This window comes from Pleurodeles waltl, chromosome 1_1 (genome assembly GCF_031143425.1).
Source record: "Pleurodeles waltl isolate 20211129_DDA chromosome 1_1, aPleWal1.hap1.20221129, whole genome shotgun sequence".
Taxonomy (NCBI): domain Eukaryota; kingdom Metazoa; phylum Chordata; class Amphibia; order Caudata; family Salamandridae; genus Pleurodeles; species Pleurodeles waltl.
In genome coordinates, this window is record NC_090436.1 from 174,737,961 (window position 1) to 174,810,049 (window position 72,089).

The window sequence follows — 72,089 nt, forward strand, 5'->3', positions numbered from 1 at the left end:
ACGCTACGTCTATCCGGTGCGTCCTGAAAGGAACGAGAGGGACGTGAATCAGTATATCTGTCTGGAGTTTTAATGTTCTCCCTATTTCTGAGATTATATCTCCTTTTGGAGTTCTCCAGGTGTGGAGAATCAGCTATCTTATTTCTTCTTTCTTTGAAATCTTTTTGTTTGTCCCAGCGCTTCTTAGAGCCCTCTTGTGCCTGCTTTGTACCCTCCTTATGGGCGGTACCTTGTAACTCCAATTCTTTAGGTTTGGCTCCCAAACTATCCCGTCCTATACTAGTATAGGTATCGGAAATTATTTTCGGTAGCTGTCTCTCTTGTTCCTGGTGTGGAGTTTCCCGGAGATGCTGGCGAATTGCCAGTGCTACCGCTTCCCCCTTAATATTACTCAGTGTTATTGAGAATACGGCGTCAAAGTTACGCATTAATTTCATCCCCAAATCCAGGGCTGGTGCAGCCCCATGCTCATTTTGTATTTGTTTTAACACTTCCGGTATATTGGCAAGTGTCGGGGTACCATGTGTGGTAGTATATATGGCAGTGAAGACTGTACCCCATGTGGCACAGTCATCCACCGAGGGAACCATCCCAAAAGGCAAGCACATAGTGAGCAACCTATGTTTTTCCTGTGGTCCCGTATGGGGAAACAGAGCTTCCAGCTGATTCATTTTCTGGGCAATCCAGAGCGGTATTTTTTCCCTTTCTGTGGGCACTTTACCCATAATAGTATGCACCGTTTGCGGATTAATCCCAGTAGCCAATTGATAACCACTAGCTACTGGCGGTGCTGGACGCGCTGGTGTTGTGTTCAATGTTCGCATTACGAACTGGACTAATCGTCTATATAATGCCACTAGTTCATTATATAAAACTCGTAAATCTGCTATTGGCATATTCTGTATGCCTGGGTGAGGTGAGTATGTGGCAAACATAGGCCATGCAGGTCCATCATTACTTAAGGGACCTAACCTCACTCTTCGTAGTACATGTGGGAGGGCGCCTTCGAACCAGTTCTGATGCTCCTGGTATGTGAGCGATATTTCATGATACTGGTAAGCTTGGTACCGTAAAGGTACGTTTGCAACTTCATATGTGTGGAATGTGTGCGTTCTTTGGTCAACCTCAGCAAAGGTGACCTGTAATGGGTTCTAAGTCTATATGGGATGGATATTGGAATAATACTATAGGCCCCGGGCTTTAGGTTGGATAAGTGCTTTATTAATATGGTTTTCCAGTTCCTTTTTATCACTTGGTTGGATTTTCTTGGTTGCTTACTAGTGAGTTCACAAGGGCTCTTTTTACTTCTTTTAGGTGTTCGGTTGGAGGTCTCATCCCAGTCTGTCCATTAGTGGAATAGGGTTGGTTCTTCTCTCCCGTGACGATGGACCAGGTTCCCCAAAACAGAAAGAACGGAACAACACGTAAGTGTGGAGGTAGATTTATGGGGTTTTAAGAGGGTTAGTAGGGGTAGTGGGAGGATGGGTTGTGCAGGGTTGTGGTTGGGTATTTTAATTTTCGAGTGAATTTCACCTTCCCGTGAGTATTCTCTCTTTCTTTCTTTTTTTTAGGTCTCTCTATAGCTGGGAGAGGTGTTTTATAAGAGTTGTTCGTGGGATTAGCTGATTCTAGGGTTCAAAAGACTTCCCCCTCTTTGCAGCACCTTTCCCCACTCCTCCCTTCAGTCCCCGTAAACTTTCTCCCACCCGGTAACCACTTAGGCATAAAAGAAAACCTTAGGTACGATCGTACCTGAGAATGCCACGCCCCTCCTGGGATGTGGCGGGCCCCTCCGTGTTTCCCTGGTTTCTCCTCGACGTTCTTCTGTGGTGGGAAAAGGGGTTCTCCGTCCTCCGGCTCCCTGGGGTTCTCGTCGCGGGCTTCCTGGGATCCCTCGTCTTCTGGAAATAACAGCGTCTCCTGGCTCTCGGTCCTCGATGGCAGGGTTCCTTCCTGCTTCTCTGACAACTTCTTCGGGTGTCCGTCGTCAATTTCAAGTTCTTTTTTGGCGCACTCTGCGTCTGACGTCAATCGCTCCACGTTGTTTCTCTCCTGAGTGCCCCGGGGGGTATGTTTTTGCCGACTCAGGGTGATTAAGGGTAACCGAGGCGATGGTCGCCCGGTTACATGTCTCCTCCCATGAATGGGGCTGTTCAAGACCCAGAGTGGCCGGATAACTGGACAAATAGTCGGCTTGACCCATAAGCTCCCCAGGAACGTGGCATACCTGGAAGGAAAAAGGTTGAAGTTCCATAAACCATCTCAATATACGGACGTTGGTATCTTTGTGTCTTGAGAGCCACGTAAGAGGAGCGTGGTCAGTATATAGTAAGAAGGACCGTCCTAGGAGGTAATACTGCAGGCTTTCGATTGCCCACTTGATGGCCAGGCATTCCCTTTCTATTATAGGATATCTCTGTTCCCTGGGAAAAGTTTGCGACTTATGAAGACCACGGGGTGGCTTGTGTTTTCTTTATCCTTTTGGAAAAGAACCGCCCCCAGCCCTACATCTGAGGCATCATTTTGTAAGTGAAATGGAAGATTAAAATCTGGACAGCTCAATACTGGCTGCGTAGTGAGACATTTTTGTAATGTTTGGTAACTACGGGTCTGGGAAGGGGTGAGACTCATAATATTTTTGGGCTGTCCTTTCTTCAGGAGATCTGTTAAGGGTGCCGCCAAGGTTGAATAATGCGGTATAAATCTCCTATAGTAACGAACTAGGCCTAGAAAAGAACGTACCTCCTTTTTTGTGGAAGGAGCTTTTATGCGAGTAATGGCTTCTACTTTGTTCATCTGTGGTTTAATAATACTCCCTCCGATGTGATACCCTAAGTAAGAGATTTCATGAAAGGCTAAACGGATTTTAGAAGGATTGGCTGTAAGCCCCGCCTGGTGTAAGACAGTAAAAAATGTATGTAAATGGCGTAAGTGATCATCCCAGGTCTCACTATATATAACGATATCATCCAGATAGGCAGCTGCGTATCTGGTGTGAGGCCGTAATACAGAATCTATAAGACGTTGGAATGTGGCCGGAGCCCCATGTAAACCAAAAGGGAGGACATTAAAATGATATAGGCCCGAGGAGGTAGAGAAGGCCGTTTTTTTCCTTATCCTCTGCAGCTAAGGGAATCTGCCAGTATCCCTTTGTTAAATCAATGGTGGACATATACTTGGCTTTCCCTAGTCTTTCTATGAGTTCGTCTACCCTGGGAAGGGGATAGGTATCAAATTGGGACACCGCATTGACCTGTCTGAAGTCAATACAGAACCGTATGGATCCATCCGGTTTGGGGACTAACACCACCGGGGAACACCAGGGACTTTTTGAGGGCTCTATAATACCCATGTCTAACATTTTCTCTATTTCTTTTTCTACTAGGACATTTCGGGCCTCGGGAATACAATAGGGTTGTAGCCTGACTATTTTACCTGGTTGGGTTAAAATCTGGTGCTGTACTAAAGTGGTTTTACCCGGCTGAGTAGAAAACACTTGATTATGACAGGTGAGCAGTTGGGTTAACTGATTTTTTTGCTTTGACATGAGGTGTGTATTTCTTTGAGGCTCTTCGGTTTTGGAATATCTATCAGTAGGACACCACCGTATCTCTTACTCTTTAACCGTATTGACAAAACATCCAGTTGCCTGAGCATCTGTAGGCTCTTTCCATTTTTTTTAACAGATTTATGTGGAATATCTGGGTTCGTTTGGGATTATCAGCCAACTGGGGTCACTACTCCTCTCACCTCATACGGCCCTTGCCATTTGGCCAATAGTTTGTTATCGGAACTAGGTAGGAGCAGTAACACCTTTTCCCCTTTGTTTAAGGTCCTCATTTGAGTACTCCTATCATAATACTGTTTTTGTTTATTCTGGGCTTTTTCCATATTTTCCCTTACATCTTCCCATACTGATTGTAGTCGGGTTTTTAAATCGCTAGTATATTCTAAAAGGGATTTCTCTCCCCCTTCCTACTCTTCCCATAATTTCGCGGCCATATCCAATAATGTTCATGGTTGCCGTCCAAACACCAGTTCAAAAGGACTGTGTCCTGTGGATGCTTGCTCATGGGTCCGAATGGCATATAGCACTAATGGCAACCTCCTATCCCAATCTTTTCCTGACTCAGAAACTGATTTTCTTAAAAGGGTTTTAAGGGTTCGGTTGTATCTCTCCACCAACCCATTAGTTTGAGGATGATAAACCACAGTCCTTATTTGTTTAATTCCTAGAAGTTGACAGATCTGAGCCATTAGATTGGACATGAACTGTGTTCCTTGATCTGTTAGAATCTCTCTGGGAAAGCCTATTCGGGAGAAGAATCCTATTATAGCATTAGCTACACTTTTGGTGTTAATACTGGTGAGCGGGATGGCCTTGGGGTACCGAGTGGCCTAATCCACTAGTACTAATACATATCGATAACCCTTTGAGGAAGGTATAAGAGGTCCTATGATGTCCATCCCTATCCGGGAAAAGGGTATTTCGATAATGGGAAGGGGTTTTAAGGGGGCTCTCTTCTTCGGCCCGGGATCAATGAACTGACATTTAGGACATTGTTGAAAACATTTCCTGATCTGGGAAAATACACCAGGCCAATAGAACCTCCTTAACAGATATTCTTCAATTTTTTCTCCCCCATAGTGACCACCCCCCGGTTGACTATGGGCCAGATGTAATACTTGCTGTCTATAGGGCTTGGGAACAAGTAGTTGTTTCTTTTCCTGACTGTCAATGTTAGTGATTCTATAAAGCAGATTTTTGATTATGGAAAAAGAAGGGCCCTTATCTTCAGGGGTTCGAGGTCGAGCGGTTCTCCAGGCATTAAGTAGACTAGGATCTTCCCTTTGGCACGTACGGAATGGGGGAAGACTATTGAGGGTGTGGACTCGTGTAATTACCTGATTATAGTCCGTGTCCTTTTGTCCATAGAGTCTCTTTGTTTCCCGTTTCTCTTTTCTAGCAGGTTTATAACGGATAGCCTGAGGTTGTATTTGCGTACTGGAAAAAGGGCCATTCTTCCACCAGGAACTAGTATCTTCCTGATTCCTTGTACTATCCAAAAGAACAACAAAGTCCTTATAATCCATTCCGATTATGGCTTCTTCAACCAGCCGTTCTACTACTCCCATTCTTATGGGAGTTTCTTTCCCCTCCCAAGAAAGGGTGGCCAAAGTCATGGGGTATTCTCGGGCTTCACCATGGATACAGCAAATTGAAACGTAATCCCAGGAGTAAGGGTATGGTTGTCTATCAGGTCAGCCCTGATTACGGACTGGCTACATCCGGAGTCAATAAGTACTATGGTTAGTCTCCCATTGAGCAATAGCCCTTTCTTATAATGGGTATCTTTTCCCCTGGTATAGAAAACCCGTCCTCTAGTAATACCTATCTCTATAGGTTCTGGTTTCTCGGTTTTAAGGGGACATACCCGGGCTATGTGGCCCCACTCCCCGCAACTATAACATTGGGGTTGTTGCAAAAATGGTTTCTCTATCCCTCTGGTTTTTACAGGCTCTTCGACCGGTCTTCTTCCCAAGGGGGGAATCTGTCCTATGTTTTGTCGCAATGTTGTAGGGGCTGTACGATGGAGGGGTGTTTTAAACTCGAGGGAGCGGTGAAAAGCACAGGCCAACTCAATAGTAGTATTCGTGTCGGGATTAGGATGCTGTTTGATCCAGTTGCGGGTGGTGACGGGTAGAGCCTCTAGATATTGTTCCAGCAGAACGGCCTCAATAATATCTTCCCTATTAGTCCCTATGGGCCCAAGCCATTTGAGGCCCAGATCTTTTACCCTGAAATACAAGGCTCTTGGATTCTCGGACGGTCCCCACTTGGCTTTCCTAAACCGAACCCTGTAATGCTCTGTGTTAAACCCTAACCTCTCCAGGATGCTCTTTTTATTTTCTTGGTAGGGTGTGGTACCTCCCGGGTTCACAGCTTGATAGGCTGCTTGGAGGGTTCCAGTTAATAAAGGGGCAATATACTGACCCCACCTATCTTGAGGCCAGGTGGCTGAAGTGGCAACTCGCTCAAAGTTTGTAAAAAAGGCATCCGGATCCTCGCCTTCCTGGTACCTTTGTAACACTGAGCTTGGTACATTTGGGTGTACTCGGGTGGCCGCGATGGTGTCTGTTAAGGATTTTAGAGCGATTTCATGTACCAACTGATTGTTGGCCATGATAGTGGCCTGACTCTTAAGAGCACTTTGCAGGGCTTCTCTTCCAACCTTAGCTTCTTTCTGTTGTTCCTCCCACACGATCTGAAGGTGCCTCTGACCCTCAGCCAATTGCTGCATCATGTCCACTATTGTAGGGGCACCTTCCATTGTCTCTATCCGTCCTGGGTGCCTATTCCAATATCCCACATCTGACTCCACTGTAATGGGTTCTAAGTCTATATGGGATGGATATTGGAATAATACTATAGGCCCCGGGCTTTAGGTTGGATAAGTGCTTTATTAATATGGTTTTCCAGTTCCTTTTTATCACTTGATTGGATTTTCTTGGTTGCTTGCTAGTGAGTTCACTAGGGCTCTTTTTACTTCTTTTAGGTGTTCGGTTGGAGGTCTCATCCCAGTCTATCCATTAGTGGAATAGGGTCAGTTCTTCTCTCCCATGACGATGGACCAGGTTCCCCAAAACAGAAAGAACGGAATAACAGGTAAGTGTGGAGGTAGATTTACGGGGTTTTAAGAGGGTTAGTAGGGGTAGTGGGAGGATGGGTTGTGCAGGGTTGTGGTTGGGTATTTTAATTTTCTAGTGAATTTCACCTTCCCGTGAGTATTCTCTCTTTTTTCAGGTCTCTCTATAGCTGGGAGAGGTGTTTTATAAGAGTTGTTCGTGGGATTAGCTGATTCTAGGGTTCAAAAGACTTCCCCCTCTTTGCAGCACCTTTCCCCACTCCTCCCTTCAGTCCCCGTAAACTTTCTCCCACCCGGTAACCACTTAGGCATAAAAGAAAACCTTAGGTACGATCGTACCTGAGAATGCCACACCCCTCCTGGGACGTGGTGGGCCCCTCCGTGTTTCCCCGGTTTCTCCTCGACGTTCCTCTGTGGCGGGAAACGGGGTTCTCCGTCCTCCGGCTCCCTCGGGTTCTCATCGCGGGCTTCCTGGGATCCCTCGTCTTCTGGAAATAACGGCGTCTCCTGGCTCTCGGTCCTCGATGGCAGGGTTCCTTTCTGCTTCTCTGACAACTTCTTCGGATGTCCGTCGTCAATTTCAAGTTCTTTTTCGGCGCACTCTGCGTCTGACGTCAATCGCTCCACGTTGTTTCTCTCCTGAGTGCCCCGGGGGTATGTTTTTGCCGGCTCAGGGTGACGAAGGGTAACCGAGGCGATGGACGCCCGGTTACATGACCCAACAGTAAAATGTTTCTGTTTGGTATGCTTCAGTAGCTTCTATTATCAGAGTAACATCCCTGCCCTCATCTGTAAGGCCATGCATTAATTAATGTTGTGTTAGTGCTTGTCTAGCATTTTCAGGAATGTCAATGGCATCAGCCATATTTGTTTAGAGAAACGGAACACCAAAAAATGGGTAGTAAAGTCCTTTTATGAGTTCGAGCTCAAACAACCTACAGCTTAATCAGGTGTTACCTTTTCAGCTGAGGAGGATTCTCCCAAAGACCACGGAAGGCTCTGTGTAATGGTACTTAGAGTACCTGTTGTCTGTGAGACAGTGATAGTCAGGGTATCCGTAAATTAGTGCCTAAACACCATCGTTGGTGGCACCATGTCGTAGTTTGGACTCTTGCTCTGAGCAAGACTGCTGGTTTAAGGATGACAGTACTTTTGTTTGTAGGCGACTACGCCTTTCCTACAACAAATCGCAACAGTTGTCCCAACCTTACCGGATCACTAGCAGCGCCTCACCAGAAACACAATAGTAAAAGGTGATTTATGGCAGCCGTTACGCATGGACTCGAGAATAAGATATCTCAGGGAGTGTCGTGGTTAAACAGAGATTACCCTTTTCTCACAGATATATCATGTCTCATACAAACACAGGCAATGACACAGATGCAGTAGAGTTTTTATTTAACATAATTGCAATTTGCGATACTTTGCATGGACTGCAATGATTAGGATAATGAATAATGCAAGAAACAGAATTGTGAAGACGAGAGTCATTATTACAAAGACCCCCACCATCTTGCAATACTTAGAAAAGATATATGAGATGTAATATGCCCTAATACCCTAATGTGAAAAGCCTAATCTCCTACCTAAAGGAGAGCTGGGTTTGTTAATCCTAATCTGCCAAGGCCATGCCCATGAGAGGAGCCAACCCTTGTTACCTTGGAATGAGGTCTCTATCTCAGACTCCTCAGGGATACGAAGACTGGGTCAGCGTCAAGACGACTGCAGCATCGGCATCAGCGATGGTGGCGATGCCCTCTGGTCGGAATCCCTCTGATTATCTGTCTAAAGTGTGATGTATTTATACAGATCTACAAGGACCCCTGACGTAGGTGTGTTCCTAAACAATAGATAACAGACATGCTTGGGACGGCAATTAATATAAACAATCCCTCGAAAGTATAGAGAGGGAAAATCCCTAAGTGTGAACACCTACTGTTTGTTTGTCTTTGGTGCCTGATCTTGACGCCTTGGCGCGGTGACACTGGTAATGTTACCCATAACAAGTGGCCTATCTATAAACAAGGCAGCCATCTTAGAAGAAATAAATAATTAAATGGGCTAAGACAGAGCAAGCTAAGTAGGTTAAAAGTCACTAGGTGATGGGGGCACGAGTCTGCAAGCCAGAGGCTAAGCTAACTCCTGTTATCCCATTAAAACGAACTAGGATTCACTACAATGTATCCCATGAACACCATGATCTCTAGGAATATGGGCTCCAATCATAATTGTCTGCGATTCACGCAAAACGCCCCATGTGAAGGATGAACCTAAGAAAAGGTACAAGGTTCATTACCAAGTACCCCAATTACCAACACTTGTGGACGAGCAGGTTGATGTCTGTAGTTAGTCATAAAGGGTGCATCCTTGATGGCTGAGCAACTCTCTGATGGGCCTCAGATGGCTTCTGGCCCCTATGACATCAGCAATGACGTCTTACAATAACAGGAGCAAAACCCATACTTCAGGTGCAACTTTGCAAGCTATGCTCTCTTAATGAGATTCTTACTTGGGCTAATTGCCATGCAACGCTATCAGAAAGAAGAGAATGGGGGGAATAAGAAATATAGGACCACCCTTGCATCAGTAAATACATTGAAAGAATTAGATTTTGGGAGGCACAACCTAGAAAAAACATATGGTGAAATAGCTCACCACTAATCTTAGGGATGAAGTTATTTAAATGAAAGCAAAACAAAACTACATCACTTTTGGGAAGCCACACACTTATTAGTAGAAAGAAACAAGTTTATTAGAAGCTTAGGTATATACGTGTAACCCCTGGCAGCACAGTTCCAGGTGCTCCCAACAGTCACAGCTCTACAGCCCCAAACACGGAATACCCAGAGCAGGTCAATAATAACCAACCACTGACAGAGCTATAATGATAAATTAGGACAATGACTCAGAATGTACTAGGCTATCACACAAAAGTTCAGGAATACAAATGGTGACTCTAGCACTGTGCTGCAGTCAAACATGCAGTTGGATGGACAGCTAGCTGCATCCAGGGACCCTTGTGCTAGACTCTGGGAGATTGTGATCCCCATAGGCTCCTAGGTTTTTGCTGATGCTTGGCTGTGCAGCCACAACCCAGGCTGGCATGCCTCCTTGTAACTGCAGTGTGCACAAACAAACTCTAAGACTTTGGCCTTTTGCTTGGCAAGTACACTTGGCACTCTTGATAATGTTGTGCGTTATTTCTGTGGTTATGCTAAGTGTCTGTGAACATTAAGGTTTGAAAGCACCTTTTAATATATGAGGAGATAAAGATTGTCCTATTTTGCACAGAAAGGATAAGATTCTCCATTTTGAATCATAGTTATGATATTTATAATGCCTAGCAAACATTACCTATTTGTGAACTTGATAATACTGTATTCGTTGTGTTTGTGTTGGCTCTGTGCCATTTATCTCCTAGGTACATTCATGTTTCAAGAACAATGGAGCCCTGTGATCATTAAAACAGTTTGAACAAATGTTTTTTTAAAGATAAGATAAAAAACAGAACTATTTGCTAACATTATCTCCAATTTAGCAACTGTTTTGCTTCCATTTGACTAATTAGACTAGCACACATGAAATCAGAGATTTGTAGGTGAAAACTTCAGGACTGGAGACATTGTCCATAAGGACCTAGAGTGAGGAAGTCATCTTACACATGGCAGTCAAATACACTTGCCGGTTGTGAGAATGTGTCTCTTTTTTGTGTGATCCACCACCCCCAGTTCTCCCACATTTACACTGGTGCACTGCTGTCCAGGCTCTGGTTTATGTGTTCTGACCTCTAAACATGGTAAAATTGACTGGCTCCTAATTTACATATTTAACATCCAGTAGGTCATATTCTAAACTGTAGAAAATACACAAGTGGCATGGAAAGTACATTTCACTTGTGGGGTGCAGGACTTCTTGTACCATCCACTAGAGTTTCACAGAAAACAATACTTCAAGCCTATCTGTGTAGCATGTATGTGGCTTTTAAACCTGCAGGTGAACCAGTCAAAACAACCCTTTTTGACAGGAAGGAACCATACTTTTAAATAGTAAATAGGTCACCCTTATAAAATACTTTGTAGTCCACAGGGCAAAGTGTCCAGTATTGAAAAAAGAATACATGCAAGAATTTAATGTTGGAATGTACCTATGGTGAATAATTTAACTTTATTATTAATGATTATTAAAACAAATATCAATTCAGCTGTGAATTCTGAATTGTTTTTATAAATACAATGGCTTAGTGGTGGTAAGACATGGTCTGAGGAATGTGACACATATCAGCTCAGGAAAGGAAGCTGTGAAGGGTTTGGGAACTTCATTAAATTGAAACGGACCAGAGTGAGGCCTGCCCATTCATATTTAAGTGCTATCAGAGACCTGGGAAACAGAAACCTTTTGTACCCTGAGTACTCTGTAGCCAGTGTGGCACCAGCCCAATGGGAAGGGGAGCTGGTCCCAGAACCAGTTTGGTGCAGCTCAGGAGGGGACTTTCCATAAACACGGCCCTGGCTTTTGTGCCATCTCCAAGGGCAGAACTGCTACGCCATCTCAGACTTTACTAAATACAGTGCACTATGGAATAGTTTGAAGTAAGGCAAAAAAGGTGTGTTGCAAAAGTGGAAGATTTGCCCTTGGAAACGTTTTTCAGGTGTCCAAGAGTCACATCCATCCACTTGCTAGCACATCCTACAAAAGAAGCACCTCACCCACAGCTTCTCAGAACAGTTTCCGGACCGAGAGAAGAAGATTGGACCTTCTGTTTAGGACCTAAAAGGGCTGGACTTTCTGCCACATGAACACAGGACTAGGAAATAAAATTCAAGGGACAGTTGCCCAACCTCCTAAATTTGAGATGACTAGAGCAGATACAGCTTGAAACCTAGCCGTTTTGGAGGATTTTGACTTCCATTTCAGAGACTAAGGTGGTCATTCTGACCCTGGCGGTCTTTGACCGCCAGGGCGGAGGACCGCGGGAGCACCGCCGACAGGCCGGCGGTGCTCCAATGGGGATTCCGACCGCGGCGGTAAAGCCGCGGTCGGACCGGCACCACTGGCGGGGTCCCGCCAGTGTACCGCGGCCCCATTGAATCCTCCGCGGCGGCGCAGCTTGCTGCACCGCCGCGGGGATTCCGACCCCCCCTACCGCCATCCAGATCCCGGCGGTCGGACCGCTGAGATCCGGATGGCGGTAGGGGGGTCGCGGGGCCCCTGGGGGCCCCTGCAGTGCCCATGCCACTGGCATGGGCATTGCAGGGGCCCCCGTAAGAGGGCCCCTACATGTATTTCACTGTCTGCTGCGCAGACAGTGAAATACGCGACGGGTGCAACTGCACCCGTCGCACAGCTTCCACTCCGCCGGCTCGATTCCGAGCCGGCTTCATCATGGAAGCCTCTTTCCCGCTGGGCTGGCTGGCGGTCTGAAGGCGACCGCCCGCCAGCCCAGCGGGAAAGTCAGAATTACCGCCGCGGTCTTTCGACCGCGGAACGGTAACCTGACGGCGGGACTTTGGCGGGCGGCCTCCGCCGCCCACCAAGGTCAGAATGAGGGCCTAAGTCAGAAGGTAAATTCTTTCACTGGGATGAACCTGTTCAGTCGGTCTGACCCGGGCTCCATACCAGTTGGGATGAAATCATGTATAGGTCATGGTCAACCGTGAACAGTGACCACTGATTGATGATTTACATTTTCTTGGTGCTTTTTATCTTAAATCTTTAAAATTCATATCTCCACTTCCCCTCATGAAATTGTCATTTTGGTGCCATTCTACTCATAAACGTGGCTCCATTTACCTAAATTTGTTGTGGGATTTTTATTGTGTTGTGATTTGACTTTTTAACTGTTTTGTTACCGCTAAATACTTTACTCATTTTCCTAAGTTAAGCATATCTGCTCTGTGTCATAGAATTTGTGGTCTTATTGTTTATGGTAGGCTCACAACCACTATAATTAAAAACCCAACTTCTTACACAGGGGTGAATTTTTCAGGCACTATGGCGGTCATTACAACATTGGCGGTAAAAGCCGCTTACCGCTGTGCAGAAGACCGCCAACACACCGCCGCGGCCGCGGAATTCCGCCACAGCTATTATGATCCACAGCACGGAATCCACCAATATTCAGACACCCACACAAGTCCGCCACACCAAAGGTCAGTGATAAACTGGCGAAAACAAAACCTCCACCGTCACGCCAACAGAAATACGCCCACACTATCACGACGCACGAATCCACGCGGCAGAACTTCAAACACAGAATTCCATTGGCGGTACACACCGCCACACTCAAAATACACACACACTTACAAAACACTACCACATTGGACAATTTGAAATATACACACCTGATACACATACACACACCACTACCACACACCCAATACAATATAAAACACACACCCACATCACCCACAAACCCCTACGACCACAATTACTGAGAGAAGGCCAGAGAGAGACACCACTATCAACAATATTAGCATCCACAAGCACACAACACCATCACCCACATAACTTCCACGCACCTCACACAACACACCACTACATATCAGCACACTTATCACCCCACACACAACCCCACACATCACCCACACCACCCCATGGCACGGCAAAGACACCCCAGGTTCTCGGAGGAGGAGCTCAGGGTCATGGTAGAGGAAATCGTCTGGGTAGAGCCACAGCTATTCGGATCACAGGTGCAGCACACCTCCATAGCTAGGAAGATGGAGCTATGGCGCAGAATAGTGGAAAGGGTCAACGCAGTGGGACAACACCCAAGAAATCGGGATGACATCAGGAAGAGGTGGAACGACCTACGGGGGAAGGTGCGTTCCGTGGTCTCAAGACACCACCTTGCGGTTCAGCGGACTGGCGGCAGACCCCCATCTCCTCCCCCACAACTAACAACATGGGAGGAGCAGGTCTTGGCGATTCTGCATCCTGAGGGCCTCGCAGGAGTAGCTGGAGGAATGGACTCTGGTAAGTCAAATCTTAACTATTACATCCCCCACCCTACCTGCATGCCATCACATACCCCCACCCTCACCCCCATCACTCCAACTCCTTACAAATGTCCCAACATCACAAACCACCCATCCCAACACCAAGCCCTGCATGCAACAACAAAGCATGGACACACATCACTAAAGCATGTCCACTGCCCATACCCATACACCCCCTAAAACATCATCACACAAGGTCCCACACAGGAATGCAAGCACTGGGGTACACGGTCACCCACCCATTGCACACCATGGCACACACAGATGTAATAAACATCCTTTTATACCCCTACCCAACGTCACTGGACAGGAGGGTCCACACATGTCCACACCACCAACAGAAGAGGCCCACAGTGATGATAGCACCTCTGTCCAACTGGATCTAGATGACCAGCCCGGCCCATCGGGGACCTCGGGACAGTCAGTTCCCCTGTCACAGTCACAGGCCACTGCAGAGCTTCCCCCCTCTGGAAACACCAGCACAGCACCCATCCAGTGGGCCCATACCTCCGTCCCCAGGACACGTCAATCAGCAGTGTGTTCACCACTACAGGGAACCCAGGCTAACCCACCAACCCAACAACAACAGGGACCTGGGGGCAGTGGGCACACGGTCCAGGGGACGGAGGCCCAGGAACACAGGGGAACTGGGAGGGCTGCTGTGCGACAGGGGAAGGACAGCCAAGGGAACCCACTCTCCACAAGGCCCTCTCCAACATCATGGGAGCCTACCACCACTCCCAGGAGATGATGGCAACGGTACTGGACAAGTTTCAGGAGACCCAGCACCTGCAAGAGGAACAGTATTTGGGCTTCAGGGAGGAACTCAGATCCATCAATTCCACCCTGAACACCATCGTAGGGGTGCTGAAGGAAGTACTCAACACCAGGAGGGACACTTTGGCACTACAGGGGACCACTGACACTAGTCTGGACAATGAACTGCCCACCACCTCCGCCGGTGCTAGTGGACAGGAGGCACCGCCACAGGACCACCACACCAGCACCCCACCCCCTGCAGAGGAAGAACCACCTCACAAACGGTCCCTGAGATTCAGGACAAAGACAGAGAACGATGCCAAGACCCCCACCAAGAAATGAGACCATCCTGATTGTCATCCTTCTGTCCCACTTTGTCACCCTGTCCATCCTTAAACTGCCCCAGCTCCACTTCCTATGCCCATTTGGGCAATGCACCTGTGAGACTAATAGACTGGACTCTGCCATGGTCATTCCTCCGCCATCACCCCTCACCATTTTGCTACCCCCTCCAATATTGAGCACTAAAATAAACACCCTTAAAGCACAAAACAATCTGGAGTCAGTCTGTGATTTCGGAAGCAATTAGCAATTACTGTGGCAAAATGCTCTTTCATTTGCAATGTCAACATACCTATGTCACACAGCTGTAGTCCATGATGAATCAAAGCAGAAGTCACACTGTGGGACACACATCTGTGAAATCGTAAGGGAAAGTGACAACTCAATGACCATACACTGGGTGAAAACGACAGACAGTAGAGAGGTAGTAGTGTTAAAGTACATGTAGTAGGCTGGTTTGCATTCTTACCTGTGTCTCACTGGAAATGTTGCTGGGTCACTGAGTCCCTGTTGTCCATGTCTTCTTCCTCTGGTTCCTCGTCTTCACTGTCCACAGGCTCCACAGCTGCAACAACACCGCCATCTGGACCATCCTCCTGCAGAAAAGGCACCTGTAGTCGCAAAGCTAAGTTGTGAAGCATACAGCAGGCCACGATGATCTGGCACACCTTCTTTGGTGAGTAGAATAGGGATCCACCTGTCATATGGAGGCACCTGAACCTGGCCTTCAGGAGGCCGAAGGTCCGCTCGATTATCCGCTGTGTACGCCCATGTGCCTCATTGTAGCGTTCCTCTGCCCTTGTCCTGGGATTCATCACTGGGGTCAGTAGCCATGACAGGTTGGGGTAACCAGAGTCACCTGCAAATGGCGAGGGACAACACACTAACCTTTAGGGATATCCCCAGACCCAGACAACCATTCCCACTGTCTTGCTTCCAGGTGCTCACCTAATAGCCACACACGGTGCCTCTGGAGTTGACCTATCACATAATGGATGCTGCACTGGGCCAGGGAACTTGGCATTCCCATGGGAGATGTACTGGTCTGCCAAACATACCATCTGTACATTCATGGAATGGTAACTCTTCCAGTTTCTGTACACCTGTTCACTCCTGCGGGGGGACCAAAGCCACATGGGTCCCATCAATAGCACCTATGATGTTGGGGATATGACCCAGGGCATAGAAATCACCTTTCACTGTAGGCAAATGCTCCACCTGAGGGAAAACGATGTAGCTCCACATGTGTTTCAGCAGGGCAGACAACACTCTGGACAACACGTTGGAAAACATAGGCTGGGACATCCCTGATGCTATGGCCACTGTTGTTTGAAATGACCCACTTGCAAGGAAATGGAGCACTGACAGCACCTGCACTTGAGGGGGGATTCCTGTGGGATGGCGGATAGCTGACATCAGGTCTGGCTCCAGCTGGGTACACAGTTCCTGGATTGTGGCACGGTCAAGCCTGTAGGTGATGATCACATGTCTTTCCTCCATTTTCGACAGGTCCACCAATGGTTGGTACACCGGAGGATGCCGCCATCTCCTCACATGTCCCAGCGGACGGTGCCTATGAAGGACAACAGCGAGCACAGAGTCAACCAACTCAGAGGTATGTACCCACAGCTTACACAGAACACCAATCATAATCCAAAAAGTGGCCTGTATGTGTGTTGAGTCTAGGCCTAGGTATGTGTGACGCAGATAAAAATGAAGCCATGTTGGCCCCGGAAATGGCGGCAGCCTGACCTGTAAAGTGGGGCAATTGGATGTGAGGTAACTGCGCTGGCGTTGTACACCGTTGCGGTAGTTGAACACCGCGGCGCAATGCTGCATTGGTTAACATTGGACCCTATGGGTCCCAGGAGCCAATGACGATGTATGCCGGCGGTGACGGTGATACCGCCGCGGACGTGACCACCATTTTCTATCTGTTCAATCACTCGATACCTGATTTTCGACAGGAGAGGACCTACACTGCAAGTGCTGCTGTGACCTCGGTCTAGAAGAGACAATGGCTCGTGCGTCTGGGGAAAGGGCCCCTGCCTTCACATCGGAGGAGTTGGAGAAACTCGTGGACGGGGTCCTCCCCCAGTACACGCTACTCTACGGTCCTCCAGACAAACAGGTAAGTACACTGGGAGCATGCTGTATGGGCTATGCCTGTGTGGAGTGGGGTGGGTGTAAGAAGGGGGGGGATTGCGGCGTGCATGAAACGACAGTGAGTGCATGTGCCACATGGCAAGGGTTGGGATGGGGGCCAATGACTGTGACGGTGCAGTTGGTAATAAGTTCCTCTTCCCCCTGTACAATTCATGTAGGTCAGCACCCACCAGAAAAAAGATATTTGGCGTGCCATCGCCAAGGACGTCCGGACCCTGGGGGTCTACCACAGATGGAGCACCCACTGCCGGAAAAGATGGGAGGCCATTCGCCGCTGGAGCAAGAAGACAGCGGAGGCTCAGCTGGGGATGGCCTCCCAACATGGGAGGGGTGCCTGTCGCACCATTACCCCCCTGATGTTCAGGATCCTGGTGGTGGCGTACCCGGAGTTGGATGGGCGCTTGAGGGCATCACAGCAGCCACAAGGGGGTGAGTACACTCTCATCCTGCTGATTTTGCGCGCAGTGGAGGGGTCTGGGTGGGGGAGGTGGGCTGTGGGTTTCCCTAGGCCAGGGCGAGTTCCGTAGGCAAGGTCCCTCCGTAAGGCAGGCCATGTGGCACCCCACCTCTGTAGAGTGCCAAGTACACCTAGTCATGCCCCTGTGTCATCCATGTGTGCAGATGTCGTCCATAGTCTAGTAGGCCATTTCCCAGGAAGGGAACAGTGGAGCCCAAGAGCGCGGCGTAGTGCAGGGGGCTTGTGTGTCTGTCGTGTCCGCCAACGGTAGCGGTTATGCATGCACTCAACATGTCTTTCTTCTGTCGTCGTCCCCCTTTTTGTGGTCTCCCTGTTCTTGTGTGCATTAGCATCATCAGGTGGAGGAGCAGTGGCACCGGATCACGAGGGAGCTGCATCCCACATGGCCCTGGAGGGCGACACTACGGAGTCTGAATTCACCAGTGGGACGGAGGGCGAGGGGAGCTCCACGGCAGGGACAGGAGCTGAGACCACCGACACGGACTCGTCCTCTGATGGGAGCTCCCTTGTGGTGGCGGCAACATCTGTGCCCCCTGCATCTACAGGTACAGCCGCCACCCCCCCCTACCAGCACCGCCCTCCCAGCAGCCCCTCAGCCTTTGCCCCGTGCCCGCTCACACAGGAGGGTGGGCATCACCTTCGCCCCAGGCACCTCAGCCCCTGCCCCAGTCACCCCTGCTGCCCTCAGTGAGGAGGCCATTGACCTCCTCAGGACCCTCACTGTTGGGCAGTCTACCATTTTGAATGCCATCCAGGGTGTTGAAAGGCAGTTGCAACAAACCAATGCATTCCTGGAGGGCATTCATTCTGGTCAGGGGGCCCTTCAGCAAGCTTTTCAGACTCTGGCCTCAGCACTGATGGCAGCCATTGTCCCTGTCTCTAGCCTCCCCCCTCCAACTTCCTCCACCCAGACCCAATCCCCTGTACCCCAGCCTATCACAAGCACACCTACAGACCAGCATGCACACACGTCAACACACAAGGGAAGCTCAGGCATACATAAGCACCACACATCACACAGGCACTCATGCAAGCATCACACACATGCAGACATAGCAACATGCACTGCCTCCACTGTGTCCCCCTCCTCCTCGTCTCCCTCCTCCCTCCCAGTCTCGTCTACACTCACACCTGCATGCACTACATCTACAGCCACTACTGCCATCACCAGCACACACACCACCACACCCCGCTCATGTGCAGTCACCACCCCCACTACCATTCACACGTGCCCTGTGTCCTCTCCCAGTGAGTCTGTGACGCCACCTCCCAAGATACACAAACGCAGACACACACCCACCCAACAGCCATCCACCTCACGACAGCCTCCAGCGCATGCACCTTCACCCAAAGTCACCAAACGAACACCTCTTACAACCACAACCTCTTCCTCCACTCCCAAACCCCCTCCAGCTACCCGTCCCAGTGTCTCCCAAAAACGTTTCCTGTCCAACCTTGACCTCTTTCCCACCCCGTCCGTCTCCTAGGTCCCGAACTAGCACCTCAGCCACAACATCTCCGGGACCAGTGGTGCCTGTAGTCACCGGAATCTGGAGTGCACCGGCCACCAGGCAGCCAATCAGCAGTGTGTTCACCACTACAGGGAACCCAGGCTAACCCACCAACCCAACAACAACAGGGACCTGGGGGCAGTGGGCACACGGTCCAGGGGACGGAGGCCCAGGAACACAGGGGAACTGGGAGGGCTGCTGTGCGACAGGGGAAGGACAGGCCAAGGGAACCCACTCTCCACAAGGCCCTCTCCAACATCATGGGAGCCTACCACCACTCCCAGGAGATGATGGCAACGGTACTGGACAAGTTTCAGGAGACCCAGCACCTGCAAGAGGAACAGTATTTGGGCTTCAGGGAGGAACTCAGATCCATCAATTCCACCCTGAACACCATCGTAGGGGTGCTGAAGGAAGTACTCAACACCAGGAGGGACACTTTGGCACTACAGGGGACCACTGACACTAGTCTGGACAATGAACTGCCCACCACCTCCGCCGGTGCTAGTGGACAGGAGGCACCGCCACAGGACCACCACACCAGCACCCCACCCCCTGCAGAGGAAGAACCACCTCACAAACGGTCCCTGAGATTCAGGACAAAGACAGAGAACGATGCCAAGACCCCCACCAAGAAATGAGACCATCCTGATTGTCATCCTTCTGTCCCACTTTGTCACCCTGTCCATCCTTAAACTGCCCCAGCTCCACTTCCTATGCCCATTTGGGCAATGCACCTGTGAGACTAATAGACTGGACTCTGCCATGGTCATTCCTCCGCCATCACCCCTCACCATTTTGCTACCCCCTCCAATATTGAGCACTAAAATAAACACCCTTAAAGCACAAAACAATCTGGAGTCAGTCTGTGATTTCGGAAGCAATTAGCAATTACTGTGGCAAAATGCTCTTTCATTTGCAATGTCAACATACCTATGTCACACAGCTGTAGTCCATGATGAATCAAAGCAGAAGTCACACTGTGGGACACACATCTGTGAAATCGTAAGGGAAAGTGACAACTCAATGACCATACACTGGGTGAAAACGACAGACAGTAGAGAGGTAGTAGTGTTAAAGTACATGTAGTAGGCTGGTTTGCATTCTTACCTGTGTCTCACTGGAAATGTTGCTGGGTCACTGAGTCCCTGTTGTCCATGTCTTCTTCCTCTGGTTCCTCGTCTTCACTGTCCACAGGCTCCACAGCTGCAACAACACCGCCATCTGGACCATCCTCCTGCAGAAAAGGCACCTGTAGTCGCAAAGCTAAGTTGTGAAGCATACAGCAGGCCACGATGATCTGGCACACCTTCTTTGGTGAGTAGAATAGGGATCCACCTGTCATATGGAGGCACCTGAACCTGGCCTTCAGGAGGCCGAAGGTCCGCTCGATTATCCGCTGTGTACGCCCATGTGCCTCATTGTAGCGTTCCTCTGCCCTTGTCCTGGGATTCATCACTGGGGTCAGTAGCCATGACAGGTTGGGGTAACCAGAGTCACCTGCAAATGGCGAGGGACAACACACTAACCTTTAGGGATATCCCCAGACCCAGACAACCATTCCCACTGTCTTGCTTCCAGGTGCTCACCTAATAGCCACACACGGTGCCTCTGGAGTTGACCTATCACATAATGGATGCTGCACTGGGCCAGGGAACTTGGCATTCACATGGGAGATGTACTGGTCTGCCAAACATACCATCTGTACATTCATGGAATGGTAACTCTTCCAGTTTCTGTACACCTGTTCACTCCTGCGGGGGGACCAAAGCCACATGGGTCCCATCAATAGCACCTATGATGTTGGGGATATGACCCAGGGCATAGAAATCACCTTTCACTGTAGGCAAATGCTCCACCTGAGGGAAAACGATGTAGCTCCACATGTGTTTCAGCAGGGCAGACAACACTCTGGACAACACGTTGGAAAACATAGGCTGGGACATCCCTGATGCTATGGCCACTGTTGTTTGAAATGACCCACTTGCAAGGAAATGGAGCACTGACAGCACCTGCACTTGAGGGGGGATTCCTGTGGGATGGCGGATAGCTGACATCAGGTCTGGCTCCAGCTGGGTACACAGTTCCTGGATTGTGGCACGGTCAAGCCTGTATGTGATGATCACATGTCTTTCCTCCATTTTCGACAGGTCCACCAATGGTTGGTACACCGGAGGATGCCGCCATCTCCTCACATGTCCCAGCGGACGGTGCCTATGAAGGACAACAGCGAGCACAGAGTCAACCAACTCAGAGGTATGTACCCACAGCTTACACAGAACACCAATCATAATCCAAAAAGTGGCCTGTATGTGTGTTGAGTCTAGGCCTAGGTATGTGTGATGCAGTTAAAAATGAAGCCATGTTGGCCCCGGAAATGGCGGCAGCCTGACCTGTAAAGTGGGGCAATTGGATGTGAGGTAACTGCGCTGGCGTTGTACACCGTTGCGGTAGTTGAACACCGCGGCGCAATGCTGCATTGGTTAACATTGGACCCTATGGGTCCCAGGAGCCAATGACGATGTATGCCGGCGGTGACGGTGATACCGCCGCGGACGTGACCACCATTTTCTATCTGTTCAATCACTCGATACCTGATTTTCGACAGGAGAGGACCTACACTGCAAGTGCTGCTGTGACCTCGGTCTAGAAGAGACAATGGCTCGTGCGTCTGGGGAAAGGGCCCCTGCCTTCACATCGGAGGAGTTGGAGAAACTCGTGGACGGGGTCCTCCCCCAGTACACGCTACTCTACGGTCCTCCAGACAAACAGGTAAGTACACTGGGAGCATGCTGTATGGGCTATGCCTGTGTGGAGTGGGGTGGGTGTAAGAAGGGGGGGGATTGCGGCGTGCATGAAACGACAGTGAGTGCATGTGCCACATGGCAAGGGTTGGGATGGGGGCCAATGACTGTGACGGTGCAGTTGGTAATAAGTTCCTCTTCCCCCTGTACAATTCATGTAGGTCAGCACCCACCAGAAAAAAGATATTTGGCGTGCCATCGCCAAGGACGTCCGGACCCTGGGGGTCTACCACAGATGGAGCACCCACTGCCGGAAAAGATGGGAGGCCATTCGCCGCTGGAGCAAGAAGACAGCGGAGGCTCAGCTGGGGATGGCCTCCCAACATGGGAGGGGTGCCTGTCGCACCATTACCCCCCTGATGTTCAGGATCCTGGTGGTGGCGTACCCGGAGTTGGATGGGCGCTTGAGGGCATCACAGCAGCCACAAGGGGGTGAGTACACTCTCATCCTGCTGATTTTGCGCGCAGTGGAGGGGTCTGGGTGGGGGAGGTGGGCTGTGGGTTTCCCTAGGCCAGGGCGAGTTCCGTAGGCAAGGTCCCTCCGTAAGGCAGGCCATGTGGCACCCCACCTCTGTAGAGTGCCAAGTACACCTAGTCATGCCCCTGTGTCATCCATGTGTGCAGATGTCGTCCATAGTCTAGTAGGCCATTTCCCAGGAAGGGAACAGTGGAGCCCAAGAGCGCGGCGTAGTGCAGGGGGCTTGTGTGTCTGTCGTGTCCGCCAACGGTAGCGGTTATGCATGCACTCAACATGTCTTTCTTCTGTCGTCGTCCCCCTTTTTGTGGTCTCCCTGTTCTTGTGTGCATTAGCATCATCAGGTGGAGGAGCAGTGGCACCGGATCACGAGGGAGCTGCATCCCACATGGCCCTGGAGGGCGACACTACGGAGTCTGAATTCACCAGTGGGACGGAGGGCGAGGGGAGCTCCACGGCAGGGACAGGAGCTGAGACCACCGACACGGACTCGTCCTCTGATGGGAGCTCCCTTGTGGTGGCGGCAACATCTGTGCCCCCTGCATCTACAGGTACAGCCGCCACCCCCCCCTACCAGCACTGCCCTCCCAGCAGCCCCTCAGCCTTTGCCCCGTGCCCGCTCACACAGGAGGGTGGGCATCACCTTCGCCCCAGGCACCTCAGCCCCTGCCCCAGTCACCCCTGCTGCCCTCAGTGAGGAGGCCATTGACCTCCTCAGGACCCTCACTGTTGGGCAGTCTACCATTTTGAATGCCATCCAGGGTGTTGAAAGGCAGTTGCAACAAACCAATGCATTCCTGGAGGGCATTCATTCTGGTCAGGGGGCCCTTCAGCAAGCTTTTCAGACTCTGGCCTCAGCACTGATGGCAGCCATTGTCCCTGTCTCTAGCCTCCCCCCTCCAACTTCCTCCACCCAGACCCAATCCCCTGTACCCCAGCCTATCACAAGCACACCTACAGACCAGCATGCACACACGTCAACACACAAGGGAAGCTCAGGCATACATAAGCACCACACATCACACAGGCATTCATGCAAGCATCACACACATGCAGACATAGCAACATGCACTGCCTCCACTGTGTCCCCCTCCTCCTCGTCTCCCTCCTCCCTCCCAGTCTCGTCTACACTCACACCTGCATGCACTACATCTACAGCCACTACTGCCATCACCAGCACACACACCACCACACCCCGCTCATGTGCAGTCACCACCCCCACTACCATTCACACGTGCCCTGTGTCCTCTCCCAGTGAGTCTGTGACGCCACCTCCCAAGATACACAAACGCAGGCACACACCCACCCAACAGCCATCCACCTCACGACAGCCTCCAGCGCATGCACCTTCACCCAAAGTCACCAAACGAACACCTCTTACAACCACAACCTCTTCCTCCACTCCCAAACCCCCTCCAGCTACCCGTCCCAGTGTCTCCCAAAAACGTTTCCTGTCCAACCTTGACCTCTTTCCCACCCCGTCCGTCTCCTAGGTCCCGAACTAGCACCTCAGCCACAACATCTCCGGGACCAGTGGTGCCTGTAGTCACCGGAATCTGGAGTGCACCGGCCACCAGGCAGCCAGTGTGGACGGAGCCACAGCACAGACAGTCCCCCACCTGTGAAGCATCAAACGTTGGCCAGTGCCCGGCGGGAGAGGGGGAAGACTCCAGCCACCAAAGCCACTCCCAGGGGTCCCGGTGGGAGTGTGGAGTCAGCTGCGACACCTTCCAAGGTGGGGAAGGGCCACAAGAAACCAGGAAAGTCTGGGAAGAGCAGCACGGCGGAGGAGACCGCCATCATCCCCGCTGCCCAGGAGGCCACAGCCGCCATCCCCGCTGCCCAGGAGGCCACAGCCATCATCCCCGCTGCCCAGAAGGCCACCGCCATTATCCCCGCTGGGCCAGAGAGGACAGCCAGCACAAGCCCTGCTGGGCTAGAGAGGACCGCCAGCACAAGCACCGCTAGGACAGAGAGGACCGCCAGCACAAGCCCCGCTGGGCCAGAGAGGACCGCCAGCACAAGCCCCGCTGGGACAGAGAGGACCGCTAGCACAAGCCCGGTTGGGCTAGAGAGGACCGCCAGCACAAGCCCCGCTGGGACAGAGAGGACTGCCAGCACAAGCCCCGCTGGGCTATAGAGGACCACCAGCACAAGCCCCGCTGGGACAGAGAGGACCGCCAGCACAAGCCCCGCTGGGCTAGAGAGGACCGCCAGCACAAGCCCCGCTGGGACAGAGAGGACCGCCAGCACATGTCCCGCTGGGCTAGAGAGGCCCGCCAGCACAAGCCCCGCTGCAACAGAGAGGACCGCCAGCACAAGCCCCGCTGCAACAGAGAGGACCGCCAGCACAAGCCCCGCTGGGACAGAGAGGACCACCAGCACAAGCCCCGCTGGGACAGAGAGGACCGCCAGCAGCTGAGTCACTGCAAAGGATCCCGCCGCTCCAAGCACCGCAGAACAGGGCACCGCCGCTCCAAGCACCGCTGAACAGGGAACCGCCGCTCCAAGCACCGCTGATCAGGGCACCGCCGCTCCAAGCACCATTGAACAGGGCACCGCCGCCTCAAGCACCGCTGGCCCATGAGCGCCAAGGGCACTGACGCTACTGAGTCCGTCACGAGCAGGATGAAGCACTCTGGGCGCAATGCCCCCTCCAGAACCAGTGGAGAGATACATCCACTACCTCTGTCCTTAGCAGGATGACGCACTCTGGGCACAAAGCCCACTCCAGAACCAGTGGAGACTGTCATCCACTACCTCTGTCCTTAGCAGGATGAAGCACTCTGGGCACAAAGCCCCCTCCAGAACCAGTGGAGACTGTCATCCACTACCTCTGTCTTTAGCAGGATGACAGAACCAGTGGAGACTGTCATCCACTACCTCTGTCCTTAGCAGGATGAAGCACTCTGGGTACAATGCCCCCTCCAGAACCAGTGGAGAGATACATCCACTACCTCGGTCCTTAGCAGGATGAAGCACTCTGGGCACAAAGCCCCCTCCAGAACCAGTGGAGACTGTCATCCACTACCTCTGTCCTTAGCAGGATGAAGTACTCTGGGCACAATGCCTCCTCCAGAACCAGTGGATACTGTTATCCACTTGAGAGACTGTGGCTTTGCACTCCCCAGGATTGAACAGTGGGCAACCCACCCACTGGAGAGACTTGAGAGACTGTGGCTTTGCACTCCCCAGGATTGAACAGTGGGCAACCCACCCACTGTAGAGACTTGAGAGACTGTGGCTTTGCACTCCCCAGGATGGAACAGTGGGCAACCCACCCACTGTATAGACTTGAGAGACTGTGGCTTTGCACTCCCCAGGATGGAACAGTGGGCAACCCACCCACTGTATAGACTTGAGAGACTGTGGCTTTGCACTCCCCAGGATGGAACAGTGGGCAACCCACCCACTGTAGAGACTTGAGAGACTGTGGCTTTGCACTCCCCAGGATTGAACAGTGGGCATGTGGCCCTCTCGTGGATTTGGCTTCGTGCACTCAACCGGCTGAGGTGCCCCCCCTTTCCCTCCCCCTGAGGTGCCTGTTATCTTGCTCTCTGATGCCCCTGCAGTGTTCTCTCCGTCATGGTCGGGGATCTTGTGTGGGCCTCGCCCATACCGTGTGGGCCCAGTGTTCCACAGACTTAATTGGAGCACTACCTGGACTACTATGCTTGGTGTATATTTTGTTTATGGTGTATATATATATTTTTGCCTACTTGATTTTAATATATTACAATTGTTACACTCATTTGCTTTTGTCTTTGCATTCTTCCAGGGGGGTCGGGGTGTAACTACAATATATTAATATGTATTAGTGTGTGTGTTGTAGTGGGTGAGGGTGGGGTTGGGGGTGTTGCGTGTGTGTGTCCCTGTTTTTTCCCTCCCCCCTCTCCTGTGTCGTAGGTGCAGTACTCACCGTGGTCTTCGCCACCGGCGTTCGTGCTCCTGGTAGAGGAGCAGGAAGACTATCGCAGGAAGAATTTGGAGTTCCGGCTCCATGGTGTCCTGGTTCCTCGTGGGGTGTGTAGAGGTGAGCGTTTTCCCTTCGAAATCCTGTTTCCACCACGTTTTTATCCCCGGTGAATCCGCCCCGGAAAAGGTGGCGGATTGGTAGGTTGTGATACTGTGGGTGTTACTTTGTCTTCCGCCTGTCTGTTGGCGGTGACCGCCAAGCTGTTTGTTTGTACCGCCGTGGCGGTCGGAGTTTTAAAGTGGCCGTCTTTGTTGGCGGTTTCCGCCACGGACGTAATTGCAAAAAAAATCCGCCGGCCTGTTGGCAGTCTTACCGCCGCTTTAACACCGACCGCCAGGGTTGTAATGACCGCCTATGTCTCCATTACAGGTGCAGCTTGTAATGGGTGCAAGCAGATGATTGTGAACATTGATGCATGTCTCATTGTCACATCTCCAGCATCATGAGTCCATTTTGTGGAGTGAGCTACAGAGCGCTTACACTTACAGAGCAAGCAAGCAGAGCTTCATCAGGGCATTGGAACAGTCCCTGTCAGGAGAAAACAAGAATAACACAAACTCTCCTCTCTGAATACAGTCTAGCAGCATGGGGTCCCTAGAGGTTCAAGTCCAGAAATGATCAGTAAGCTGCTAGCTTGTATTCACAAACTTGGGCAGTTGGCAAAATCACAATGCCACATCACTGTTGAGTGCTTCCTCAATTTCAACCCTCTCAAGAACGGAAAATGTTTTAAAAATGGCATGACACCACTTCAAGGGAGACTGAGTAACAATTGATTCTGTAGTGATCCATCCGCAAGTCTCAATTTTCATTCTGAGAATCTCTTCAGTGCCCAGTGGAGATGTCTGTGAATTCTCTGAAATTGAGGCAAGTCTCACTCAATGTATAGCTTTCTCCAAAATGCTGATGTTGATGGAGAGACTAGTGCTCTCAAAGATAATGGTGTCTTAATGATCATGGTGTGTAGCAGCTCCCTCAGTTTTGATAGCCGTCCACCAACCTTTTCCAAAGTATTTGTTTGTCACAAACAAATTCCAAAAGCAGGAGGATGTTTCTTAAAAAACAAAAAACGAATAATCCCCACACCCTGGGAGTTTTCCACGTCAGCATGTTTTCCCTGGTATTGACGGACAGGAAAAAATGATATTGCCTCCTAAATAGAAAGGGTGGTTTAATTCCATTACTTCATTGGGCCATCACAAGATACTTTATGTCAATGGAGCCAATAGGGGCTCTGTCAAAAGAAAACTTAAGGTCCTCCTATTCCAAATGAGGTAGGTGGATGGAGGGTTTGGTAGACAGGGTAATCCATTGTATTTACGATGGAGCAGTATGTCCTTCAAACTCTCAATCAGGCCCATAGTTTGTAAAATAGTATTATTGTACTCCCATGAAGATAAGATATTGTAATTGATACAAAGGGATCTGCTGCATGTGTACAATTTCGTATAGTACTGTGACCCCTCGAGTATCAAAGCGAGCAAAAATGTTACAAATAGTTATTCGGCATTACTACAGAATGTGTCCCAGAATATTTCTTTAATCATTTCATGTGGTACAGAATTTGCCAGTGTCTGCCACATAATTTGCAATTTTTGCTGCATAATCTAGTCAATCCTGCTCATGATGTGCCCCTCTTTGACTTTAAAAAACAATGGTTCTGCTTATAGTTACGCAGGCCTTTAGGGGTTGTATCAGATGTTTTCAACAGTAGAACTCTTGGCCTCATGAAGGAATCTGGACACATACCTTGTGCAAAGAGAAATTAATGAAAGTAGGACTAATTACAAAGAATTGGAGTATTCTTCGGCGTGGTAGCGTGAATAATATCGTCGGGCGGGCAGCGGCTTCTGAGGAGCCAAGGTCATGGCAGAAATCCGAGTTCAGAGGAATGATTCTGCAGTGTCGTCTGTGCCTCTCTGTTTTGCTGATAATGCCTGTTGTTTCTTGGCTTTGAAAATCACACTCTCTGTATCCTTTTCTGAATTAATTTTAGAATCACGTTATGCTGCCCATCAGAGATGAATCTTCATGTTATAAAACAAGTGTCAAAACACGCCATTTAACCAGAAATCGATGATCTTTTCGCATATTTCCCGCCGGCGAGATTGCTCCCAGGAACTTGTGTGCTTTTGTAAACTCTGCATATTCCACAGGTTATGGTGTTAATCAATCTTAATTGTGTCTAATGATCTCCCAGTAATGGATATCACAAACAGAGGGGTTTGACAAATGACTCCAAATAACCAGAAGCAATAACGCGATATGAATAATAAATGAGTCACAGATCTTCTGCTCGCCCAGAACAGCCTGATCTGAAGAAGCGCATCCCAGGGCGGGAATATAGTGCCGGATGACAATTACATTTTGAGCACATTTGTATTTGGTTGAAGCACGCATTAAGGCACAATATATGCACTCAAGAGGAGTGCATGAAAATCTGGATATGAAATTCGTAAACTGCAGTCAACAAAAGTTTCATCTCACAACGATTTTACGAAAAACGCATCCCAGAGTGAAAGTGTATGAAAAAGGAACGGTACTAATGAACTGGTGGAAATGGGCCTTTGAACCTATTGCATGTTTTAGGCATTTTCTCTATTCAACTTCCTTCCTCAAAACAGTTTTAGAAAGACATTAAAGGGCTCAATTCAGACAATGTATGTGGTTTATGATTTTTCGAATAAAAGTACAAACATTGATCACTGTGATGCGCTGTGTTACCTTTAATGGTTACTTCAAAGTGCTATGTTGACTACGATAAAAACATCTGATGATCTGTGAGAGTCCCAGTGAGCATGAGTGGAGACATTGACCAATATTCTTTGTTTACATACAGTTCAATAAAGGTGAGTTTGATTAGTTTAGCTCAGTTTTCAGGAGTTTCCTGAAATAAAAATTATTCAGTTCTGTATGAGAACTGCACTCCCAAAGAACTGCCTCAGTACAAAAGTCAATTGAAACCTCATTCCTTGATCAAGTTTTCTTGTATTAGATACAGATTCGGGAAATCGCAGCAACTGAGCAATGATTTCAGTGCTGAAGGCATCATTTAATCAAATAAGCCAACTGCAGCACTCGCCTTTGACTGGCTAAATGCTATTGTTTGGATGTTTTTTCAGAAACTTTGCATCAGCACTAGGTGGACCCCAGTTGGCGTTGCCTTACCTTGCATTATGAAAGCGTGTACCCTGGGCATAGTGGAATATCATTTTCAACAATTGTCCTGCTCATTTGCCCCTTTAAGCCTAGTGCACTTTTAAACTTTGAATTTGACCCTTGTGTTCCCGAGACCCAATGGCTACTTTGAGAGCTAGTTTTATGTGGCAGAACTCTCATACTAACTGCAATGTTTATCTACTACTTTTGTTTGAAATAAAATGTCACAAAAAAGTGAGTGAATTATTTTAAATAAAATGATAAAAAGTGCATACTTTACATTTAGATAATTTACTAGGCTTACATTTAATAAAATTCTAAGCAGGATGTTTAAAAGGAAACCCCTCATGAAATTCACTGTTTAATGGCTCTCTTTACTTTGAATTAAGGTATAACGGCAGGGAACAAAAGAATCAAAGAAGCTGAAAAGAAATTAGCAGTTAGCAGATCACAGAAGAAGAAAGATAGAAACATGGGACTTCATGCCAATGTTAAGCTTTTGACCCTAATTTTAAAGTGGTTAGTGAGTTAGTTATCTTTCCTAAATGACTTTGTTTGCTTGCTGTGCCATAATTGCCATATTGAAAAATCTTTACACCCCCCCCCACTCCTTTTTGGTAGATATATGAAAGAGCATACACCTAAGCAGGCCTTGGTTGGGGGATCTCTGCTTCCTCGAAGTTTGCTAAAATGGGATTTTGTCAATAAAATAAAGTTTGATAGATTGAAGTACATTTGTATATGTACATGCACTTGAAGATAATGCAGTCTTCTATTTTAAACCAGTGAAGATCTCACGTGTTGGCCGAGACCTGGTCTCCCCTGGAGAGCGCCTTAGCATTTAGATGTTATGAAGTCGCTCGCTGAGGTCTTGGCAGCATTTTAATGCTCTGCTAATACATGAGGAGGTGATTTCTCTTTGCCAGCATTTTGCGTTTCTTTTGTTTAATGATCTCCACCCTCTGAGTCATGTTGTGTGTGCGCACTGCTAAAGCAATCAGTTAATGGGCTTATCTATTTAATTCGTTAGCATCTCCAGCAGAACTGTTGTCCACAGGAAACATCAAAAAAAGTGCCTGGGACATCTGCAGCTCTTGGTAACAAAGGACCAGAAAGAGGGTGGAGAGAGAAAGAGTGCAAGTCAACACATCATTTACATAGTAGTGCTTAGAGTGTTCCCCGTGTACTTCAGCCCAGTAATATTGGGTATTGGCAGTAGAACTAATGTGAGAACTCTCTGACTCTTGCGAGGTGTAGTCTTCGCAGGCAGTGTAGACAAAATCAAGGTGGAAGCAGTGCTTAGACAACTGAAGTTCTCAGCCTATGAGTGATGCCATAAGGGAAAAGGACTCGAATCTCTCGATTTGGGCTTTGAGAGTGAAGAAGGCAAAAGGTGCACAGAGAAAAAAGTTCTCCACGAGCTAGGTTGGCTGAATGTGTTGGATTTGGAAATTACCTCAAGCAGCGTTTTGTAGGGCCTGGTTCACTTTGTAAAAAACATGGTTGCTGCTTTGGGCTGAGCGCAAGTAGCATACTTTATGGCTTCTAAAATATGTGGAAGGAGTAGTGATCGAAGAACAAGAGGAAGCTTTTGCAGTAATCCAACTATCTCGGTACTGGTAAATTAACAAATATCTTGACAGAGCACATGTGAGGCTCGTATGTATATTGAAAAGGTTTAACAGGCCTCGAGAGTGAATTTCCAAACTAACAGACCGCTGTGCATGTGGAGTGCCTGTGTTGATGTGTGGAGGGGATAGTGTCATCACTTAAAATAAGTTAAACAAAATAAGCTTTGATATTTGGGATTAGATTTTGGGGCATATTTATGAGCGGTTTGCATCATGCTTGCGCCACGCAACGCGGTACATGTATGCTGCAAACCTTGAGTCATATTTTTGAAGCCAGGCAGAGCAACTTTGATTGGCTCCAAAAATATGGAGTAAGGCAACACAGGGCAATCACTGAGTTGCCTTACTCTGCCCTGGGAAGAGATTCCATGGGTATTGCGTGGGTCTTCCCACCCAACTCTCATGAATGTTGACGCATTCCCAGATTTACAAGAACTTGGAAACCTGGGAATGCACCTAACGAGGAGAAATATCTTTATTTCTCTGCGTTTCTTCCTCTTTCTATGCGTGCGGCATTATGAAGCACACATAGAAAGAGGAATATGGCTCCCAAGGATTGTTTTTGTGCAGGAAGGTGCCCTTTCCTGCACAAAAACAATCCTGCATGCAGCACAGGCACCCTTGCACCATGCAGCCTATTGTGCACCAGTGCTGCACTGTGCTACTTTCCCATAAATATGGACCCTGGTAACTAAATTGTACTAATTAAAATAAATTAATTTTAAGGTTAGCTTAAGAGCTACCTTTATGATTAGGTAGATAAAAAACTAAAAAAAGAAAGTAATTACAAATAAAAAGTATTAAAACGTAATATTAGGAACAGGTAAAGGGCACTGATAATTAATTAAAAAAAGTAAAAATACTTCTTTTAATATTGGGCTATTACGATTAAGTTACAGACAAAAATTACTTTTAATAACAATTGATTTAATTTGAAATACATTGTATTGTCAAATTCCTCAACTCTGTAAGAGGCTAACAATGCAGTGCCCACGATGCAGTTGAAGGTCGATGGAGGGGGATGATGTAGTAATATACAACCACAAAGGACCAAAAATATTATCGTGCTCACCAACTCTGCCTGAAACAAGGGCTGTGTGTGATTATTACTAAGCCTGCAAAAAAGGGACAAATTTCAGCATGTGTGCTAAAATAATGCAATTCCTGTTCCCGGATGCTCGAAGGTGGATCATTCTGGATTCTGGTTTCCAAGTAATGTCTCCCCATCTCCCCCGCTCAGTCTGTCTTAAGCGGAACTCAGTAGTATTTGATTTAAAGCTACACGAGCCATGAACTAGCTCCTGTGATTCGCAACTTTGTACAGCAATGCTGAAAGCTTATTCATCAAAAAGCTAGCCCCCCCTTGGAAATTCTGACCTCATTCTTATCAGATCTGTAGTCATCTTTGACACCACCCAAAAGCCCCACTTTGGGGAATGTTTCAAATCACAAAAATCCTTTTGAGGAAGTCAACACTGCTTCCATATAGAATATGAACATTCCTGTAATTAAGTGGTGCCTTCTTCAACCTCTGAATAGTGGCAAAACTTCTGCAAGATATAGCCTGCTCCGGTTGGCCATAGTAATGAATTTTAAAAATGGCATATTGTTTGATAGACCCTGTTTCCTCACCTTGCCATTATAATGAGATAAATAATGCCCCATGGAACCAGAAGGGTGTATTTGTCTGGATGAAGCTGGCTACCTTGCTACTGGATCTTCTTGAACCATTCATCCAGCCCTTCCAGTTCTGGAGAATCCTCAGTTTAAAGATGTAAATTGATCCCAAACTCCAAATTCCTTTCTCAGTGACTACAAGAGACGGATGGATCCAATCAGAATCACATATTCTGTGGGTGCCCCAGTCATCCAAAGTGTTAGATTGCGAATGAGCATTCAGATGCTACAGACTTTGGATTTTGGAAATTTAGGGGGGTGCTGTGTGTACTAACCCATTGTTAACTCATTTCTGTCACTAGTATTCCACTGTTTGAACTTTGACTGTGGAGACCTTTTAAAGTGTAGTAATCCCCACACTCTTGTCACCAACAATCAGAGTCAAGGCAATCTCGTTAGGTAGATCCTGCAACCTTGACATCAGACCTGTCAGAGTAATAGTTGCCTGGGCTTAACACACCTTGTTACCACTACCATTAATACTGCAGTTACCTGTATTCTTATAAAGCCTTCAACACGGAGGTCATCTAGGCACTACAATTGTCTCCCTTTGGGACCAGGGATATCAAGAAACTGAAGAAAAGTGCAACGTATCATAGGATGATCATACTTTCTATCTTTCGGTCTGCAAATTTCGTTGCACTTTCAGGGATCTATGACTGGCGGCTATAAACAAGGGACAGGAAGACTGATGACAAAATGTTTCAGAAGAAAGCTGTGATCCCACTATTTACCTCATTGGATAATATTGTATATTTACCCCCTGCAGTTCCTCACCTCTAAATGGACTGGTGGGACCACGAGAAGGTGGGACAAGACCACCGCCATTTTCTAGTGATGGTTCCACTCAGTTAAACTCTAAATTACACTCTAAAGCTCCTATTTCTGGTGTTTTGCCAACCCCAATCCTAGCACAAACTTCAATTTGTGCCCAATCATAATTAACACTGGTGGGCTAATAGGACTCCATCATATCTTCTACCATACTATTTTCACCAGGTAAAACCTGCGGCAATTTGTGCATGGATATCAACTCACATTTTGGTTTTGCTTAGCTTGGAAAGTGTGGAATTCCATCCCAAAGTTCAAACAGAGGAAGATGAGGTAATTATGCACATAGCTGCCAAGCTTCCCAGGTCTATATGTGATGCGCTGCTCCAGTCCAGGTTTTTTCCTTTGAATTCTGTGCTTTGTCATTCTGTTTCATAAAGCAATAAACAAAACTACAAGTCCCATAATTCAAAAAAATATATCCGGACTGGAGCAACACATCATGCATGGACCTGGGAACTTGGCAGGGATGTATGCACCCGGAAAGATACACACTTAACACTTAGGACTGCACAAAAGAAGGAATGAGACCCTTAGATCTATTCCACCTGGTACCATTACCTTCTCCTTTTTGGGTTTTGCAACCTCCAGCAGACCTCTTTCTGCTTTAAGTGTTCTATCACCCTCTGTGGGCGATCAGTGGTTTTACTCAAACTAATCCACCCGCACGAACACATGCCTGAGGAGCTACTAAACAACCATTGAATCATGCCCACTCACAGGAATACAAAGCCCTTGGTTGCCCAATGAAGTCCATGTCTGCACTATAAGGTGTTGGTTTGGAGGCCTGTGAGCATCTTCTGTTCTTTTGTTCATCTGCAGTTCGTCCACATGTCCCCCTTTGTAGCATTGTGTTGTGAAACAGAACACCTGTTATTTGAGGCTTCTATCAAATTTAAAAACAAGATTGCCTGTAAAATTGACAAGTTGTTGCAAATTGATCCAGCTCACCTGATCACCCTCTTAATTTATCTAATTTCCAATTACCCCTAAAATACCTATTAATCCATTCACTCGTCTTTTGTAAGATGCCACGGACAATATACCAGCCACTTTTGGACAAAGTAATTATTCATCTTATTGCATCATTGACATCTCTTGTGCTGCAATTTGATTTCCTCGTTCTTACTTTCCTACACAGAAACTGGAGTAAATGTATTGAATGGTTTCCCTCAGAGTCAAAGTTAATCCCAATAACCAACATTAAACAATAATCAAATAATGACCACTGGATTAACAATTTACGTCATCTTGCGGAATAGCATGCTACCTGCTGTAAAGCGGTTCAGTGCCTCGTCGGGGGTAGCAAGCACTTTATAAAGCCACTTACTAAATTCAATATAGAGCCTTCCATTTGTCCGTGGTTCTTCCACACAAGCATTTTCCTTTCCTTATATTTGCTCTCTCTTTGAAAGGCCCTCGGAGATTGTCACCTGAGGAAAAATCACACAAAAGTGATTTTCCATACCCTTTAAACCACTGCATTTAAAGAAAAATGAAATTATCACATTGCACAAAAGCATGTAGAAACAATTACCGATTGCAGTTATGTCATTACTGGAATTGTGGTATCGCCACTAATGGTCTGGCAATCTCTAAACGGTGTCTGCGTTGTCTCATCTTAAAGCGCATTATTCAATTTTTATTACAGCCCCACATTCCTTGACAACTGACCTCCAGCATTAGGGCTGTGGTTAGAAGTACAATGTGTATAACATGAGCCTGGGATGGAATTCACCAATTGTAAACTGCTGTTTCAATACGACTTTTATTGTGGAAAAAAAGGCAATGCAATATTTGTTTCCTCAAAATAGCAATGCCATGGCAAGATATAGAGGAAATTCATTCAACACACTGTTGGTTGCACCTTACATTGATGTGCTATCATAAGACAGTGCACTAAACACAGGAGGGACTGAAACAATAATAATCAGCTGCCTGGAATATATGAAGGAAGCCTGAAATAGCTCACTGCAGCCAATCAATACATTTATGTGTATTGCGCTTTTTGCTGGCAGAGGCAGTCTTTAACCTCTACCCAATTATGATTGATTTGCTGCGTTACAGAGAGATGAAATGCAACCATTGAATGTCACTGGGGACCAAATCTAGTAACTTCTAGTCTAATTCCGGTAGTTTAATCAGATTAGACACGGACTGTTACCCCACTGCTGCCAATGCCAATAGCCCCGCCGCCGCTAACACCGTCCTCGAGCATAAACGTAAAAGCCATTATTACCTTTATCACAACAATTAATGCTGCCAACACCCTCACCAAAGGCAGCCCCAGCAAAATGCTTCTAACACAACTAATGCCTCCAACATCTCTGGCACCAACCTCTGACATCAACAGTACAGCCACTACTAACCTTTCCACCACAACCAAGGGGTGCCAACACTCCCATCAACAGCAGAGTCCCCTTCAAAATCTTGCAAGTTTGACAGCAAAACCTTGGATGACACCTTCCACAACTAATATTGTCAGCCCAACAAAACACCAATGCACCCTCCAAAACCGCCACCACATCTACTGTCGGCAACACCACTGAAAACGCTCTCTATCCTCGCCACATAGCCACTGATATCCTTATCACCACAACAAAAGATGACCGACACTCTCAGCAACACCAGTGTGCTGCCATTAGCAACCTTTCACAACTACCATTTTTGCCAACAACCAAGAACCCTCCCTTGTCATCATCAGTAGAACCACTAACAGGCCCATTACCTCTGCCAATACTAACATCAGCATCACCATTAGCAGTGCGGACACCAAACCCATACAAAAGTTACTGGCATCAGGCACTTAACGCCACTATCTGCTATCACCAGCACAACCACTAATACCATCACTAATGTTGCCAACGTCCTCACTAACAGTAGTACTAGCATAAAACCATTTCCACACCTCATGCTGCCAACATCCCTCACACACTGTTGTAACCACCACAGCCACTGACACTTCATTACCCACAACTATTGCTGCCAACAACAACCACAACAGCATCGTTCCACAAAAATCCTTACTCCAGCTGCCAGCTACACTGACACTATAACCACAAGCGCAGTCACTAATGCCTCTACGGACAATGCCGTCAATAAAGTCAACAGGTACTACCACAACGTCTACAGCCTCAAATTACATCTAATCTGGTGGTGGATTGAATGACAAATTGTTGCAAATACTTCTGACTTTTGTCGTCCTTGGTAAAGAAAATAGAGCATTTGAACAGTAAGTAACCATTGGGAAAAAGGACAATGTCTTGGCACACTAGAGGAGCTTTTTTACACTAACATCACGTCCACAAATTAGATTCTTTGTGAATGTCTAGTAAGCAATGAGGCCAGGTTCTGAATTGTCTGTTTTGAAGACTCCAAGGTCTTATGCCTCTTTCCACCTCTACGATTACTTCCTAAGTGCACATCTCTTCAGTTTAATTTATGGAGGGCACTATACAGTATATTCATTCATGTATGCTGCCAAAAGTCTCTATACATCTGCTGCTCTAGCCCCCTCCACCACAATACATACAGCCGACAGACGACTACCGATTATACAATTGGAAAGATACATAACAATATCACATGTGCCTAAGCACTGTAGATCAAACATAATAGCGGCTGTGACACATGCACTCAAACAATATTACAAACATTAACAACACAATTTACAACGGTTATGCAGTAAGTAAAACATTTTGAAACAGACCTTAAAAAACACTAATATTAAATGGCACTCCTTATTGGCAAATAAACGGAATCTTTTTGATGTAGAACCAATCTGTTTTACTAAAATGCTTGCTTGTGTAGACACTACATGAAGAATTTCATTAATAAATTGCAGTCCAGTATAATGTATCTCATTCCAAGTTAGATAGGATCCGCATGCTTCAGATCCCAGACAGCTTGTGTGTGCAGTGTCATTTAACCGTATCTCGGTGGTAATGAGCATTGTATTGCTGCCAGTGGAGACAAGTATATGTTGAAGAGCGTTGGGCTCAGGGAGTATCCCCGAGGGATTCCTCAGCTGACTTCTGTTGGTGTGGATATAAATGGTGGGAGACTGACTCTCCTCTGTGTTCTTCTGGTGAGGAAGGAGTGGATCCATTGCAAGGCTTTTTTGCAGATTCCTGCGTCGTGGAGTCTGGTGCATAAGGTGCTGTGGGAGACTGTGTCGCAGGCTGCTGAGAGGTCGAGAAGTACGAGTGCTGTGGTGTGTCTGCGGTCGAGGAGTGTGCGGATGTCATCGGTAGCTGCCAGCAGATCTGTCCCCGTGCTGTGGTTGCTGCAGAATCCAGACTGAGAGGTATTCAGAGAGTTGTTGTCCTCCAGGAACTGTCACAGTTGCGAGCTTATGGCTTTTTACAGGACTTTGGCTGGGAAGGGTAGCAGTGAGATGAGTCGGAAGTTCTTGAGCTCTGATGGGTCGGCTGTGGGTTTCTTCGGGAGGGGGCAGACTTCGGCGGTTTTCCAATCTCCTGGGAAGGTGGCTGTTGTGATGGAGCAGTTTAGCATCTTGTGGAGTTCGGGGGCGATGGATGCACTGGCTGTGTTGTAGATGTGGTGAGGACAGGGGTCTGTTGGAGCTCCAGAGTGAATGCTGTTCATGATGATTTCAGTCTCTTCTGTAGTGAGAGTGGACCAGCTGAGGATGGTTTGGGTGGGTTCTGGGGGGCTGGGTCGGTCGTAGGTTCTCATGCTGGGTGGGTTTTGCGGGAGGAAGTTGTCATAGATGTCCTTAATCTTGCGGTGGAAGAAAGTGGCCAGTTTGTCACAGAGGTCTTGCGATAGGGGGATGTTGGTGGCCTCGGAGGGAGGATTGGTGAATTTGTTGTTTACTGTGAAGAGTTCTCTCGTGTTGCACGGGGAGGTGTTGATACGTTCATGGAGTGCAGCTTTTTTTGCGTTCTTGATGCACTGGTGATGGCTGGCAATGGCGGCTCTAATAGAGGTGAGGTCTTCGCTGGTTTTGCTGTTTCTCCATTTCTTCTCTAGGCACCTGTAGGGGCGTTTGGATTCTTGGAGTTCAGCAGTGAACCAGCTGGCTTTTTTTGGGGCGCTTGACTGAAGTTAATTGAGGGGGGGCTAAGGAGTTGGCACATTCAGTGATCCGGGAGTTGAGGTTGCGTGCTGTGGCATTGGTGTCGTCGGTGGGAGGGCGTGGTGATTTGGTGAGGGTCGTGGTGAGTTGCTCATTGGTGTTCCCATTACATTTCCCAGGGGGAGCCCTGGGGACGTGGATGCGGCTGTTGGGTGTGGTGATGGAGAAGTGTATGCAATGATGGTCGGTCCAGGCCGGAGTGGAAGTATTCTTAAAGGTTATCCGGTTGCTTGAGGTAAAAATGGGGTCTAGTGTGTGTCCTGCAGCGTGCATGGGCGTGGTGATCATTTCCTTGAGGCCGAGGGTGGCGAGATTGTTGAGTAGGGAAATGGTGTTTTGGTTGTTGCGGTCCTTGAGGTGGAAATTGAAATCGCCCAGGGGGAGGTATTTAGTGGATGCCAGGGTGTGGGGGCTGGCGATGTCTACAATGGTGTTGATGAAGGCTGGACAGGGGCCGGGCGGTCTGTAGACTAGGGTGCAGCAGAGGGAGGAGACATGCTTGCCTTTGGCATGCCTTGGGCAGGCCCGTGCACACCCGCTGCAAGCATACACTGCACGGCCGTGCTCAGCCACTATTAAGAAGGGGAGGGCGGTGGAGAGTCGGTCAGCTGGGAGGTGGTAGGGCGGGAAAAGTGCTTTGCAGAGGAGCAATGGCACAGGAGGAAGAGGGAAAGAGAAAAGCAGAAAATAGGAGAAGGGACAGAAATAAGAACCAAAAAAAGTAAAACAGAGGTCAAATGCAGAAGTAAAAAGCAGGAGTAAGGATAGACAGAGGGAAGATGGAGATACTTACTTGAAGATGGCCACTAGGCCACCATGGATGATGTACAGGCCGGAGTCTGTGGGTGGAGGAGGGCCTCCAATTGAGAGCCCGGCAGACTCTCAATTTGTTCCCTGAGGCAGAGGCAGCAGCAGGAGGAGCTGGGGAGGAAAACAGATGCTGGCCAGGAAGCCAGTGGAGTTGCCCTCTCACAGCACCGCAGCCACCTTTAAGAAGGGGAGGCAAGTGGGGGGGTCACCTGGGAGGCGGGAGGGTGGGAAAAGGCTCTACACAGGGGGCAGAGGGACGGGGCCGCAGGGGTAGCAGCAGCGCAGGAGGGAGAGGGGAACAGAAAGGCAGAAAATAGGAGAAGAGACAGAAAGAAGAAGAATGAATCAAAATGAAGTGAAACAGAGATAAAATGCAGAAGTAAATAGCAGGAGTAAGGAGAGACAGAGGGAAGATAGAGATACTCACTTGTAGATAGCCACTAGGCCACCAGGGATGAGGCACAGGCAGGAGCCTGCGGTGGAGGAGGGCCTTGAATTGAGAATCCAGAAGACTCTCAATTTATTCCCTGAGGCAGCAGCAGGAGGAGCTGGGGAGGGCAACAGACGCTGGCCAGGAGGTCAGTGGAGCACCCTATTATTCTGCAGCACACATAGAATGAGGAAAAAGCCTCTCAGAATTATTTTGTGCACAAAAGCAATCCTGCATGCAATGCAAGCACTCCACTTTGTGCAGGGTGCCTGCAAAGGCATTTGGCACCCAAAAGGGCACCACCGCTGAAGAAAAGGACAGAAATACACCATATTGGATAAATTAGGAGCATTCCTACCCTTTCTCAGCCAACCACAACTGTCCTAATCTATCACACTTTTCTCAATACTACTACACTCTACGCCACTCCAATCTGTGCCACTCTATGCCACCCACTCCACACCACTTCACCCTACACCACTCCATTGCACACCACCCTACTCTTCTCTGAGCCGTTCTACTCTATGCCACCCCACTCCATGTCACTCTATGCCACTCAGTGCCACTGTACAGCACGCCACTCTACTCTACAGCACTTCACTCTATGCTACTCTACTCTGCTCTGCTCCACTGTACTCTACGCCACTCTACTTTATGCCACTCCACTCTACGCCATTCCACTCTACATCACTCTACTCCACTACACTCCATGCCACTACATTCTAAGCCACTCTACTTTATGCTACTCCACACAATGCCACTCTATACTTTTCTATGCCACTCCACTCCACAGAATGCCACTCTCTGCCACTCCACTCTATCTCACTCTACTGTGCTCCACTCCACTGTATGCCACACCACTCCACTTTACTCCACTGTACACCATGACATTCTGCAACACTTCATTCTACACCCTCCCTGTATGCTACTCCACTCTACACCATTCTACTCTATGCCACTTCACTCCACACCACTCTGCAGCATGCCACACCATTTTGCTCTACTGTATGCCACTCTACTCTAAGCCATGCCACTCTATGGCACTCCACTCTACACCATGCCACTCCACTCTAGGTCACTTCAATCTACACCACTCTAGTCTATGCCTCTCCATTGCATTCTGTGACACTCTCTGCCACTCCACACCATGCTACTCTACTATCAGCACTCTATGCCACTCTACTCTACTCCACTACACTCTATGCCACTCCTCTCTATGCACCTCTACTCCACTCTCGCCTTTCTATGCCACTCCGCTACACTCACCGCTACACCACCCCACTCCACACCCAGCGACTCTATGCCATCTCACGCAATGCCACTCCTGCCTACATCGCTCCACACCACTCCACACCACCTCAACCCACTTTATGGCACTCTACACAATTCTACTCTAAGCCACTCCACTCTACACCACAGCATTTTACGATACTCTACAACACTCCATTTCACAATTTTCTACACCTCTTCTCCTTACACAGTTCTATGTTCCCTGCTTGCAGGAGTGCAAGAAGAGAATTGAAGGTCTCACAGTGAACAGCACACTGTCCTTTGGGATGGGATCTCTGAGACACTTTGGATAAGCAAACCAAAAAATCTATTTCCCATGGAAAGGGGGACCTAACTATAACTACCCAATGAGGACGGCTAATGTATATATGTATGTATGTGATATTTTTAAAGCAAACCTAGCTAAAAGGCAGCAGAGTGCTTTCAAGGGTCAGACACAAAGTCAATGAGTGATAGGAGGCATAGCTTGTTTGATGCTATTGCAATCTGATGTCATGTTCTTTAAAAAGGTAGATCTTCAATGTTTTGTAAATTGGAGCAGCTTTGAAGCAACAGGATATTATTCCAGATCCTTACTGCATAGATGGAAAAATCCTGCTTCCTTATTTATTAGATTTTTTACACTTCTGAGTCTGAAGTCTGATGGTGACTTGGCTGTGGGTATGCTGAGAACCACCAGAGACTATGAGCTTGTCTGAAAGATAAGCGTGGGTGATGTTCATGATGGCTTTGTAAAACATGCAGCCTATTTTGAAGATGGTGCATGCTGGCAAGGGGAGACAGTTGAGTTTCATCAGGATGAGGTGATGTGATCATATTTCTTCAGGCTTTGGATGAGTCATGGTGTGGCCTGTAGGGTACCCTTAAGGTGCACCATGGTGGAGTCGGGGAGGGCATGGAGCAGAGCATTACCACTATCCACATGCAGGAGCAGAAGGGATTGCACACCAGTTCAGAAGTCTCCTGGTGTAAGAAATGCTAAGTTTCTTTAAAAGAGAGAGTCAGTACTAGACTGTCTTTGTTTCTTTGGCAGTAGGTTACTTGAGGGTGAGCTTGGTGCCCAGTGTGAATCCAAGTGACTTAGCATTCAGTGAAGCTGCAGTTCAAAACTCTCAAGGTTCATATCATTGAGTCAAATTTATACTGTTACTTGTTTGTTGTTCTTTGCAAATCATGCGAATTCTGCCTTGGTTAAGTGTAGATGATGTGCAGGTAGTGTTTAGGGGTTGAATGTCTGAGCACAGAAGACTTTCAAGTAGAGCTGTGTATCTTCAGCATATTGGTGAATCCTGATGCTGTATTATGCCAGTTGAGCACCAAGCATCTCCACATAGAGGTTAAAGATGACAGGGGACAGTATGGAACCATGACAAACTCCACATGTGACAATGATCTTTTGGGACCTAGAGGTGTTCATGTGAACAAACTGGTCTCAGATGGAAAGGTAAGAGGTGAAACAGTGAAGGACATTCCCATTGAATCATATTCAAAAGTTCAAGGTGTGAGTGAGGGTGGGATGGTCAACTGTGTCAAAGGCAGCTGAGAGGTCAAGCAATATCAGGAGGTAGGGGGCATCTTTATCTGTGGTCAGGAGGGGATTATCCATGATGTGTAATGTTGTGGTCTTCATGCTGCAGAGTGATCTGAAGCCAGGCAGGTAATTGGGCAGAAGATGATTAGCCTTATTGTGATCTTGGAGTTAAGCATATGTTTTTGCAATGCATTTGTGAAGGAATGGCAGGTGAGTGATAGACTTGTAGTTGACAGAGTCTAGTATAGGTTTCTTTAAGAGTGGGAGGATCTGGCCTGTATTGATACCATCTGGAAAGATTCCTTAAAAGAGAATGACATTGACAAGAGAGCAAGAGACTGAAAGAAGGGTGGCTCTCTTGCCTGGGCAGTCATTTCTTAGGAACAGGTATCGGCATTCCTTGGAAGCAGACACCCGGGTTCTGATGGAGTCATGACTTGATGCTCCCAGAAATCATTAGGAACTATCTCAAGGTGCCATACAGGAAACCTTTACAAACATAAGAAGCTTCATCGTTTTTTTTTCCTTGAAGAAACTCACAATGTAGGGACTCCTGAGACTAGACATTATTTAACAAAAATCTATTTTGTGTGTTATCCTTTTTAGATCAGATTTCTTCTATCACCTTCTAACTCTGGGAGCTATGGTAGTCCACAAACAACATGCTCCTACGACTAACCTTGTATCAATAAGAATCCAGAAAAATGAATAACATGCTAAACGCTGAAGTATGACATTCACATCAAAACATTCCTATTGTACAAAGAGCTTTAGCAGATTATCTTGTCAAAGTCTTAGTAAGCACTGTTTCCTCTTCTTACCACAACCTAAATTTAAGAGTGGTACCCTTCAGGAATGTCTAAGCAGTCCTTCATAGACTATGCTACATAGGAGACAGAGGTTCCTTTGGTACTGATTAAAATGTAATTGATATTCAGTAACATGTGAATTGTAACTTAAATTAATTAATCTAAAAAACATTTACCATACAAACACAGCAACAATAATTTAATAATGTGTTTTTTACATAATACAGTATCTAGAACTTAATGAGAGGTGATGAACAAGGAAATAGGTGACGGCACAGTGCTCGAGTTATACACATGTCCAAGAACAGTGTAAGGAAAATGCCAAAGGGAGAAATAATGTAGTGGCTGTTGCTTTTCCAGAAAGGTAGCAGGTGGGTGGGTACTGCTCCTTTCCATATTAACTTCCCTTAGGAAGGGGTCACATAAATATAATCAAGACCGAGAGGCTTGTTGACGTTTCAAAACCCTTGTAGTAATTTCACAGTGACATCATCAGTAGAGGAAGACTAGACAATGTAGTAACCCTAGTTCATTAAAGAGCAGGCCATGGTGGAATAAGGGAGGGGGATGAAACATTTTTATCATTCTATAATGGGAAATTAACTTTGAGAAAATTGAAATATATTAGGGTTGGAGGCAACAGAAAATACATGTCAACAGAATGAAGATACCACAAGTAGCCAGAAAAGAAGGCAATCCTCTCTAGATATCATATATCTCCTTATAGGATCTCAATGGAAGGCATAGGAATATGTGTGCTCTTTCCAGTGACATACAAAATAACCAAACTATAATTATCCAAGAGTCAGGAAATACCCCCAGAATGACACAGCCGCGGTCCTGTCATCTGTATCCAAGGTATCCAAATGAGAATTGGCACAAATTGGTTCCAGACATTTGGATAATTATAAATTGAGTGCATTGTCTCGTATGTTAAGGTATGTTACCTTATCCTTGTTACATTATGCTTAGTGTCATTCTGCCATTATATGAATGTGGAACCCTGATGTAGTCACCAGGATGGACATAGACATAAACATCTTGATATTTAACTAAACATATCTACACATTCAAGAAACATGCTAGCAGATGGAGATTAAATCATCTTCTGAAACTGAATTAGAAGCAAAGGCCCAGATTTACTTGAATGTCATGCAACATAGCATTGCAACACAATTTGTAGCACTGGGCTGTGTTGCATGGGGGCAGAGTGCAGTGAAGAGCTTGGGGGTGTATGTGCAAAAGCATTTTTGCAGTCCGAACCTGGCTGATTCACAGAATTGGGCTGTTACTGACCGAAAAAATGCCTTTTGAAGTTTACAGAACAAACAATTGTGATTCAGTAAAATGTTACCGAATTGCAATTTGTGTTTAGCCATTCGGTATTTGGGAGGAGTGTGTTTAGGGTGTCCCTTCCAAATACTGAATTGCTGTGCTATGTATGAATGTTTTGCGACTGAATAACGGTAGCAAAACAGCCATTTGTTACTGACACTGCATGGGTGGAAGTAACCATCCACATGTAGGACCCCTTCCCCTTTGTGATTGTTGAAAAAAAAGTTTTAAGAGTAGACAGTGGTCCAAGGTACCACTGTCTACTCTTAAAAAATTAAACGTAAATATTTTATTTCATTTTTTGAAGCACATCATGTTTTCCTTTAAAGAAAATGGGCTGAATTTAAAAAGAAAATTGCTTTATTAAAGAGCAACCACAGAAATGGTGGTCTCTTGACCCCAGCAGGCCACCATCCTTGTGATGGTTGCAGTTCCTAATGGGTTGCAAACTGTGACCTATCGCATTAATATTGATGTGGTATGTCTTTTGCAACCCCATTAGGAATTGCTATTTCTAACTTGTACTTTTTTGACCATTAGGAAGTGTGATTTCCTAATTGCGATGTGCAAAGATACGCAATTAGGAAATCTCAATCCCTAAATTCTGTACATAGGACCCCTAATCTTTTAAGATCAGCCTTCTGCTGCAGTTTCCACTGCACTAGTGCTCTAACAAGGCTACCTTCTGCAATGCACAGCCTGGCACCATAGTGGAGAGGTGAGTGTGAGCTGTCTAGCACATGATTTGTTTCAGTACACATTTCTATGCCTGGACAAACTCAGAAAAATCCCAAGCACTAGACACATGTTGTGCACGGCAGCAAACATGCAGTGGGACATTTTTTTGAGAATTGAACATATTCTCCTTGTTCACACCTGCTTCACCCGGTGTTTTTGAGGCATAGCCAGGTTTGGCTATCATAAAAGACCATCCAAACCTATGTGTTTTTATGTTGATCTGTCCCACAAATGTCACGACGCAAAGCAACACAAACCTGCGCAAACATTTTCCTACTGAAAAAAGAGCACCTTTCCCATGTAAACACCTTTTGTGCTAGATACTAATTAGTATGTGTTGCTTTGCATTGTAATACAACAGCACACAGCCTCAGTAAATCTGGGCTAAAGTCCTGTAAATATCAACATATTCCTACAATCATGGCCACAACAGATAGTAATTACTAAAACTGAAATAAACAAAAGGTAATTCAAAATGCAACTCCAATGTAGAACTGCACATTAACATGGATAACTGCAAAATCTGAAAATCATTAAAGATATATTTACCACAGTTAATGATTATCAAAAACTCACAATGTAACTTTCACTCAGAGCCCTCAAAATGACTGGAGATTGCGAGAAGAGCAAAAATAAAGGGCCAAATGCTATCTAAAAAGTGAAATCGGTAGCACCCAATGAAAAGTTCTAAATGGGGATCAGACAGTTCCACGCAGCATTAAAGGGCAGGTACTAGCAATGCCACTTTCTTGCTCCTGATGGAATAAGCACTAAGCTGTAGACTATGGTGAGGCAGACAATCACCAACAAGAGAAGCTGTTATGACTGACAAACATATTCATGCTACACCAGAAAGCAGGAAAACCATGCAGAGAGCAGAAAATAAATATTGAGAGCAGTAACAAAGCTTCAAGACTACATCAGCTCAGGAACACATAACGAGATTCAGACTCACCAAGGACAGCATACATAACTACCTATTACACACCACATCAGACCTAGAAACTGGGATCCTATGTGCACTGTGGTATTACTTCCCTTGGAGCCTACAGAGAGCCAAATGAGACACTCAAGATCTCACAACAACTCATCTATTAGGCGGATGTGCCTGGATGGGTCATTTCAGGCAGAATGGGAGGTGGAGCTGTGCACAGCCTACTTGCACTTCAAAAGACTGTGTCCTGCTCTTGCATTAGCCTATTGTGCCTGAAGACTAATTGGGACCATGGTAGGGAGGAAGGATGTTCCAGACACTTCTGTAAGGGAAACCTCCAGAAGCTTCTTCTACATCAAAGGGGGCACCAGGTATAAAAATAGAACCCTGAAACCCTCTCTTCAGTTCACTTTCTGGGACTGCAGAATGAATTTGTGGTTGAGGCCTGGTGTGTACTTCAAAAGATTGCTTTGCTGCACCAAGAAGGACTGCTATGCTGCCTAAAGCCTGCTGGGAGCCACTAGAGGTCTGCTGTGCTGCTTGAGACCTGAACTACCCAGAAACTCAGGACTACCAAAGTGCCCCCAAGGGCTAGATGGGTGGCCTCCTAATCAGAACCTCAGGGACAGAAAAAACACCAATCATCTTGAACCCATGTCTGGGCCCAGCCTGAGTGAGTTCTGACCCTCCAAGTGGAGTTGTTCCAGTCCTGGACCCTGGGAAGTGGTGCTAAAGGTGCCAAGAGTGTCCAAATCCAAAACTTGGGATGTAGAACATTTTCAAGCAAAAAGTGCTCTAGGAACCAAGAGGAGATCGGGACCTACCTGCCTGTCAAGCTGCCCAAAATACATCGCCAGTTTGCCTGCCTTACAGGTAACACGTGCTATGTTTTACTCCCCAGCAAATCCTGTTTAGCGGCTCCTTGCAGAAGGGGTAAATGGCTCCTTGGAGCCCATGCCAGCTACAGCCTGCAGCTTTGTTCTGCTGGAGTTTTTGAACTTCAAACAAAAAAAAGTCTAAGGCCGTCATTATGAGTGTGGCGGTTTGAGGACCGCAGCACTCACAGTGACGGTCGGACCGTCACACTTCAGGCGGTCCAACTGCCACATTACAACCCTTGCTGGTGGACCCGGCATGGGCAGTGCAGTGCCCCTCTGCCCAGCAGACAGTGCTAGTGTGCTACAATGTTGGCTCAGCTCCCTCAAAGAGGCTGAGGCAAATATTGTAGCACTGTTCCTGCTGGTCAGCCCAGAGGGAACACGTAATACAATATTCCTGCCGGTCAGCCCGGCAGGAACATTGTAATACCCTTGTGGGGGACACTACCAGTATGACGGTAGTGTCCTCCCTGTGGCTTTGGTGGTCTCCTGGTGGGACTGCCAAATTCGTAATGAGGGCCTAAGTTTAAACAAAGAAATCTTCACCACAACTTCATACAGCACTCCCCTATGCTTCCTCCTTGGACACTGACTGGTGAACTTTACCTTCTTAGACATTTTTGTTCAAATTTTCTTCTAGGTCTGAAGGTAAGTGGAGAACAGCCCCAATCTACTTTGTGTATCTGACCTGCTCTCCATCATGGTCAGCCATAACGTTCGACTTTGCTCTAGTCTCATGCGACTAGATGTCCATGTTTGGCACTTTGATCTTTTAGGCACTATGTTTTACTTTAAACTTTAAAAATTAATAACTCCAGTTCTACTAATTGGATTTCAGTCGTTATGTTGTCAAATAATTTATTAACATTTTCTAAATTGATATCAGACTTTTCTTGTGGTGTTTTCACTTTATTATTGTTCATGTGTTGCATAAATACTTTACTCATGGCCTCTAAGTTATGCCTGTATGTTTAGGTGCCATGCTAGCAAAGGCTTAAGAGCTGGCTAATGTGGTGATGTTTTGTGGTTCACCCTGACAGGGATTGGGTTTGGGAGTGGATTAGGGTTTCACCCCTCTAATCAACAACTGAATTTCTCACAGTGTCTCTACACCATTCTTTATCGAATATGACTGTCTTGCTGCTCCACGTGGACAATAGATAACCTTGGAAGACATGGCTCAGGACACCCTACTACACCGTGGTTAAGGTAATTCCCTACAAAGACTGGTGAAGATATGATTTGGAAGGTAATGGTGCTTACACCCAAAAGAGTCTGCACAACAGAGAATGAAGAATTCTTAGCAGCTCACACATTGGGATTTTACTGGGTACCAGAGGTGCCCCCCCAAATACAGGTAGAGAGGAACTCAGGACGCTTTATAAGAGACCGATAACTACTTGTGCTGTCACTACATGAGAACACATCTTCCAACGAGACCTGTCTACAACTATCTCTTGCCTGTGACCTGCCACAAATATTCTGCTATCATACAAATACATGCATTCCTGCGAGCATCGCAATATTTTATTGTACATGTCCATTGCCCTGAGCCTACAGTCACTGCCTCAGTTATTTCCTTTTATGTGCATGTTGTGACTCATACACATATGTTCCCTCCTGCTGCATCCATTCCCCTGTCAGCCACATTGCTGTTTTGTAAAATCACTCAGTAACCTCTCTGATAATAACATGCTTTTATATAGCACTCCCTAACTCGTATTTGTTGCATCTGAGCTCTGTAAATAGAAGGTGTTGCTTTTACCCATTTAATGATACACCCTTGACGACCTTCACAACAATGGAGGGCTGAGTGTGCCTTGTTTCCTGACGATCACTGCATATCGCTGTGATTTCAGTGACTAGGGTACCTGAAACATCACACCAGCCCTCTGCTTTACCCAGGCCATGGTCCTCATTCATCTTTCCCCCTTGTCTGCTCTACGGTCCTCTCATAATGTTGTTGGCCGTTGAAGTGCCAATGGTGTTTGTATCTACTGCATCTACTGCCCATAGGAGCCTGCCCAGGACAAGTGCACCATTGGCATTGCAAGCACTATCCATTAAACCACGAGTGTAGACTTCTAGAGTTGTGCTACTCTACTCTAGCATCAGGTCCATACCACAGTGAGGGACGCTGAGAAGGGACATGACATCTGCCTGGCACTTCTCAGCGAGTCTGATTCTAGATGGAGTCATGTCAGCCTAGTTTTTGACCTGCACCTCAAGAGTGGGCACACATGGTTACACCAGGCATATTTTTTAAAATCACTGTTGGGTGCATCTGGAAGAAAATTCTGATGGCACAAAGTTCCCATCTTGCATCACAATTATTTCACACGCCACAACCGATGCTACATTAGAACATAGGGTCGAAGTGGGGGGATCGGAGGGGCACAACGTGCCCATACTTTTTTGATTTATCAAAAAAAGTTCCCCTACTTTTTTGTGTAAAGACAACCATCATGGGACGACTAATTCAAACGATTGAAATGCCTCAGCAGAAGTGCAAGGCAGGGAGTCTCCTGTGCTGAGAAACCAAGTGAGGGGCAGACAGTTAAACAAGTCTTCTTGCCTTGGTGCCTGCTGCCTGAATGAAATGCAGACATGTGCAACTGGTTAATCTGCAAATGGAAAGGGTGCTAGGAAGCGCCTGCTGGCTGTAATTGATGAAACTACGTGGAGCTTTGGATTACAAAGATGTATTCTTTCTGAGGGGTGGTGCAAGGGAGTTACCAGCTGAGCTGTGGAGTGCCTGCATTTAAGGGACAGTTCCAGAAAAAAAATTGCATTATGTACAGTCTGAGTATTACTAACATCTATATTTTGGAAACACCATTTTATCCTAACTCATTAATGCACATTTTGTAACAATCTATCTTATACTGTGTGTAATGCAAGTTTAAAATGATGCCTTACATATTCCCAGTGCTTTATTTCACGTCACAGCCTGGGACCTTGCAGCACTAAAAAGTCATAAGTCACTCCACTGCACCAAGATTTAATTCTGTAGCGTTCTGGTTACACACAGGTCTCTGCAGTGCACTAACTAAGAGAGGTTTCATAATGTACTATAGTACATTTCCCAATGTTAAACATAACTGTTTTATTTATTTTTTCATTTAGGCTGCATGTTATTTTATATGTAGCTACCTGAAGGTGAAATACCAAACATACTTCCAGAATATTTTGTTTTTCTGATTCCTGGGGGCGGGGCGGCACGGGGGGGGGGAATTAATAACATTTAAAAAAAACAAACAAAAAAAAGTACCTCCGCTCCCGTGCTGCTCCTCTGCTCCTCTGCTGCATGCAGGCAGAGGCTCCCGGCCTGCTGTATGGCCAATCCTGATTCTGCTCAAAGCAGCATCAGGATTGGTTGGGAGTGCAGTTTATTATCCTTTCCTTGTGAAAGGATTTGCAGCCGTTGCTGCTGGCAGGGGGGCTACGCTCCTCTGCCCTTATGGAGGAGCCGCCCCTGGTCACAACCAATACACCAATGAACACATGTACAGATATTAAGTGTGTACAGCATGTACTTGCTTTGGGGTCTAACAGCCAATCACCCAACCTCCAGCAATAATATGCTTTAAATATTGCTAACTGCAAGGAAAAATTATGGTAACCCTTGAATGTTTTGCATTTACATTATATGGTCACTCCCCACCTCTTCCCATGCCCCAATTTGTGAACCTGTACACTCACTGGTTTGCATGAAAATAATAACGTGTTTACAACTATTGTGCAAGCCTACCTTGTTTGTTTAATTAACTTCTAGCGATGTACTTCGACATGAGTCCAGGTGCTATGACATTTTCTCTCTGTGTGACATAACTGGAGGGCTGTGCTGCACTCCCAGTGGCGTCTTCTGTGACCTGAACGAGTCAGTTCCATCCTGGCAGACCCATCAGGTGGTATTTTATATTCAGTTGTTAACACAGCTGGAATGAGTTGTGTCTGAGCATAGAACTGCTTGCTTATGTTGTCTCCTGGTGTTTTCTGTGTTTGGCTGAATGCTGCTTCACATTCGACTGTGTCTCGTATACTAGGATAGGCATATAGGGGGTTATCATAACTTTGGAGGAGTGTTAATCCGTCCCAAAAGTGACGGTAAAGTGACGGATATACCACCAGCCGTATTACGAGTTCCATAGGATATAATGGACTCGTAATACGGCTGGTGGTAAATCCGTCACTTTTCCGTCACTTTTGGAACGGATTAACACCTCCTCCAAAGTTGGAATAACCCCCATAGTATTTTTTTGAGAAAAAACACATTTTATTTATTGTGCAGTTTAGATGAAAAACGGGGCCTGTTAGGCCAACACACAACACAACAGGAAAATGAGAAGTAATACTACAAAGAAAAAAATCAAATACTTACACGCACATACCCTCTCTCCACCCCCACCCGAAATCTATCAATAAAACACAAAATAACTCCACATGTAACCATCAGTATCCCGCACCGACCCAGCCTGCTCTCATTCCATAAATGCCTGAATTTCATCATGAACCATTTGATACCTGGGACGAACAGGTTCTAACTTTATGCCCCGGTAATCCGCTCGTACCTGCCATATCTCGGGGTGCTTCTGGCAGCAAGCCCTTGCTTTATAAACTGCCACTTCAAAACCCATGAAATAGTCCGCTCCTTTCTCCAAACTGCCAGGGATGGGGGAGTTGCGGCCTTCCACTCCTGTTCTATGTCCCACTTTGCTAAAGTCAGACCCAAAAACAAAAGAGACAATCGATACTAATTACCACCCAAATCATCAATGAGATGCAGAAGGGTAAGTTTTGGGACTACTGGTATGAACAAAGAGGCAAGCCACACAGAGAGGCTGTCAACCCAAGCCAGAATCTATGCAACTCAGGACTACTCCACACAGTATGAATAAACGTGTCTTTCCCTGTGCCACACCGAAGGGAGGTCGAGGAGGCGATCACACCTATGCGCCAGAGTCTTTTGTGTGTAAAATATGCCCTGTAGAGATACTAAAGTTGGATCAGTCTGAGCTCGGCTGCAATAGCGGCCATACAAGGCACCTTCAGTGCCTCAGTCCAATCCTCGTTCTCAAGAACCCCTACATCCGCCTCCCTCGCAGTCCTGAGGGCAAGAAACGAGTCTGTGTGATTAGAGATAGTTGCTTGATTGATCTTTGCAACTTTATGATCACCGAGGTCACACATAAGAAGAGACCCCTCTAATGGGTTAAATTGGGGGAGGTCAGCCAGGGCGGTAAAGGGGGTCAGCGCATGGCAGAGCTGAAGATATCTATGAAACTAGCTAAGGTGTAGCTGATGTTCCGTTTGTAGAGTCTAAAATGACTTTAAGACTGTTCCACGCATAACATTCCCCATAGTAGAGATCCTACTATGGTCCCGCTTACGGGAACTCCCCCGCCCCCAGTGCCGCTACCTGTGAGAGCAGAAACCCCCTCCATAGAAGTGTCCACTCTGTCATCTTGCCTCACCATCCCATCTGTCGAGGGAGGAACACCATAGATTTAGAACCACCCTAGATTTAGAACCACCCTCGTTACCGGAGGGAAGATCATCCCTGCCACCATATAAGTAAGAAAAGAATAGGGGTGTTCCCCATCGCCCACTATTCTAACGCATAAGCGGGGTAACCCTGGACATCATACCACCAGTTGTTAATTATCAAAAGATGGGATGCATGATAATATGATTCGATATCCGCTACAGTGATTTCTCCATAGTATGTGGACTGGAAACATTTCCTTAGAGCAATAAGAGGGGTCTCCCCCTCTCAGAGAAAAGCAGTAAGGATGGAGTTCAACTTACAGCCCCATCATGGATGTCATGGGATGTCCTACTTGAAGTTCTGCAATTGATACAGGAACCGGGGTTAGGACACTGTTTTAAAAATGGCAGACCAAACAGTCAGGGACAAGGGCAAGACGGACCAGATTTTGATATCCTACTGCAAGCGGGCCAAAACCGGCTCCAGATTGTGCAACCACGCCAGAGTCGCATCAGATGATACAAGGCACCTAGATATCTGAACCCGTTCACTGCAACGTGTAAGGCAGAAGATCCTGCAAACAAGCACCAGCTGAGAACACCGTGGACTTAGATATATTAATTTAGAGGCCCGAAGTTTCTCCAAAAATACACAGAATCTGCAGAACACTAGGCCCCAGTTCTTCGGGGGATATGAGGAAGAAGACAACATCATCTGCATTCAATGCTATTCTATCTGACATTCCCTAACCAATCCTGTTAAATCAGTATACAGTAATTTAAAATAGGAAAGAAATCGGGGGCCGCAATTAAGGAGTTGTAGATATTCCTAGCTCACGGAGTCGAAGGCCTTGTCGATATAAGCAAAGAGAATCGCCGCTAGTCCCTCCAAATTCCTGGCAAGCGCCAGAGCATTGTACAGTCATCGAATATTGTGATGAGTGTTGTGATGAGGCATGAACCCCGCTTGGTCAGGATGGAGTCAAGCGTACTAGTCTGTTTGTAAATGCCTTCTCCAAAATTTTCACCTCGAGGTTTAATAATGAAATCAGGTGGTATGAGGAATGCTCTTTGGCTGGCCCGCCAGCCAGGCCTGGGAAAAACCACAATCTTGGCATGGCGCAAATCAGGTGGCAGGATGGCAGCACAGGCCATAAAGTGAACCACCCCCAGCATGTGGTACCGAAGTTTGGGCATATAAGCATTAGAAAACTTGCACGAGAATCCATTGGGCCCCAGGGCCTTCCAAGTTTTCAGTCCTGCCAGGGCCAACAAGAGCTCCTCCCCAGTAAAGGTGCTGTCCAGCAGATCACGGTCAGCTGAAGAAAGGGTCCTAAGGGTAGGACCTGTAAAAAAATCCATGATTTCCTCCCTGGACAGGGCCTCTCTATGAGTATAAACACTCCCAAAATGAACAGCAAAGCTGTGTGTTATCTTCTGAGGATCAGCGAGCATTGTGCCAGCTGGGTCCTGGGCTGCCATTCGGGATTCAGTATCCAGTAAGTCATGTGTCTTATGCTGCCGCTCTTCTGTGCAATAATTAATGTCTACCCCCGTAATGTGTTTTTTAGGGTCTCTCACAGCATCACAGATGATATTGCAGATGCAACATTATGCATGAAAAATACTCTTCAATGGATTGCTCCATGTGAAGACGATATTCTGGGTTCTGTAGGTGCCAGGGTGAAAGGCACCAGTGAAAAGTCGGGTGCCGATGGCCCACAGGAAGCCGCATAGTTACCAGGGAGTGATCAGAGAGCCCGCTAGCTAAAACTGAGATGTCAGAGACTATATGCAGGTAGGACCGTGGGACAAAAAAAACAATCTCAGTGGGAAAATGAGCCATGGGTAGCCGAGAAGAATCCCTTCTGTTGTATGATGGTCCCTCCATACATCCACAAATCCCAAAGCTGGAATGGAGGTGGACAAAGGCGTCGCCCCAGAATCTGGGGGTACTCCACAAGAATGCCACTGATCCACAGCTGTCCACAACACTGATTCTGTCTCCACCCAGCACTATGAGCCCCCTGGGGAAGTCTCCCCATAATCTCGTCAATTTGATGGACTAAGGGGGGAGGGGCATAAGCACATAGAAATTTAAGAGATTTGTCTATTAGTTAATATTCCTGTAACTGCAATATATCAGCCCTGTTGGTCTCTCCATGTCTTTGTGTGTTCAAATGGGATACTGTTTTTAATCAGGATACCTGTGCCCCTGGAATCCTCATGAACCCAGAATGGAAGACATGAGCTTATCTAAAGTGAGCCAGTCACAGGACTTTGTTACCAAGCAGGTGTCTCTTAGAGGAGGAGAGCATCCAAACTTATCCTCCTAGCATGCCTTAGAACTGCCCTTCTCTTAACATTGTCAAGTATTCCATTACATTCCACGACACAACCCGCAAGCGGTCTATTAGAACATCCGGTAGTGGGTCACTCATAAAGGAGGGGATGTGAGTGTTGATAGATCAGACACGTGGGAAGACAGGCGTGCATCAGACATGCAACACAAATAACATAACCAAAATAATAATAAGAAAACAATATCTGAAATGTCAATAACAATCAATCCTCAACCACCCGATACTTTGTAAACATGAAGTATCTGTTGCAAGGCAGACCATCTATAAGCTCTAATGGGGAGCCCAGTCAGACCTGACCCAGTGGTTCCCCATACTCAACCAGAAAAGAAAAGAACAATTGGGGAAAGCAAACAATCCCTCCAAATGTCCTACAGCCCCACACAAGTGAGGGCACATCGAAGTTTGGAGGAACCACCACAATGAATCAAAGTTCCTATCAATGTTACTTAGAGGGTACCGTGGTCAAGGTCTGGGGTCTGCCCCCAGCAGCCAGAGCATCTTCAGCTCGCCAAGAGTTCCTCCATGTGAAACAAGATCTATTGCAACACTTCGCTGGGGACTTTGATGGCCAGCCACATCTGTGTCCCCAGAACTAATCAGAGTCCATCGGCTGAGGAGTGCCAAGTTTCACCTGAACCTTCTTGTCATTCCAGTGGAAGACTTCTTTAGGTGTTTCAAAGAACAATGTCTGGGACTGATACATGACCTTCAACTTCACTGGATGTAGGAGCATATAATGTATATTGAGTTCTTGGAAAGGTTGTTTAGCTGCCAGGAAGGACTGCCGTTGTTGCTCGACCATCCTTGTGTAATCCAGGAACATTAAGATGCAAGGTCCAAGTGCACCACTATTGCCAGGCACTAAAGTCAAGAGAAGTGAAGAGTGTTGGCACCAAATATAGTGGGGGTGCCACCAATAAGAATAAATGGTGAGATTGAGTGAACAGGATCTTAACAGCCACGGAACCAAGGAGTGCATGTGGTCCCCCACAAGTTTGTAGCTCTGAGAGTGATCAGGAAACTGAAGGAACAAGAGATTTCTCAAGCAAATTCTGAGGCCACGGGGGAGTTTCACATGTAGTGCCTGGATCACTGTGCCTCTTGAGAAGCACAGCCCCTGTCACCGTAGATACCAGCCACGTGCCACATGAGAGAACGAGGCCACAACGAGGTGAAGGCCCAACAGCAGTCGCATCGCAGGCAAGGCTTCATGGCACCAGCAAACCCGGGGCTTGGCCCCCCAGCCGAAATGTATCAGGCACCCACCGACAAGATCTGCCACACCACCTCAATCCAGGGATGGAGCTGTGTGGAAGTTAGAGGCTGGGGAGTCCTCCGAGGGCCCCCCTTGAATCCTTCCTTGTAAGGCTTTCTCTGGGACCCCCCACCCACTTAGCAACAGAATGCACTCCACATCCCTGGAGTGAGTTGGATGAGGTTTAGTTGCCATGAGCCCACTCTGGCACAGGAATGCAAGAGGCCCAAAGATGATCGGGCTGTCGTAGGACGTTCGATGCAGCAGCGTGCCTGACGAAAGCACCAGGACATCCATGGCACACTACAAAGGCAGGGCGATGGAGGGGGTCCCCTTGGGCACCACAAAGCTGAGACATAATGGAAGTGGGGGGAAGAAGGGCAATCATCTTACTGGCGTAGCTTGAGCCCCCAAGCCCTTCCAGTCAAGCCCGGCTCACCACAGGCTGTACACCAGCAGCAGCTCTTGTTGCGTGACCGTCCTCCGTAGCCCATAATGTCTTCTCTTCAAACTCAGCCAGTGCAATGGTGACAAACATCATCTAGGTGTGGCTATTTTCATATGAATGGTTTTTGGAATATTTGCATGACATCCACTTGAATGTAAGTCTGGGATGCTAGTTCCATGGTTCCCACTGTAACGATGGACTGTTGTAAGTGTGATTGTGTCTTCTGTTGTGGCCACTTGGTTATGTTTCCCTTGTCTTTGTGTGCCACTATGGCTAGGATTGAAGTAGCATATCTATGTTTTCTCATCATTTTTACAATGACTTCTGGCTTTATTTCTATGTGTGTGAGAGAGAGTGAGAAAATGTGCGTGTGCATGTGTGTGCTTTTTTTTAGAATATTGATTTCATTGTTGTCATGCGTGCATGCCTGCTGGAACTGTGCTCGCCTGCTGAGCTAGGTGTATGTTTTTACCATACCAAAATATACAATGCTGCCATTGCTTTCTCTACTACTTTCAAAGAGCACTGTGTGTGTTGATGCCCATATAATGTGCTTTTTAACTTGTTTGTTGTCATTTGTAATACATTTGATGTCTGTCATGTCCATGTGATGTTGCTCATATTTTCAGTATATGCTCTTTGGTCATGTGTCCTGAGGTGCATACTGAGGAATTATTCACTAGCCCGTAATTGTCAGGACTTTGATGAAGTTTGCGGTTTATCGCATGGAGGGTGTGTGTTCCATTCAATTTTCTCAACTTCTAGGCTTCTAGAAACAAATCATTTATCTAGTTCTTCTTTAGGTGAAGCCATCCTCTTTTGTCAGCCAATGTACTGTTTAGGGGGATTCATTCAAGGGGATGTCACCTTCTGAACCATTTAGGTTTCAGGGAAGTGTCACCTAATCAACAGAATTGTAGACATTGCTTCATATATCCCTCTATCACACTATTCCTCTGCTTCATATGGTAAACTAGACTATTTTACGTTTGGGTGTTAGTGTAAAGTGAGGTTATATTAGGCAAGACCCCTGGCCTGGAAGTGCTGCCTGTGGATTTTTCCATGTCTCATGCAGAACTTTTGGCCTTCAGGCTTATTTCACTATATGAGGTAACCACGGAGACTAGGAAATTGCCTCCCACTATGAGAAAGGTCCTAATGGCATCACTGCCTAAACCCGGTAGAAACCCCTTAACGCTAGAATCTTGCAGATCACATGCATCATGAATTCAGGCTACAAGATACTGAGCAAAATTCTTACCAGCCAGCTTTTGCTAGGCATGCCAGTGCCGATACTCTCAGATCACTGTGGCTTCATTCTGGGCAGAAGTACATCCATGAATATCTGTTGGCTGTTTGAGGTACTGATGTCGACCCCTGTTCTCTGGCTCAACTCGGCATGCCTTGTACTGGACCTAGAAGAGACAATAAATTCCTTAACCTGGAATTTCATGTTTGCAGTCCTGAATAAATTTTATAATGAATCCACCATGATATGTTGCATCAAATTGCTTCATCCTGAAGAGGAACAGCATACAGGCGGTACCTCGACGCATTGATGATATGCTGCTATATTTGAAAGATCCCAGGACTTCCAACATATCGATAGTTCACACCTTTCAAGAATTCAGAGATGTGTCTGGTCTGGGGGTTAATTGGGAGAAAACATGCTTATTCCCTGTTAGACCACATAGCACAGAGAAAACCCTTAACCTGGGCAGAGGAGATATTAGGTCTACCTTCTGTTTCCTGGGTATACACATTTTTATACACCGAAGGATCTACCCAACGATAATCTGACATGAGCTGTGATGGCTCTTTAGTAACTAATTGGCTTTTGGAAGTCATTACCAAAGTGTAGAATTGCCCTCTCCAAAGTAAGCATGCTCCTACACTTTCTTTATTTCTTTGACAACCTTCTCCTATGTTTGCCACAACAATTCTTTCAATAGCTTGCTGGGTGATTTTTTATAGAATATGGGAAGACAAAGCTTAAAATACTGGTAGAGAGGGGCAAATTAGAAGCCCCTGACTTCATGCATTACTACCTAGTAGCCCAAATGCACTGGAGTTTTCATTGGTTGGCTGGGCACTCACTGGCAGAGACAGGTTACCCACCATCTACTTCGTCGCCGAACAAAATGTAGAAACTTGTCCTGACTGGTACTCCATACCCAATGCACAGCCCACTAGACTTGTGCAAGTAGCTCTTGACTGCTGGAAGAGAAGCCTCAAACTTGTGATAAAAGTGGCACTCTGTTTTTTCCCCTGTGCAGGGTTCCACATCACAGGAGCAGAATGTTCTTGAAAGTTCTGGAACATTGGGAGGAGATGGCCATAATTACCATAGGCAACCTGTTTCAGGAATGGTCGTTGGCAAGCTTTGACATACTAAACGAGCAGTCTGAGTTCCAGAGGATACTGCTTAACACTCAGGAGGATTGTTCTATACTTGAGGGGCATGTGAGACATACAGGACACAGAGCCACCTACATATGCCATCATACAGATGCTGTACGTTATGGGCAATGACTAGTGTCTTATATCTACACTCAGTAATGCATTGCAATCTGCAACAGCAGAATTTAGTGAGCCGGATTAGAACACAATTCTTCCTTATGGACATAGAACTTCACGCAATGGCAAGCTAAGAGATTTTCAATTTTATATATTACACAGAGCGTATATTACGCCCAATACACCAAAGATAATTTTTCAGCTTCAAACTCAAACTGCCACTCATGCCATATTGTTCCAGCAGTGATCAAATTATGTTATAGGACTGGCCTCTGATAAGTATGAACGAAGGAACTCGATGAACACTGTTTCTTCTTTGGTAAGTAAGTTTATTCATAAGCGACCCGGCCCGGCTGTCATCCTCGTCTGTCCTCAGCTCCAACTGCCTTCTTACCCTCACGCTTCTAGAACCCATACACAAGTTGCCAGGAGACAGACAGGTTCTCTTACATCATCTGTGAGTACAATATAACACATCCCCATTCCTACAAAGAAAAAAACAGATACATACTCCTACTAACAATCCTAAACTAACTACTACATATGCCTACTAACAATCCTAGAAATACCAAAACTAACTACCTAGAACTAACTATACTAACCACAATTATGTACACAGTTAATCGAATATAAAGACCAATGTACATTTATCATTTGCATATAAAGTCCTTCAATAACCTTGATGATTGTTTTACCCTTGCACTAACCCTTTTTGTCAACCTTTCACACTTTTCATTCTTGTTCATGTTCATCTCGTTCCTCTCCAGCCAATCATCAACTTCTCCAGCCAATCATCAACTTCCCTCTCCGAACACCTCACTGTTCTCCTCGCATTCCACCAGTTACCATCTGATAACTTCACGCAGTTACCCTCTACTTTCAACACACACCTTGGTTCTGATAATTTAGATTCTCCCTTTCTTGCCGAATGTCCTGCCATCACTCTCACCCAGACACCCTTTTTATATGCCTTCTGCTCTCTCTTCACTTTATCATTGTGTCTTGCTTCATTTTGCTGTTGATACAACTTCACCTTTTTCCTGATTTGTTCAGAATTAAACATTTTTTTCTTACTACTACCCATCCACGCAGGTACAGCCATGGTGCATGGTACCCTTCCCTTCAACAACACAAACGGAGACTCACCCGTCACACTATGAGGCGTAGTTCTATAATTCCATAGCATATCCCTGATTTGAGACTTCCATGACAAATTGTTATATAAGGCCAACTGGATGTTCTCTCCCAACACTCGGTTAAACCGTTCCACCATCCCATTTCCTCTGGGATGATACACAGGTGTCCTGTAATGCTTGACTCCCCATCTCCTGAGAAAACTCATAAATTTGCTTGAAGTAAATTGTGATCCATTATCACTAACCATTTCACCAGGACATCCTTCCCTTCTAAATATTTCTTCACAAAATGCAATAACATACTCTGATTTCGCCTCCCTTAAAAATGCAACTTCTGGCCATTTTGAATAATAATCCATCATAACAATAGCATATCTATCTGAACACCCTAAACACTCAAACGGACCACATATATCTATGGCCACTTTATACCACGCTTTCTCCGGCAATTCTTGTGACTTAATCGTTGTTTCTAACAACACATGCAACTTGTCACTTGACATACATGCTATGCAATCTCTTACGTACCTTTCAATCTGTTTATCCATCCCTGGCCACCAAAAATCCGCCCGCACTTTTCTTTTCATAGCAGACATGCCTCCGTGCCGTTCATGCATCAACCTTAATACTCTATCTTTCAGGCCATCCGGAACCACCAATTTGTTCCCTCTTCTCAATACACCATCCATAACCGATAACTCCTCCCAAACATGCTTAAATCCATCCATATCAACATCCAAATGTTTATTTTTAACCAATGGTAATTCCTTCATTACCTTATTCATCAACACATCCTCCCGTACAGCATTTTCCCACTCCTCTTGGCTTATGGCACCACATGCATCAGATAAGTCCGCCACTACCCACTCATCCTCTTCACCAATCTCATTGTCAACCACCGGTAATCTAGACATACAATCTGCACTTATGTTTTTTATGCCTGGTACATATGTCATTCTAAAAGTGTACTCTTGCAGCCTATACATCCACTTCGCAATTCTTGGTGTAGCTCTACTAGCCCCCTTGGTGGTAAACATGTCTACCAATGGTTTATGATCTGTCCGTAGCTCAAATTCCGTGCCCCAAACATATATACGGAAGTGCTGTACACTCCACCAACATGCCAAAGCCTCTTTTTCAATGGTCGAGTATGTTGGTTCTGCTCCCTTCAACGTGCGTGATGCAAACGCCACTACTCTCTCTCTTCCCTCATGTCTTTGCAATAACGCCGCTCCTAACCCATAATTACTGGCATCTGCCACAATTATAGTCTCATCATTCGGGTCAAATGGTTTCAATGTGATGGCTTTCACAATAGCTTCCTTAATCACCTCAAATGCTTCTTGACACTCATTGGACCATTTAAAATGGCAGCCTTTTTTCATCAAGTCCCTAAGCACATGTACTTTTCCTGCAAAGTGATCCACAAATTTCGTATAATATTCAGCCAAGCCTAAAAATGATCTTAACTGATCCTTGTTTTGTGGAGCAGGGGCTTCTTCAATGGCGTCGATTAACTTCCGTTTCGGTTTCACACCATGTTGATTCAACGTGTGCCCCAAATATTCCACTTCTTCCACACCAAACCTGCACTTGTTCCTGCTGATGGTAAGGCCAGCCTTCTCCAATTTCTTTAATACTATTGCCAGTATTTCATCATGTACCTGTTCACTCTCACCCCAAACCAGCACATCATCTTGGAACACTAATGTATTATCAACATTATTCAAAATCCTTTGCATCACTCTCTGGAACACGGCAGAAGCGGACGCCAAGCCAAATGGCATCCTAACAAATTGGAACACCCCCTCAGATGTAATGAAAGACGTCAATTGTCGAGATTTTTCTGATAAGCACACCTGGTGGTACGCATTTGATAAATCCAATGTCGTAAAATACTTTCCACCCCGAACATTGGCCAACATTTCATGTATTCTGGGTAACGGGTATCGGTCTATTAATATGTTGTCGTTCAGGTCCCTCAAGTCTACACACATACGGATCCTGCCATCAGATTTCATAGCTATTACTATCGGACTTAACCACTCAGATACTTCAATCGGTTCAATTACCCCTTCCTTACACAACCTATGAAGTTCATCCTTCAATTTACCCCTCAAGGCTATTGGTACTATCCGTGCTTTGTGCACCTTTGGGACAACATTTTTTTTTTAAACTATCTGGTGTTGAAATCCTTTGAGGCAACCCAATTTTTTTTAAACAGCTCTGGAAACGTAGCTACCCACTTTCCTTCCTTGCTTTCCTTCATCAGCAATACTTGTTTGGGATGATTAGGATCCAACACTATGTTCAAAGCACGTTGTTCCTTCCACCCTAGTAATGATCGTCCTTGACGTACTACATATACCCTTCCTTGTGCTTTCCTATCTTTAAATCCAAGTTCAGCATCAAAATACCCCAATACCGGCAGTTTGCCACCACCATACCCTTCCGGTAACACATCCGTGGGTTTAAGCTCATTGTGTCTCAAATCACCCCATATTTGCTCGTCAATTAAAGTGAATGGTGAACATGAGTCCGCCCACATGTGTATCCACTTCCCATTTATTTCAATAACGCACTTAGGCGGGTTATATTCCTTAGTTTTGCTGCCAAGTTGTATGCATACTGTTGTATCCCCTTCTTCCACAGCTAAAACTTCCAATTCCTCTTCACTTGAGTTACTATTCTCTTGTTCATCTCTCCTCACAGCATTTACCGACTTCCTGAACTTATTCTCTCTAACCATTCTGCATACCCTTGCGAAATGTCCAATTTTCTTGCACTTGAAACACCTCGTGTTAATAGCTGGACAATTTTTTGCTTCCGCTAAGTGCTTATCACTTCCGCACCTGAAGCACTCCTTTCTCTTCGCTAAGTTATCACCAAATTTACTTGTATCCTTCCTGGAATATCGTACTTCTCCTACTGTGTTTTGCTCTTTAGTGGCACATGTGTTGTTGAGCTCCTTGACATATTGAGATGTACTCTCCATATGTTTAGCAACTTCCACCGTTTTGTCCAATGTCGGATTCTTTAAGCTCAACAATTTCTCCTGTATTTTGACCTCCTTCACCCTGTTGATGAATTGGTCCCGAATAATTTCATCATTTAGATCTCTAAACTTGCACGAAATAGCTATCCTTCGTAGACTGTTCACAAACTGATCTATGGTTTCACCTTGTTTCTGAGCACAAGAGAAAAACTTATGCCGCTCTACTACAATGCTGACTTTCTTCCCATAGTTTTCTTCCAACGCCTTCATGGCATTTTCATATACATCTTCTTCTTGGTCCGAATCTCCTCCTTGTGTGTCTTGTAATGGTAAAGTTTTCAAAACTTTCCTTCCTTCCACCCCAGACAATGCTTTAAAATTGCCAACTTCCTTTTTTCTACATACATCTCCCCTCCAATGGCCTCTAAATATGTAGTGAAAGCGTCTTTCCAATCTTCCCAGGTCATGCAGGGTTCACCTGGAAGCTGGTGGTGGAGTAATAGAGTGTGTTGCCATGTTTCTAATATTTACTGTCTTTTCCTTTCACTTCTTTTTTTTTTTTTTTTTTTTTTTTTTTTTCGCAGTTACCAGGTTAAAATTCTCCCATAATATGGTCTTCTTTGCGATTAACAACACATTTTTTTTTTTTTTTTTTTAGCTCCGTGTTGCGTTTCTAAGCAACACTGTTTCTTCGTCTTGCTCGTTGTACGCTACACTCGTTGTACACACGTTGCCTAGCAACCCTGTGCGTCGATCGCGCCACGTGCTGGTCGCGTCGCATGCTATTTCTGAATCTCTTTTGATGCGTGCTAGCGTCGTGCGCACACAAAGTAAATTTAATTAACTTGCCAACAATCTCTGGACGCAGCTCTGGACACAGCTCAACTCCGCGGTGTCTCCCCGTGGCAAACCCAACGTTTTCCTCAAGTTCTGGGCACCTCTCTGCTGCGCCGTCGGCAATGCTCTACCGGTCCCGGGTCGCGCGTGTCAAATTTCCATGGGCTCCAACCATCCTCGTCGCCAATTATAAGTATGAACGAAGGAACTCGATGAACACCGTTTCTTCTTTGGTAAGTAAGTTTATTCATAAGCGACCCGGCCCGGCTGTCATCCTCGTCTGTCCTCAGCTCCAACTGCCTTCTTACCCTCACGCTTCTAGAACCCATACACAAGTTGCCAGGAGACAGCCAGGTTCTCTTACATCATCTGTGAGTACAATATAACAGCCTCCATATTAGGGACTATTGGATAAAGATAATTTTAACTTCCGCGATTGACAAGTCAGGGTTCCTTTCTATGAGAAGATGCATACTCTGGCTATTGAGTAGCTGAAAACATCTGACCTCTACCCTTTGCTTGTCTGCAGTGGTGAGTATCGCACTCCATATTGAAGAGGCCTCAGAGAATTCCCAACGGTGCAATCCATGAAAGATCATGAATACTACTGAGTCACACACACACTGGTCAGATGCACTGCACTGCGGTGTGTTTACACACATCCTGCCCATAGACACCTTACTAGCTCTACAAGGGATGTCATGAGTTATCCCTTTTCATAGATATAATTTGTAGTAGATTATTTCAACTATGAAAAACTCATACTTAAATGAGATATGACCACCACTCTACCGTGGACAGTACATGATCAATCCCTGGAAGGTAGCTCCTAATAGAGCCAGCCAGAACTACGGAAATGCATCAATTTCAAGCACAAGGCCCTGCCTGCCTAGGTTTCAGTCCCTGCCTGCCTTGGTTCTGTTAGAATGTTGCCTGTTTTTTCCTTTACTTGTCTTCATTATTCACTGAACATACAATTGTAATTGTACTACTCACAGTTTTGAATTCACGAATTGAAATGACTAGTACATTGAATGTATAATGCAAGACAGATTGTTCATAACGGAAAATGCAAATAAAGATGATTTTTAAAAATAGTTATTTTTATTTTAAAGGTAACTTATAATTAATGCATGATGTTATTTTATGTATAAACTGGATAAAGGATAGACCCAAACTGGAGGGCCCTCATGCCTAGAGTTAAGTTATCACAACCCTCAGGCATTGACTGCACCTTTGAGTTTCAAGTGTTACATACTTCCTGACCCTGAAATCATCTATCCCTATTAGTCTGGGGTTTGCTTTTAGCTCCTGTTGCTTGAGGCTTTGCAGTGGTTTTGTGCTCTTGCTGTGATTATCCACACCCTTCATTGCCCCCTGACTGCTGAACTTCTTTTAATGCGTTAGCAACCTGGAACTCTTCATTGGGGGTTGGTCCTGTACCTGCAAAATAACCCATGCGAGTGGTGGAGATGATATGTAATACTCACATCGATACAACTTTTTACTTTATAATATTGATTTCAGTTCACTTAAATTTCTTACTGTATAGGTATAAATCAAAGTATATCTAATCTACATTTTCTTCGTAAGAGTATTCCCAGAGCCAGACCTGATACCATAACTAAGCAGCTTGGTAACGTCAAGGTGCCCAGTGTGATTTTTGCAGATTATTTGCCAATTATTTACTCCCTCATACCATTATTACCACTTGACCGCAATCCTGTGCACCTTTACTTTGACTTTTAATTCCTTCTATTTTTACTATGAATCAATGTTTAATAACCAAAACACTTTTACTATGACCTAACTTTTAACTCCCTGCACTTTTACTATGAACTAACTTTTAACTAGGCCTGGGTGGCGTGCGCGTAGTTGCGCTATGCGGAACTCTGCAAAGTGTCTCAAAAGCTCTGCCATGCTACATAGTGTTCCGCGGGCAGGAAGAGTTCCCCGTCACACCTGTTAGCACTGCGTTTTACATCAAACGCAACGAGAAGTACATTCTCTTGTCAAAATCAAGCACGAACGGCAACATGTGGTTTTCATGTGCGCGGTCATCTTGTTTTTCTACTCTGTTCATGGTGCTGGGCCTAGTTTCATTCCTTCTATTATCTTTTCAATCCTCCACCACTTAATTAATCTACACCTCAATTTTATATATTACATTAGTGTGTGTTTGTATTTCTGTGTATTTTACATTTTTTTAAATCGAGTTTTCATGACTGTTTGTATTTTTGTTTATTATTTTTCCCTTTACTTCCTTATTTAATTTCCTTCCTTCCTTCCTTCCTTCCCCTGTTTCTTTTTGTTTTCTTTACCCCACCCAGGCCAGTGCCATGGCAAAGCGGGACGGTGAGTAGGAAAGTGCTGGTGCCAGGCCCTCCCAAGCTGCTAGTGGCAATAGCTGCCTACCTTGTGGTCGACAGCACCACTGAGGGGTGCAGCCCCGGCCCATCTTTTGTGAGGTGGAGCACTCATTTTTTATGTGTATCGCTACTTCCCCCCCATGCTGACAGCAGGTGGCAGGCCTGGCAGTGGGTACCTCCCTTTGGGAGCGTCGGCTGCATTGGGGGAGGGTGCACTGGTGTGTGTGGTGCACCAGCCAGGTACAGCGCACCATCCAGCAGCTGACGCTCCGCTGGGTGGATATCATTAACCGTGAGAAGGACCTGCTCGATCTACTAGGCATAGGGATTCCGGGGATCGGTGAGCATTAATTATATTATTGTGTTTGTGTTCTAAAATGTTAACTTTTTTCTGACTAGCATGCTGCACACACTCAGAGGGTAAGTTACTTTTAGTTTATATTACTAAGAATATTATTATGTAATCCAGTTAGAGCTGGGCAGGTGCTCGACGCTACCTCATCATACTCATCCGCTCACTTTGGCCAATTATTTAAGAAGCCATTGCAATGCAGACTCATCTGTCCTTCTGTCACCATAGTGAATTAATGATATCAGTGAAATAGCGTCCTCTGTGTGACTTTTATCTATGTAGCTCATACAGTCCCAAGCAATTTCACAGTGATGTGTAGTACTACCAATATCCATCTATGCATTGCAAAAAAGGGAGACTGAGTTGGTCCATCAAGGGGGTTGAGAAATGAGAATAGAATCAAAGATCATTCATTAAAATACATTTGTTTCAAGATGTAGGTTTTGGTAAGGAAATTTGGAATAGGGATTTTAGGAGTATAGCCAACTCAACGATAGTCAATCATACTAGTACAATAAGTGATCTGATTTAGATAAGCACAATGTTACTGCAGTTGCCTGTTATAATAAATTTGTGGAGATTAACTGTACCACTAATCTCAAACTGGCGGACAGGGTCAAGGAAACGGAATCCACATTGGCAATTGTTGAACCGAAACAGAAGGACCCCGCGGCTGAGGTGACCTCCCTGGCGGCCAGAGTAACGCGCCTAGAACAAAGGGCTGAGGACGCGGAGGGCAGAAACAGAAGAAACAATGTGCGTGTGGTGGGCCTTCCTAAGGGAATCGAAGGGTCCAACATGGTGGACTTCCTGGAAAAATGGTTTAGCACAAAGTTGCGCCCGAATGCCTAACACCCTTTTATACGCTGGAATGAGCACACCGAATACCATCGAGACCTCTCGCCCCCAGTAGGCCACCCAGAGTGGTGATTGCCAAATTGCTGCACTACAAAGACAGAGACATTCTCATACAGAAGGCCAGAGAGATGGGCCCATTCAAGGTTGCAAATGGGGAGGTGACGATATTCCCAGACTACACTTTGGAAGTACAAAACAAGCGAGCCTCATTCCTAGCAGTCAAAAGGGCCCTCAGAGTCGAAGGGATTGACTATTCATTGTTGTATCCGGCCAGACTGAAAGTGATACTGAATGAGAAAACCACTTTCTTCCAAACTCCAGTGGAGGCATGGGAATGGCTCGAGAAGCAGGGGCTCCAGGGGGGCGGACCCATCGGCGAGAGTGCGACTGCGGGCCGAAATCGCCGTGCTCGTGAGACGCGACGACCTGGGAGTCGACCGAGGCTAGCGCCAACACAAACACAAAAGGAAAAAGATAAGAGAGAGGCTCTGGAGGCTGTGGCCCGAGTCGGCGGTGGAACCTCCCCCCGGGGGGCTCAGGAGAGGACTCAGATGATACCGTGGTGTCTTCGGCTGGGGACTCGGTCTGCTCGACGCGAGCACCTAGGGTGACCCCGCAGACCGCTGATGATCTTGGTTAAGCATTACGCGAACGGACCCAGCGACACGGCACAGCAGTGGAACGTGCGGCCCCTCCGGACTTGTCCGCCTCAAGAACCAGTACCTCGCTGGTCTAGCTAGCCTGGCGAGAACTGTAGCTACAATGTTGAACAAGTTGCACTGTTGTGTGAATTTCTGGGCTACCTGCAGGTTAGTAGGCGCCCTGGGGTGGGGGAGTTGGGTTTTACAGTTATCAGTTGTTTTGGCTATATGGGTGGCGACATATAACATAATAGTAGTAAAGGTTCCGAACATGGGTAGGAAAAGAGTGGTAACCGGGGGGGGCAAGAACAGTATTATCAAATTACTCTAATAAGATGGCAGAATATAATCTCATAACATGGAATGTTAGGGGGATGAGCACACCTGCCCAAAGACACAGAGTCCTCACCTACTTGAAGAGAAGAGGGGCACAGGTGGCAATGTTACAAGAGACCCACTTGATAGCGGGGGAGGTTGAGAAACTGAGACGAAGATGGAGAGGACAGGTGTTTGCCACAGAGTACTCGGCTTATGTGAGGGGAGCATTGATATGGGTCAGGGCTGGGGTCCCACTGATAATAGACTCATCCAACATAGAACGAGAGGGCAGATTTGTGGTGTTGGAGGGGAGACTGCATGGTACTCCAGTTGTCATGAGTTGCATTTATGCTCCCAATCAGGACCAGGTCCCCTTTCTGACCAAGTTATCGAGCCACCTCACCCGTCAATGTGCAGGAGAATTACTAGTGGGGGGGGGACTTCAATGCAATACTGGACATTAACATGGACAGATCGACCCCTCCGCTGCGGGGTGCGGTGTCCACTAGAACAGCCAGGAAGCTCTGTGAATGGTTGGACTCCTGGGGGCTGGTGGATGTCTGGAGGGAACAACACCCAAGAGACAGCGACTATTCTTATTACTCAGGCCTTCACCAACTGCACACAAGAATTGACAGAATAACATGCACCATGGGCCTGGCGTGTTATGTGACCCACGCAGAGTACCTTGGCCGCACACTGTCAGACCATAACCTCTTACTGGTGACACTGAGTATTCCGGGGGACAGCCCCCCAATACCATCGTGGAGGCTGCCCCTCGCTGCGCTGGAGGATCAGGCGTATAGAGAGGCCCTTTGTTCCCATTTGACAGAACACATCAAGATTAATAGCGGATCTACCGAGTCTAGGCCTACCGAGTGGGAAACACTTAAAGTGGTGACGAGGGGTTTCTGCCTGGGCCAGTCGGCGGGGGTGAAACGCACACTTGAAAGGGAACTGACCTCCTTAGAGAAGAAAATACACGAATGGGAAGTATGACGGGATACTGGAGCCCAAGAGAATGAGGAATATAAGTGAGCCGTAGAGAACACTCCCGGATCGAAGCACAGCTTAGATGCCATAGCACACAAAAATACCTAACATCAGTACAATCAGAGGAAGGTAGATCAGGGAGGCTGCTAGCTTGGCTGGTACGCCCGGACGGAGGAGGAGAACCCATCACGAGTGTACAAGACAAAGAGGGAATTTGCAGGCAAAGCCCAGGCCCAATCAATTAAGCTTTCAGGGGATATTATATGCAACTATATAGGAAACCCCAGGACTTAGGGGCTGAAGCCTTTCGGGATTTCCTCCAGCGAATCGCTCTCCTGACCTTAGACCCAGAGGGGAGAGACAGTCTGGGGGGTCCGGTAACAGCGGAGGAGATAAGCGAGGCCATATTGCAATTAGCTCCCGGGAAGACCCCTGGTACCGACGGCCTTCCAATGGACTTTTACAAAAAATACAAGACACTGATAGTACCCCAACTAGCTGAGGTATACGCAGGGGCTTTGCGACGAGGAGAACTACCAGGCACACTGCGTGAGGCCTTGGTAGTGCCGCTACCCAAAACCAAAAACAGGGAGGCGCCAGTGACTGACTTCCGCCCTTTATCAATGCTGAACAGCGATTTTAAGATCCTCAGTAAAATCATGGCTAACAGATTACTCCCCTGAATGGCCGCACTAGTGCATGCAGACCAAAATGGTTTTGTTCCTGGCCGCAGCACATCGTTAAACTTGAGGCGGATCTTTGCTATTTTACATATGCCAGCAGCAGAGAAACCACCTACAGGGGTCCTTTTAGCAGTAGACTTTGAAAAGTCCTTCGACTCGATCAGGTGGGATTACCTCAGGGCTGTGATGCTAGAGATGGGACTAGGAGAAAATTGGGTGAGATGGGTGGACCTACTGTACGCCTCCCCGCTGGCTAGGGTGAAGACAGTCAGAACAATATCTACTACATACCCGGTATACCGAGGAACCAGACAGGGATGCCCTCTGTCCCCACTGGTATTTGCTCTGGCAATCAAGCCCTTAGCGGCCAAACTGCGACAGGACGGAGTCCGTAAAGGTATTAACTGGGGCCCAGACGAGCATGTCATCTCCCTATACGCAGACAACATTTTGGTGTACTTAAGAGATGGACCCAGTGGCCTCCCGTGGGTTTTAAAGAACCTAGAGGACTTCGGGGAATTATCGGGACTTCGCCTTAATCGAAGCAAAACATTTGTATTCCCTATATCGCCAAACAACGAATGCCCCGAAACGTGCCAGAGAGATGTGTGTTGGGCCCCACGGACCTTTAAATATCTGGGGATCCAGATATTTCATGAGTTGACCGACCTCCGTGATGGTAACCTGGGTAGAGCACTCCGGTCACTGCGCGCTTCAGTTGGGTTTTGGCGATCACTGAAACTAACAACAATGGCCAGAGTGGCACTGTCTAAAATGGTGATGCTTCCCCGTCTCCTATATTACTTTGCTAACATCCCGTTGTGGGTCCCTCCTACATGGTTTCGGGAATTGAACGCTTTGCTTCGGGAATTGATATGGGATGTGGGTCGTAGGCGCACAGCACTATCGACTATGTGTAGACCGACGCAGGCGGGGGGCCTGGGGGCTCCTGACTTTGAGGCATACTACATGGCATCCCAGCTGCAGTGGGTGGCGGGCTGGACGGTGGGCAGGGGGCAGCTGGACCTATTTAACTCCCATGGCGTGCTGGACATAGACCGAATAATAGCACGCATGATTGGGGAAAAGCTCTCCCCTGTCGGGGACAACTTAATGACTAGCACAGCGTTAGCGTGCTGGAAAAGGTGCATGAGAAGAACTGGAGTTAGTCCACCCTACTCTCCAGCGCTGCCGTTACCGGTTTTGGGAGTGGAGCCGAAAGGAGCTGGTCTTGGGGGACGGGAGTTGGGTGCATTGACGGAAGCAGGAGTAGCGACGGTGGGAGAACTCTTTAGGGAAGGTAAGCTACAGAGCTTCACCGAATTGGTGGGAAAGGGAATCCCTCAGGGTCAATTTCTTTTGCACAGGAGACTAGTACATGCTCTGAGGAACCATTGGGATACGATTAATGCGGAACCCGGGATCCACTGAGTATTACACCTCCTGCTAACGTCGGGAGAAGAACCCCACTTGATTACGAAAATATACCGAGCCCAAATAGAGGCTGCTCTGGACCCCATACGCGGGCTA